Below are 70,633 nucleotides of genomic sequence, written 5' to 3'. Positions count from 1 at the left end.
GGTCTGTTAATACTTTAAGTGATTTTCACAACTTTTAACCTTTTAAAAAAAGGTTTTAAATTTTAGTCTCTAATTTTTAAGACCTTCCCTCTCCAGCCTGTGTTATAAACAGCAACTTATTCTTACATGGATGCTTATCCATGTAAGGTTATTAACCTCATCTGTAAAGTTATTAATGACTTTACCCCCCCCCCCCCATTGATTTATTATTATATAGAGTGGGTGGGAGGCACATCAATGTGAGTGAGACACATTGATGGGTTGCCTCCTGCATGGTTCCAACCAGGGCTGGGGATCGAACCTACAACCCAGGTATGTGCCCTTGACTGGGAATTGAACCTATGACCCTACGGTCAGTGGGCCAGCATTCTTAACCGCTGAGCCAAACCAGCCAGGGCAAGTTACTGACTTTAAAAAGTTTGTTTTCTCCAAGATGTTTTACTTTAGTGTTGCTTTGGCCTCTGCCTTTTATAGTAGAGAATTTCTTCAGATATTTGATGATCCTTGACTCATTTAGGTGTGAAGCATTTAAAAAGCTAATTGGATAATGTGAATTGGACTGGGAGTTCACTATTGGGTGATATGACTGTTCCCCTTGGAACATACACCCATCCCTCCTCCAAGCTGGTCAGGTTCACCACAGAAGTCTTTTTCCAAAATTCTGCTGCTTGACAGGTAAAAAACCTGGCTACCAGTATTATGGGATCCCAGTGGGGGAAGAAATCGGAGGGATCTGAATAAGTAAACTACTTTATTTTATTTTCATCAGTGTATGCCTATTGAGTCCAATGATCACCCTTTCTTACCAACTTCAGATAATCGCTAGTTTTTGCCAGGATGGGGGAGTTCAGTTGTCTAGCAGTACAGAGAGGATCTGGTGCTTTTCACTGCTTGTCAAACAGACTGCCAAGTAATCTTAAATTTCTGAAGGTAACTGGGTTGCCAATTTCTAAGCCTTTGGGGGCAATTTCTGTGGTGTATTCTGAGATATCCTCACTATTGACCATATATTTAGTTTTTTTTGTCTGCTTAGTCATTTGTTCATAAACAGCTTTGAAAACGTGTTGCTCTGTCTCCTCTCCTATATTTGTCTTTGGGGTTTTTATGTTGTCTCCTCCCCACCCCTACCACTTTAAGTATTGAGCTTTAGTAGGATTTTAGAAGTGATGTGGTCTATTTTAGCAACCTTTATTTGTGTGTGGTTGGTTGGTGATAGAAGGTTTGAGGGGGAAAAACGGCAGGTAAATTATAAGTATCTCACTAAGTACATTGTAGAATTTGGCCAACAAAGTACAAAGGTGGTTTGTTAGTTTATTATAGAATCAATCCCTGTTTACTAATGGAAGTATTAGGTAACTGATTTCAATGCTTCATCAGTTTTGTAGACCCTTGTTAGAGCTACCAATCCCAATTTTCAAGTAATGTATGAAATTTATAGGTCTGCTTTCCTAATTCAAATTTTGTTACCTTTGGTTTACTAGATGCCAGCTACCAGGTGAGTTAATCTCTCTTTCTGGGGTTCTTGGTTTCCTCTTTTTTATTCCTTTCTAACATTTAATATGTGTTGTAAAATTGCAAGTCTTGTTACCACATTATTCTTTCTATACTGGGGTGGCAATTGCTTCATTTTTCTTTGTTGGTCACAAGTATTAGAATACAGTGTGTGGAATACCTGTCCAGTTGCTATTCACGCTGAGATAATTTTGAAAGGTAGTGTTAACATTAGGATCCAGTTATTAAGCCTTTGTGTTCTATACTTTTCAATCTTCGTGCTTTTATTGTTTTACTGCTTAGAAAAGTTTTTTTGAAGTTATGTTGTACTTTAAAAATACTTTGTTTAGAGCATTGATATAATGGGATTTTGAAAACCACAACAATTCACTGTCTACCACAATATTTGTGTTGGTCCTGAAATGTATGAGTTTATTTGGTTTGTGATTATATTAACCTCAAATATCAAAAGTCTAGATGCTTGCATAGTAAATACACTAACATATCCCAGGAAAAAAAAATTTTGGGGGAGCAGTTAATGGTGCAGTTTATCATTGCTTATATTTAAGGATGACCCCAAGCTATTCATAAAATAGTATTTTTTTTACTGTCTAATTTTGACATAGTTGAAAAGGGGTGCAGATTAACTTTTCTTCACTACTGGCCATATTCAGTTTAGGAGTCTAGCCTGAAAATTTTCATGGGTATAAATTATTCTAGCAAGATGTACAAATTGAGTCGGCTTGGCTTGTTAACTGCAGTCAGTTCCCTGTAACCTGGACATGGGTAAGGGCTGATTGTAATCTGGTTGGCATCTCAAAGAGGCCTGTAGGCCATCAGAATTGTTTGGAGGTGTTTCCTGGGTTTCTGTATTTCACACACCCCAAATGATAGTTACACTCAAGTTTTAAGGACTTTTAGAACTAAACATGCTGTTTCATAGTATTGTTTTTATTGCCGTCTCTTATAAAGACAAAGGTGCATGTTTCATAACACCGCTCTAGTGTTTTAATCATGGACTCTCAGTCTAGCTTTAAAGAAAATTAACAAAAGACGTAGCATCCTAATGGGTGTACAAGATGGCGGTGGGGAAAGGGAGACAGTAGGGGTGGTTGTGTGATGGTCAAATGGTGTGTTGGTTTTATTTATTTTTTTCTCTACAGGCAATAATACACTCATTTGCCTGCATATTGTCTCCTTTAGTTTGTCGCTGATCTCATCCATTCCATTTTTAGGAATTGGTAATCAACTGATTGAAATTGATGTTTGCTGTTGTCTTGAGTTGGGCTAGTTAAATATTGCCCTGTTGTTATTTTTAGATTCTCACGAAGGACATGTGATACCAGCAGCCTCAGGTAAAGGGACTATGTAATTTAGGAAGACAGTAAATACTAAGTGTTAATTTCCCCCAGTGAATCCTGTAAAAGTAGATAGTTTTGGGGGACAGAAACATTGCGTTCTCTAAGGGCATGAAAAAGGGACCTTACGAAATTACAACTTAAAAAGGGTGAAATGCTCTATAGGAATTAGATACTAAGTAAGCAGTGTTCTTTGTTACAGTAGTCCAAATCAGGTATTTTAATTGTCATAGGAATTCTTTAAAGAAAGTACAGGTAAGCATTAGGAGAGGTGCTAACTCATTAAACTGATAATAGAGGTTATTAAATTCTATTTAGAGAAACATCTAAGTCACTTGATGTTGGGAAGATAGTTTACTTAAAGGTTAGTTGATACACATTTTATTTTGTAACCAGATAGACTATATCCTGTTCATACTTAAGAATTTGAAAGCAAGGTTACTTTCCTGGCTCTTTTATTTCTTTTAAATGTAAAACACTGGGAGAAACTTAAGAGTTAGGTTAATGCCAGAACCTAAATGTGACATTTAACATGTCATGAAAACTATGCTTTGAATAAATGAGAAGAGGAATCTATGATTTCCCTTTTTTTGTTGTTTGGATGGCCTTGGATCACATAGGGCTTAATCACATTTTTTAGAAAATACTTGCCAGTTTCAGATTGATGAGTGGAACCTTTTTAAAATTGGAAGATGGCTCTTTGATTATTAATTACAGTGTAGTTAAGAGATTGGTCAAGGCAATAAAACTTCAAAATGCTCAAATTTGTTGTAAATTGCTTCTGCAATCATTTATATATAAAGCATGCTACTACTAATCAACTAGTTTTATGTATTAAGACCTATTAGCATGTCTTTTTAAAGTACCTGGTTGACTTGATTTTAAACTAACATGATGTTCTCTGTACCATTTAACATTTTCAAGGCATATTCTCCCCAGGCAAATTCTGGTAGAACCAAGTGTTTCCAGTCCTAGAAGCCTACTTCTAGAGTCTTCATATGAAGTTTATAGTGGGCTTTAATGGGGTTTTAATTTGCACTAAATTTTCTTTTCTGAAAGATTATGTTCAAATTATATTGTAGTGCTTTTGTCTTACAATTAAAATCTTACAGCACTCATGCATTTTTTGCACTGTCTTTTTTTTTTTTTTAAGCTTTCCCTTCGGGTGGATACCTTGAAATAAAATAGGTCTTATTTTCTTAGTTGAAAAGGTAAGGCAACTACTAATGATGTTTGACAAGAATTTTAAATGATGTGTTCTTTTGAAAGATAATTTATGCATAATTGGTCAAATAGTATTATAAGTTGAAGAGACTGAATTTAATAGAAGAAAAAAAGTAATTTCCAGTTTGCTCCAGAATGTTCATGAGGAAGGATATTAAGAGTAGGAAGAGTCTATATGGGGTTGTTTAGTTTTGGCTTTTATTGAGTTTGCTGTAAAATGTAGTGAGACCACTAAAAGTACTGGTGGACTTTTACTATTGGTGTAGATTTACAAGTTTTTCAGAAAACGGCAAATTAAATTAGGTGTTTATGATAATAGCATTAACCAAGGTACTTACTCTCAACCTGAATAGAGAGAAAGCTTAACAGTATTGTTTCACTGTTCTACTTCCTATGTTTGTGACCCTCGAGAACTTTTGAAGGAATGTGGGTCATTAATAGTGCTGGCCTGACAAGAGGGAGGTTGCCATTTTGGAGGGTCATGGTGTGGTGCTGAGCAGGTTTTCTGCTTCTCCACAAATGAACTCTTTGAAACCAGCTTGTGATTTGCCCTTTTGTTTTAAAAATCAGAGGATGGAATTAAATTCTGGGTTTAATTTAGTTTTTCTAGGTTCTGCTAAGATTCTATGAGATAATATGAACTTTGGAAACAAGTGAATCGTTTTCATATTTATTAAAATGTGTGGGACATTCTATTTAACAGATTAAAGAAATTTCTAGTTTATATATGCAATGGAAAAATAGTTTCAAGTGAATGGTTCTATGGTTCAACTCTGTTGTTTGCCCTGTGATGTTGGCAAGTAGAATTTAACTTCAGGCATCGGTTTTTCCAACTGTAAAATTCTGTCTTATTCAGGCACGGAGACGTGAATATTGCCTTGAGGTTAGTAGTTTTTAACCTCATTGTGGGGTTAAACCCACACACTTTGAGGTCTCCCCTTCTCACAGTCCCAGCCTTAAGCAGAATCTTCAGGAGCTGAGCCCAGGCATCTGTATTAAGATCTCTAGGTGATTCTGATACTGATGGTTGAAAACCAAAGCTTTATATATATTTTTAATCCTCACCCAACGATATTTTTCCATTTTTGTGCAGAGTGGGAGGGAGGGAGGAAGGGAGAGAAACATAGATGTGAGAGGGACACATCTATTGGTTGCCTCCCGCACGACCCTAATAAGGGCCGGGTTGAATCGCAATTGAGGTACGTGCCCTTGACCAGAATCGAACCCGCGACTTATTGGTCCGCGGGCCAATGCTGTAACCTCTGAGCCAAACCGGCCAGGGCCTAAAGCTCATGGAAATGATGCATATGAAAAAGTATCAAATGTCTCTATGCCTCTATGTGCTGGGCAGTTTGAATATGACGAGTATGATGTGGCCCTGCTGCGGGAATTAGACACAGCCATCAACCATGATGGAATGAGCAAGTGTCCTTTTGAAGCCTGCCTGGGCAACTGCCTGGACTCCCTACTTTTGTTTCTGTAACTCTTCTGAGCTTCTCTGGCTATGAACCTTCAGGAGATTTGACAGAAGCTCTGAGATTTTGGTGAGTAAATTTGGGAAGATAGATGGGCAAAAGGGAGGAGTCTAGGCTAAGAGCAGTTTTAGATTAGATAAAGCTATGATTCCCTTAAGAGATAGGAAATAGGTCAAGTAGGTCAAATGAGGAAGAATATGTTATTTTGGGATTAAAAATTTGAGATGGTTAAATGATACCGAAGTGGGTATATCTGGTAGGGAGTTGAAAATTGGTTTGGAATTCAGAAGAGTTATTGCTGGAGAAGGCTACATCATGGGAGTGAAGAAAAGCACCCTGGAGAGTGGGAAAAGGAGAGCTAAGGCTGAGCTCTACTGAAGGCCATTTAAATGAATGAAGGATTGCATGATTGAACTCAAGGCCTAGTCCACTGCAGCAAGCGGTGTCTATTTGTTGACCCTCTTTTCTCTGTTCTTAAATGTTTTTTTTTAATCTTTTTTTTTAAGAGAGAGAGAAACATTGATCACCTGCCTCCTACACACACCCTGACCAACTGGTAATTGAGCCCGCAAATGGTATGTGTCCTGACTGGGAATTGAACTGGTGACAGGGACAATGCTCAACCAACTGAGCCACACTATCCTGGTGATCCTTTTTTCTCTTAGTAGCCCAGTGGAATTGGGCAACTGACAGACATACTTGTACTTCAGTTTTTGCATCTGTAAAGTGGAAATAGTTATAGTATGTACCTCAGGGTTGTGAGGATTAAATAAAAATCTCAAATCCTTAAACAGGTCTGCATAGTAAGTGTTCAGTGACTTAATTGTTACTGTTAGCTGGACTACCTTTATCTATTGAGATACATTGGATTTCTATGAGATCCATTACTGATCCCACTTAAAACCCATGAAATCTTAATTGGAGTTGGTGTTGATCATTATCTTTACTGAAATCATACTCAATTAATTGAACTAGGTGTTTCAACACATTTATGTTTTGTTTTGTTTTTGTTTTTAATCCTCACCCGAAGACATTTTTCCATTTTTTTGTTCAGGTAGAGTGGGAGGGAGGGAGGGAGCGGGAGAGAGAGAGAGAGAGAGAGAGACATGAAAGGGACACATCGAGTGGCTGCCACCCACACGACCAACCAGGGGCGGGGACAAACTGCAACTGAGGTACGTGCCCTTAGCAGGAACCGAACCCGGGTCTCTGGACCGCAGGTGACGCTCTTAACCACTGAGCCAAACCAGCAGGGCTGTTTATGATTTTTTTAAATCCTTACCCGAGGATATGTTTTTATTGATTTTTAGAAAGAAATATTGATGTGAGAAACATTCATTAGTTACCTCCCATGTGTCCCCATACGTCCACTGCTCCGGGACTGGACCTGCAACCTAGGTATGTTCCCTGACTGGAAATCAAACTGGCAAATTTGGTGTACTGGATGATGTTCCAACCCATTGGACCACCCAGCCAGGGCACATGTGTATGATTTTTTTATTGGTCTTGTCTCCAACTATAATGTAAGCTTCCCTTAAGGATTAGGACCATTTTTTACAGTTCTGTATACAGCCATGAATTTCTCAAACATCGGTTATTTCTATCAATGTGGTATTTTAGAATACATCTTAATGTTTTAGAACTGTTTTGGTTCAGAGTAGGGGCTCAAAATTTGAATGCATGCCTGGCTGGTGTGCCTTTGATTGAGCATTGACCCATGTGCCAAGAGGTTGCCGGTTCAATTCCTGGTCAGGACATATGCCCAGGTTGTGGGCCAAATCCCCAGTGGGGGGCATGCAGGAGGCAGCCAGTCGATGTTCTCATCGATGTTTCTATCTATTCTCCCTCTCTTTAAAATCAATAGAGAAAAAATTTAAAAATTGGAATGCATAAATGAATGAAAGATCAATGATTGTCTTAGTATTTGTTTCTTTTTACTCAGTTATGTTCTGATTGATGAAGTATAAATAAACTCTTTTACTAAACAAGTGCTTTTCTTTCCTGAAGCTTTTGCCAGTTCATAAAAATGTGTGTCATCTTGAAAACTTAAACTTTAAGACCACCTAGGGCAGCGGTTCTCAACCTGTGGGTTGCAACCCCTTTGGGGGTCGAATGACCTTTTCACAGGAGTCGCCTAAGACATAATAGTAGCAAAATTACAGTTATGAAGTAGCAACAAAAATAATTTTATAGTTGGGGGTCACCACAACATGAGGAACTGTATTAAGGGGTCATGGCATTAGGAAGGTTGAGAACCACTGACCTAGGGAAACAGGCATTATGTTGATTTGTTGCCTGGAGGCAGGGTGATAGATAGCCTGTGTTTTCAACATGCTGGATGTGGAGAGGAGCCTGCAAAGGCACATTATTCATTTTTCAGCTTCTGTGTCTTAGCATCCTAATACTTAAATTGGGAGGAGGAGCTAGACTAGATGATCTTTCAGTTCCATGTCTTCAAGCAATAAATATGCTAGTATTCAGTGGCAACCAGGATACAAATATATTTCATACATAATTATACATTAAAGAAATATTAGGAAGCAAATTTGTAGAGCTTCAAAAATAATGGCAGCAAAATACATGACAAGTCCTCTTTCCTCTCACAAACTCTAAATTCCTATGTCACAAGAACAACCTACCAACCTGGCAAAAGGCAGAATACTACTAATGTCACTTACCTGGCCCATAGTTAGGGGTCAGATAATATCCTCTGAATTAAACATGAACTTAATGACTATATACTTGAATCAGTAAAAATCTCAACTTTCTAGCTGTGTGATCTTGAACATGTCATTTAACTTTTTTTTAATCTGCATAATAAAAATGAATATTTATAGCATTTATTATGTGCCAGCCTGTTCTGAGTTCTATATTATGCTAATAAGTTTTTACCTCTTCATGTCGTAAAATTAAATGACACCCATCCCCCAAAAGCACTTGGTACATTATATTAGAGTAAATATTCAGGACATCACCAATTCTCTACTTCTCTGGTTATAAATGACAGAAACTCCCAAGTTTCTAGTATTTAAAATCCTTTAAAAATATTTTGTGAATAGAAAGATGACACTGTGCTAAAGAAATTGGTGCTGATATTTGATCATTATCAGATTTATTTTTATTTTTTAAATTGATTTTTAGAGAGAGAGGAAGGGAGAAATAGAAACATCAATGAGAGAGAAACATCAGCTGTTGCCTGCACACACCCCTCCTGGGGATCAAACTCACAACCTGGGCATGTGCCCTGACCAGGAATATAACCAGAGACCCCTTGGTGCACAGGTAGATGCTCAGCCACTGAGATATACTGGCCAGGTATCATCATCATCAGAATTAAAATTAGTTCTCTTAACAGTCAGGAACGCCTGTTCTAATCCCCAAGGATCACTAAGTTTATTTATTTATTTTTTTAAATAAGATTTTATTGACATTTTAGGGAAAGAGGAAGGGAGAGAGAAACATTGGTGCGAGAGGGAAACATCCATCCGCTGCCTCCTGCAAGCCCCCTATTGGGGACAGAGCCCACAACCTGGGCATGTGCTTTGACCTGGAATCCAACCGAGACTTCTCAGTCCATGGGAGTACACGCTCAATCCACTGAGCCACACTGGCTGGGCACTAATTTTTAAAACCGACTTGAGTTCCCACTTAGGAAATAGAACTCATGAAACTTTGTTATAGACTACAAAGTGAAGTTAGATGCTTTTGTTACTAGAAATCTTAGTGATTTGAGGTTATTAGATGAAATATATTACTAAAACAAAGGCCGCTATGGTGGTAAGATAGAAAGACAGGACCTATGATTTACTAAAGAAGTGATGTTTCCCAATTTTTTAATCTTTACCCAAGAAAGTTCCTAATATAAAACACAATGGTTTGAATTTTCATTTCAAATGGAAATATGTACAAGAGGTAAAGTTATCTCTGGAATATAATCATGTTCAGATTCTCATATTTCTAAGGGAATTTTAAATAGTCTTTTGTTTTTGTTGTTAGTCCTTACCCAAGTATATTTTTATCCATTGATTTTAGAGTGGAAGGGAGAGAGAGAGAGAAACATTAATTGGTTGCTTTCTGCTCAACCCCAACCAGGGCCAGGGATCAAACACAAAACCCAGGTACTTGCCCTTGACCTTGAACTGAACTCATGACCCTTTGGTTCACAGGCTGACGCTGTAATCGCTGAGCCAAACCAGCCAGGGCTTTCTAAGGGAATTTTAAGAACAAGGACATTGCTGAGTAAGGAGTAAGAAGATCATAGGGATTTAGTCAGTGCCATTAATTCTATCTTTTCCTATTAAGTAATAGTCAACACCTAAATAACTTACTGTGTAGTAGATGTAACAAAACTATGCAGTAGCATTATTAGCTCCATTTTATAGATGAGGAAACGAGCACAGGTTAATTAACTTGTTTATAGTTACCCAGATGGTACATGGCAGAATGGAGAGCTGAACCTTGGCAGCCTGATTCCAGGGTTTATGCTTTTCAAGAAGAGGCTGGAGAAATAGTGGTGTAAAAAAAACAGGATTGTAGAAATAGAATGGGTACAACAATGAGACCAAGGGACTCTTGAGGGAGAAAGAAATACCTACAACCCCCCTCTTTCTCCAGTCCTCCAACCACTAGAGAATGCTTTCATGATTGTTGCAGAACTTTGTAATTACATGTAACAATTTATTGGTACCTACTGGGGATGGATAGAAAAAGGGTCAGGTTGGTATTACATTTGTACTTAAAAGAATGATGATGATTGAAAGGAGAATTGCCACGGTGATAATTATAATCTTTTTGAACTGTTTCCACCATATCTTCCTAAGAATCTTTGTATTTTGGGAGTCTTTGGCCTGAAATAAAAATAAATACAAATTTAATATTTTTATTTCTGGATTAATGAGCATACTCAAATACTTACAGACATCTAAAAGAACAGATTTAGTTTGGTTTTGACCAATCCAATAAAGCTATGAGAGCTTAACAAGACAGTTTTTTTTTTCTTTATTGATTTTAGAGAGAGGAAAGGCGAGGGAGAGATAGATAGAAACATCAATGAGAGAGAACATTGAGTGGCCGCCTCCTGCATGCCCCCCACTGGGGATTTGGCCGACTATCTAGGCATATGCCCTGGCCGGGAATCGATCCAGTGACCTCTTGGTGTATGGGTGGATGCTCAACCACTGAGGCACACTGGCCAGGCCACAAGAGAGATTTTATAAAATGTTGCACCAAGATTCCAGGTGCCTTATTGTGCTCAGAATTATTTTTATCTTTTAAAATTGATTTTTCTTCTTTTTAGAGAGAGAGGGAGATAGAAACATTGATGAGAGAGAACATTGATTGGCTGCCTCCTGCATGCCCCCTACTGGGGATTTGACGCACAACTTGAGCATGTGTCCTGACAAGGAATCTAACCAGCAACCTTTTGGTGCGTGAGTCGCTGCTCAACCAGCGAGCCACACCGGCCAGGCTGTTTTTTTAATTGATTTTTAGAGAGAGAAACAGTGAGGTGAGAGAGAAACATGGAGTGACCTCCTCCTTCATACCCCCTACTGGGGATTGGGCGTACAACCCGGGCATGTGCCCTAACTGGGAATCGAACCAGGACCTTTCAGTCCATGGAATGATGCTCAGTCCCTTGAGCAACACTAGCTGGGCCCCTTTTTGTTTTTTAAACGTAACTGCTTCTCATATGGCCATGGTGCAAATAAATTGTTTGGTGCTTATATGAACTTCTGCAGTCTGCCACATGGATTAGAGATAAAATTGCAACATATTTCAATTAACTTTATTCATGCATTAGATCACCTTCTTTTCTCTCAGTATATACGGTGACTTTCCAAGAACAAAATCAAGGTACATGATTACAGTGCATGCATGCAATAAATGGCCTCATGACTCTAATGTATGACAAGGTATGGGAACCTCGGGTTTATATACCAAAGATGCTGTACGTTATTCCCAAGGTTCTAGTGACTAGTTGTACTTTCCAGGGTATTAAAATTTGTTGAGTGCTTTAAATTCAGGTACTATATGACATACATTATATGTATTTTTGTATAATAATATTCAGTGTTCATAATAATCTTGGGTGAGTATTCCTATTTTACAGCATTGAAGGAAACGAGGCTCAAGGATTTTAAGTTACTTGCCTAAGGGTATATATCTCGTAAGTGGTGTGGCTGGAATTCACATCTAGAGTTGCATGACTCTATACTGCTTTGTGTAGAAATATTTAATTAAGGTATAAGCAGACTTTACAGTCGTCTCTTAGATTATTTGCTTTTTTATTAATGTAATACACCTTTATAGTTTGAAAAGTCAGAATTCTATAAGACTTATGAGTAAAAACAGCATTCTCCTATACTAATCCTTCCCACCCCTGATCCTATTTTTATTTTTACTTCATTATTTTTTTTTTTTTACAAGTATTTTGTTTATTTTGATGAAGCTGGTACAGATAATGTCCATTTAAAACCCATATCCCAGGCCAAAAAGTACAAATAAAATTAAAAAGAGCAGTGCTGTGTTGTACACACTTATGCATGAATAACTTTATTAACTGCTAATGAAATTTTTCTGGGATCTTCTAACAAGATTTTTTTTTTATCCTCACTTGAGGACATTTTTTTATTTTTTGTTCAGATAAAGGTGGAGGGAGAGAGAGGAAGAGAGAGAGAGACAGAAACATTGACGTGAAAGGGACACATTGAGTGGCTGCCACCCACACGACCCAACCAGGGCCAGGGACAAACTGCAACTGAGGCACATGCCCTTAGCGGGAACCGAACCTGGTCTCTCTGGACCGCAGGCCGAGGCTCTAACCGCTGAGCCAAACCAGCCAGGGCACAAGATGCTTTTTTTTTTTTTTTACTCTTAAAATACTTGCTCTTCTGTGAAGCCATCTTTTTTTTTTTTTTTTTTTTTATCCTCACCCGAGGACATTTTTCCATTTTTTGTTCAGACAGAGTGGGAGGGAGAGAGAGGAAGAGAGAGAGAGAGAGAGAAACATCGATGTGAAGGGACACATTGAGTGGCTGCCACCGCACGACCAACCAGGGCCGGGGACAAACTGCAACCGAGGTACGTGCCCCTAGCGGGAACCAAACCCGGGTCTCTCTGGACCGCAGGCCGACGCTCTAACTGCTGAGCCAAACCGGCCAGGGCTGTGAAGCCATCTTTGGAGTTAGTCTGCACTCTCACCTTATCTGTCATCTTGACTCCAACCTGATATTTCTCTTCTTTTGGTCTAGACCTTCAGATTTTAAAAGTAGCTTCAAATTGAGGAAAGGTTATTTTTCCACAGTTCAGTTCTCTGAAAAACTTATGTCTCCCACTGAAAGTCATAGTGCAGGAGTGAAGCAATCACATGCTAGAACTTCAGGGCCAATTAGAAGTCATTATGAACACCTGCAATGGTCGACCTTCTTTATCAGAAGCCTGAACATGCAGTCCTGAAAAAGGCGGCCTTCCTGTGCACACATGTAACATTTAAAAAAGGAGAGGGGCAACACGAAGGGCTGAGGTTTGATCACCAAAAATTAGCACAATGAAAACAAATGATAATGAATAATGGGCTCTAGAATTGTAATTACCAGATTTTTTAAAGAGATAAAGGGTCAGTTTTCACTTCCATTTTGAATACCACATTAAAAAGAGCTATTTTTAAAAATAACAGATTGAGGAAAATAAAATAAAAATATCTAAACTGTTGAATGATCCTGTTCCCGATAAACTTCAATCACATCTTCCTCCATTCCCAGTTCTTTTGGGGTGTGATTATCAGCAATTCTCTGACCTTCAAAGAGAAACCTGAGTGAATTCATTGGAACTCCCTGTCTTGACAGTATGATTCATTGAGTTTCTTGAGATGCGTTGTCATTTTCACTTTGAAGTGAATCTCACTGCTGTCCAATGACTTTGAGTTTAATGTATTCTCCTTCCTTCTTATCCCCCAAGTCCTCAGTTGAAGGTTTTGCCTGGTCAGACATAGTGATGGTGGCTTCACCCGGGGTCTCCGCACAGCAGCAGCTTCAAGTAGGTAGAACCTTGCTCCAGGGTTTACAAATCTGTCTCTCTTCTGCACAGCACAACACCGCGTCTCCTGATCCTATTTTTAAAGCTAATCACTTTCAAATCTTTTTGTTTTGATTAATCCTATTTCCCTATTACCTGGAACAGTAGTTCTCAAGTGGGGTGATTTTGCTTTCTAGGGGACATTTGGCAATGTCTGGAGATATTCTGATAGTCATGACTGTAGGGGGTGTTATTGGCATCCAATGGGTGGAGGCCAGAGATGCTGTTAAACATCCTATAATGCATACAGGACAGTCCCCCTCTCCCTCCAACAAATAATTACCCACTCCACAATGTGTTGAGAAACAGTGTCTGACATAATAGTGGGTGCTCAATAAATATTGGTTGAATGTACCTCATTTTGCTATTTATTTTTTCCTGGTGGTTGTTTTCCTCTGCATTACTGGAAAGCATATACATATATATATATTTCTTGATTCTTCACTTCACAACTATGGAAAAGAGGATATAACTGCTACCATACCTCTAACTGCCCCCTTCCCCAAACACACACCTGTCCTTTCATATCCTTTCTTTTTGTTTAACTAAAACATTGTAAATATTTGCTGAGCCATGGACTATATTTGATTACATTCTGGTTTCTCTAGAGTAAGTATAGGGTTAAACAAAATCTTTTCAATTTCAATTGTTAGTTTTTAATCTATCAACTAGTATTTCATCCCCATACTCTCCAAAGGAGCTGAAAAATATCCTTCCTTTGATTGCTCCTGTGTTTGGATCCTTCTGTTGTATCTTTTTTTTTATCCTCACCCGAGGATATTTTTCCATTTTTTGTACAGATAGAGTGGGAGAGAGAGAGAGGAAGGGAGAGAGAGAGAGAAACATCGACGTGAAGGGACACATCGAGTGGCTGCCACCCGCACGACCAACCAGGGCCGGGGACAAACTGCAACCGAAGTACGTGCCCTTAGCGGGAACCGAACCCGGGTCTCTCCGGACCGCAGGCCGACGCTCTAACCGCTGAGCCAAACTGGCCAGGGCTTCTGTTGTATCTTGAAGAAGTTCATCACAGAGCCTTTTGACCTAACTTAATCCGGTTTGGTTGGGCTCTAGGTTTACCACATAGCTTTAATCTTGGGATCTTTCTTCACTAATATCCTGGGACTGCCTGTCTCTTGTGTTGGGTGCTCTGTTTTTTCTTTGTTTTTGTCCTTACCCAAGGATATTTATACATTTACCATCAGATAGAGTGGGAAAGGTGGGAGAGAGACAGAGACAGAGACAGAGAAACATCGACTAGTTGCCTCCCGCACGACCTTGACCAGGGTCTGGGACGAACCGCAACCGAGGTATGTGCCCTTGTCTGGAATTGAACCCACAACTCATTGGTCTGGAGGCTGATGCTCTAACACTGAGCCAAACTGGTCAGGGCTAAAGAGCTTCTTAAAAAGGACACCTTTTTTTTTTTTAAAATTCTCACCTAAAGATATTCCATCGATTTTTTTTTTTTTTTTTTGATAGAGTGGGAGGGAGAAAGAGAGAAACATCAATATGAGAGAGCTACATCGATTCGTTGCCTCCTGCATGACCCCAGCTGGACCGGCAATTGAACCCATACCAAGGTATGTGCCCTTGACCAGGAATTGAACCCCTAACTTTTTGGTCCACAGGCTGATGCTCTAACCACTGAACAAACTGGCCTAATAAAGCTACTGTTTGAGGAAAAGTCTTTGGGACAGTTCAGTCTATCGATATATATTGAATTTTTGAGAGAAGCAACAATATAAAAGCATCTAGGCTTCATTGTTTTCAATAAATTAAGCATTTATCAATTAAAAAATGATTCTTTTGTTTTTGCGTTGTTTATTTTGTCTGAGTTCCTATTTTTCCTATTTAAATGTATTTTTTAAATTATAGAGACTTTCCTCAAATATCTCATGATTTGTATTGTTGATTTATGAAAATGACTGGAAACCCAGTATGAGTGAGTGAGGGCTGTCATTTGGTGGGCTTCCCTGTAGGATAATGTGGTATGGACCTGACCATTTCACTGGGGGAATGCCTCAATATCTTTAGGTCACTATCTGTATAGTTTTTTCTTCTGGTCTAGTCAGCTTTCCTAGAGAGAGTTCCTCTAATTTCCTGCCTGGATGAAGCTGACTGGAAGTAAGGTTGGGGAGTGGTTACCATAGTCAGGATGCAGATTATCACTCAGTCCATCCGATTTTGATGATGGTCACTGTGGTCTCAATGGCACCAGGTATCTAAATTTAGAACATGTCTGGTCTATTGTCTTTACGTAATAAAATTTATTATCCTTTGTCAGGGATAAGAAGAGGAAGCAATGTGGCTGTAAAAAGTAGGGAAGTGGCTCTGCAGGTAACATGTTCCTTTTAAAGAATTTTTACCCAGTCTCTTCTTTCTAGACCCATACTGTATGCCTCTAATTTCTGATCCTTTCCAAGGTTCTATGGCCCAGATCAGTTTGTATCTTAATGTCCTCCTGCTTACAAGCTTATGTTTCAACCTTTTACTGCTCTCCTGGGACTAATACCTACTGATAATCCATTTCTTAGCTTCTAAAATTGTTGACATTTCTTACCTGCTGTCTCTGTCTCTGTCTCTCTCTCTCTCAATCTCCCTCCCTCCCTCTCTTTTACATCCTATAGGTTTATACATTAAAGTCTCTATTGTTTTACCTATAATTTTATTGGAGTTTTGAGAGGACATTAAAATAAATGTATAAATTTTATCTGCCATGACCCATATTTATCTTTCTGTAGGCAGACTGACAGAAAATTTATTGGTCTTCTTTTTGTTAAAAACCAAATCTAGCCCTGGCCGGTTTGGCTCAGCAGTTGGAGCGCTGGCCTGTGGACCAGAGTCCCGGGTTCGGTTCCTGCTAGGGGCACGTACCAAAAAAAAACACACACAAAAAACAAAATTTACTTTTTTCTTTTTACACTGTACAAGAGGCTGGACAGTGGTTTGAGACTGCAATTTACTCTGGCCTGGGTACACTAAGAGAGGCCCACAGAGAAGGACCCACCACCAAATCTGCTTTTTAAAAACATTCAATAGAGTCTTTCACAAAAAGACCAAAGGAAAAGAGAGTGAGAAAACTAATTTAGCTAGGAGAAAAGAGGGTTTAGTGAGAATGATTATGTGCTGTGTGAAAATAATGTGAGAAAAACTAAAATACTTCAGTAAAATTTTATCTTTTTTTAAAAGATTTTTTAAAAAAATCCTCACCCAAGGATATTTTTCCATGTATTGTCAGATAGAATGGGAGGGAGGGAGGGAGAGAGGGGAGAGAGAAATATCGATGTGAGAGAAACACATTGATTGGTTGCCTCCTGCATGACACTGACCAGGGCTGGGGACTGAACTGTAACCCAGGTTCGTGCCCCTGACCGGAACTGAACCTGAGACTCTTTGGTCTATGGGCCGATGCTCTAACTGCTGAGCCAAACTGGCCAGGGCTTTTTAAAAATTGATTTTTATACAGAGAAGAAGGGGGGGGGGAGAGAGAGAGAGAGAGAGAGAGAGAGAGAGAGAGAAATATCCATCTGCTGCCTCTTGTATATCCCTCATCAGGGATAGAGAGCCCACAACCTGGGCATGTGCCCTGACCGGGAATTGAACCTTTTGATGCACAGGATGACAATCCAACCAACTGAGTTACACCAGCCAGGACTAAAATTTTATTTTTTATTGAGCTGCTTCTACTCAGCTGGCTTCAAAAAGGAAGTCATTTTTTTCCTCCATGTAACCATGAAAATACAATGTATACATAAAAGTGGAATTTGTTTGGAAGGTAAGGCAGTAAAGTGAAATAAGTTTTCTAAAATTTTTTTTTTTTTTTCTATAATGTTCTGGGTTAGATGCTGCCTCTTTTTCCATAAGAAAGGCACATGTAGCCCTAATCAGAGTGGCTCAAATGGCTGAACATTGTCCTGTGCGCCAAAAGGTCACCAGTTTGATTCCTGGTTAGAGCACATACCCAGGTTTTGGGTTTGATCCCCAGTTGGGGAGGAGCGTGTGGGAGGCAACTAATGGATGTTTCTCTCTCACATCTATGTTTCTCTCTCTCTCTTCCTCTCTCTCTAAAAATCAGTAAAAATATATTTTAAAAAAGAAAGAAAAGAAAGGCACATATGTAATTCAATAAAAAAGTAGTAAGTCTGCCTGGCTGGTGTGGCTCAGTGGTTGAGTGTCGACCTGTGCACCAAGAGGTCACCGGTTCAATTCCCAGTCAGGGCACATGGCCGAGTTGTGTGCCAAATCCCCAGTGGGGGCATGCAGGAGGTGGTCAATCGATGTTCTCTCTCATCAATGTTTCTATCTCCCTTTCCCTTCCTCTCTCTCTAAAATCAATAAACAAAAAAATTATTTTAAAAATATCTGAAAAAACAAGTAAGAAGTCTGATGATATGGTGGATTATGTAAACCCATAACCCTGCTACTATTACTGCTCAGAAATACTAGATAAAATAAGAGAAGCAAATGTTTAAATGCATAACTGAAGTTGGAAGAAAGTAAGAGTAAGGCCTTGTGCAGGAACCTAGGAGAGCAGTGAGAAACTGAACTGATGGTGCAGCCCCTCTGGATTTGGGAGGCTTTGGGAGGCTTTGGGAGGGTGATGATCTTGGCCTGTGTTATCCAGGTCATAGGATTTTAGTGCTCACAGGGATAGCAGGCTAAGCCTTGGACTCACATGAGAGAGGAAGTGGGGGGAGAGAGAAAGAGAGAGAGAGATACATTGATGTGAGAGGAAACATTGATTGGTTGCCTTGTGTACATACCCAGACCAGGGATTGAACCCACAGGCTAGGTATGTGCCCTGGCCAGGAATTGAACCCACCACCTTTTGGTGTATGGGACAATGCTCCAACCAACTGAGCCACACCAGCCAGGGCTATTTTATTTATTTATTTATTTATTCATTTTTCAATTTTAGAGAGAGAAAGGGGGAGAGAGAGAAACACTTATTGTTGTTCCACTTATTTATGCATTCATTGGTTGACTCTTGTATACACTCTGACTTGGGATTGAACTTGAAACCTTGGCATATTGGGATGATGCTCTTACCAACTGACATACCCGGCCAGGGCCTTGGATCTTTATTTCTTGTGGAAACTCAGAATTTTTATCTGAGATCATTTTTCATCTATCTGACATACTTTTGTAGAATTTCCTTTAGTATAGATGTAATGAAGGTATACAACTATCCAGTGAAGACTTGAATTCCTTTCCATACTGTAGAGGTGTTTGTTGCCAGCAAGAGACTCTCTAAGCGAGTGTTTCTCTAACTAATATTGAAATTGGTAGTAGGAAGAAATGTTATTACAAAACTCTAAAACATGGATTAACCATCATGTGATTGACAGTGAAGAAACTGATATTAGAGGCTTGAAAGATAAACTTCTGTCCTATAGAGGATAAAATATTTGCTAAAACTATCACCTGTGATAACTTGGAAAGCAGACGAAGTACCTATTGAGTTTGTCACTTTAGAAGAAAAGATTGGAAAACAGAATGGTAGCAGTATGAGTTCTTGTTACTGGCTGCATTTAGCAAGGCAACAATTGGTTGGTTTGCAAGAAGAAATGAAAAGGGATAGAGAGGCTGCAGAAATGTGAAACGCTGACAGATTGAATAAGTTGATGATTTTTTGGCCCAAACAATAGGAAAGGCCTTTTAATGACAAGTGCCTGTTAAGCTTCTGCCCTTCCTCAAAAACAAAAAAACCCCAAACCTATTAAAAAATGGGCCAAGGGCCTGGCCAGTGTGGCTCAGTGGATTGAGTATCATCCCATGGACTGAGAGGTCCTTGTTCGATTTCCTGTCAGGGCACATGCCTGGGTTGCAGGCTCAATCCCCAACAGGGAGTGTGCAGAAGACAGCAGATTAATGTTTCTCTCTCACGTCAATGTTCTATCTCTCCCTTCCTCTCTCCCTCTAAAAAAAAGGGGAGATGGAGGACTTGAATAGATTTTCTGCAAAGAAGATATACAAATGGCCAATAAGCACATGAAAAAATGCTCAACATCATTAGTCATTAAGGAAATGCAAATCCGATGAGATACCACTTCATACCCAGTAGGATAGCTATAATTTTTAAAAATGGAAAAAAAAAGAATTGGAGAGAATATGGAGAAATAAAAACCGCTTACATTACTGATGGTAATATAAAATGGTTTACCTATTGTGGAGAATAGTTTGGAAGTTTCTCAAAACTATTAAACATAAAATTACCATGTGACCTAGTAATTCCATTCCTATGTATATACACAAAATAATTTAAAACAAGTATTTAAATAAGATACAATTAGAAAAACAAGTATTCAAACAAAAACTTGTATAAGAACATTCATAGCAGCATTTTCACAATAGCCAAAAGATAAACAATCCAAATGTCCATCAGTTGATTAATGGATAAACAAATTGTGGTATATCCATACAATGAAATATTATTCAGCCATAAAAAAGAATAAAGTGCTCATACATGCTGCAATATGGATGAACCTTGAAAATATGCTAAGTGAAAGAAGCCAGACAAAAAAGATCACAGATTGTATAATTCCATTTTCATGAAATATTCAGAACAGGTAAATCCATAGAGACAGAGCAGACTAGTGGTTGCCAGGGGCTGGTGTGTAATTGCTTAATGGGTATGAGATTTATTTTTGGGGTGATTAAAATGTTTTGGAACTAGAGGCTTTGGTCATACAACATTGTGAATGCACTAAATGGTGCTACTGAATTGTATACTTAAAATTGTTAATTAAAAAATGTTTTTATTGAATTTTAGAGCGAGAAGAAGGGAAAGAAAGAGAAACATTGACGTGAGAGAGAAATTGGTTGCCCCTTGGACGTGTGCTGACAGGGGATCAAATTTACGTCCTGGGTATGTGCCCTAACTGGGAATCAAACCTTGACCTTTCAGTGCACGGAAGGACACTCCAACCAACTGAGCCACACCGGCCAGGGAAAAATTATTAATTTTATGTTATGTGAACTTTACCTCAATTAAAAAAAAAACATGATTCTGACCTGCAGTAGAGATCAGATTTAAAGGTGTAAACTTCCAATCCAAGCCTACTGGCTCAAGGTAGTTCCTTTAAATGGAAAGGGAAGCTTGAGGGCAAGGAAGCAAAGAAATATGTCTAGAAAGAAATTTACATTTAGCAATAAGTACTTGGAAATGATTAGAAGCAAAGAGATAAAGAGATTAGAAATCAACTAAGTTTTAAAGGAACTATAACTAAACCAAAATTGGTCCTTTGAAAAGACAAAAAAAAAACACAAAAACTTGATAAAAAAAATAAAGGAAGGGCTAGAAATGAGAAAATAAAACTAACCGTAGGCACAGGACAGTCTAAAGAATTATATGAAAATACAACCACACATGATTTATAGTATAGTTTTTAGACATGGCTGAACTCAGTCTTTTGAGGTAACAATGATAAAACTAACATATTAATACAACAAATACAAACAATGTATGTGCAGTTCATCATATTAATAGGTTAAAGAGGAAAAATCACTGTCTCAATTAATGTAGAAAAAAGCATTTGATAAAATTCAGCCCCTTTATTGATAAAATTTCTTAGCAAATAAGGAACAGAAAGGAACTTTGTTTTAAATCCTCACCTGAGCCCTGGCCAGTTTGGCTCAGTGGTTAAGAGCGTCGGCCTGTGGTCCTGAGAGACCCGGGTTCGGTTCCCACTAAGGGCGCGTACCTCGGTTGCAGTTTGTCCCCGGCCCTGGTCGGTTGTGCGGGTGGCGGGCGCTCGATGTGTCCCTTTCACGTTGATGTTTTTCTCTCTCTCTCTCCCTCCCACTCTATCTGAACAAAAAATAGAAAAATATCCTCGGGTGAGGATTAAAAAAAATCATAATAATAAATCCTCACCTGAGAACATTTTTGCATTTATCTTCAGATAGACTGAAGGGAGAGAGGGGAAAAGAGAGAGAGAAACATCGATGTGAGAGACATCGAGCGGTTGCTACCCACACGACCCCGACCGGGGTGGGGACAAACCACAACCAAGATACGTGCCTTTAGTGGGAACCGAAACTGGGACTGTCTGGTCCGCAGGCCGATGCTCTAACTGCTGAGCCAAACAGGCCAGGACAAAAGGAACTTTTATAACATGTTAAGAGGCATATATCAAAATCTGAATATAAATTTAATAATTGGGAAGCATTAGAAATACTCATTTTCACCCTGGCCAAATTTGCTCAGCGGTTAGAATGTCAGCCCATGGACCAAAGAGTCTTGGGTTCGATTTCAGCCAAGGTCACGCACCTCAGTTGTGGTTTGGTCCCCGGCCCTGGATGGGTTATGTGGAAGGCAACCAATCAATGTGTCTCTCACATTGATGTTTCTCCCCCTCCCACTCTATCTGAAGATAAATGGAAAAATATCCTCAGGTGAGGATTAAAAAAAAGAAAAAAAAAATATTCATTTTCAATTAGGAACAAAACAAATATTTCAGATATCAATATTTCTATTCAAGATTTTACTAGAGGGCCTACCTAATGTAGTAAGACAAGCAAACAATTATATATGTATAGGAAAGAATGTTTTAAAAATCCAGTCATTTATACATGATCGAATTTCATTGTGAAAAATGCAAAGAAATCCATAGACAAACAGTATCAGAAAAGAGTTCAGCAAGATACTACAGTATCAGAAAAGAGTTCATTTAACAACTATGCAAAAATGGACCGTATTCCTACTAACCAAAAAGTATTTTGAAAATACTAGTCTAAAAAATATAATTTACAAGACCTTTATGGGAAAAATTATAAAATTCTATTAAAAGATTTTGAAAGAGTTCTAGAAAAATGAGGAGACATTATTTTTAGAGCTGCGGAAATATTTTAAAGATGTAAATGTTCACTCACATTAATGTAATTACAACTAAGATTCTAACATTGTGTGTGTAACGAGATACATATTCTAAAATTCGCTGAAAGAGAAAGAAGTAAGTCTTGCTAACACAATATTTCAAAAGTAAAAAGTTGACAAACTTGCACTACAAGATATTAAGACTTGTTATAAGATATTAAGACTTATAAAACCACAGTAACTAAAATGGTGAAGTAATGGCCCAAGGATATAGAAATAGACCAATATAATAAAATATATAAAAATCAAAAGAATGAAAACTGTTCACAGGTTGGCATTACCAACAAAATGAGAAAGGCTGAGCTATTTAATAAATGATGTTTGGGCAACTGGTTATTTATACAGAAAATAATATAATTTGATCCCTACCTCATATTATATTCAAAAATAAAATTCTAGATGTTTTAAACAGCTATGTTTATGAAGCAGAATTTAAAACTTTTAGGAGACAAAGGAGAACAATATAAGAGTTTCTTTGTAACCTGGAGAAGGGAAAGAGTCATTAAACAGAGTATAATCTATGAAGGGCAAGACTGATACATTTGACTACGTGAAAGTTAAACATTTCTGTCTCTATAAAAAAATACTATATACAAAGTTAAAAGTCAAAAGTCAGCCCTGGCCAGTTTGGCTCAGCGGTGAGAGCATTGGCCTGCGGCCCAGAGACACCCAGGATCGGTTCCCGTTAAGGGCACGTACCTCGGTTGCAGTTTGTCCCCTGCCCTGGTTGGGTCGTGTGGGTGGCAACCACTCGATGTGTCCCTTCCACATTGATGTTTCTCTCTCTCTCTCTCTCTCTTTCTCAAATGGAAAAATGTCCTTGTGTGAGGATAACAAAAATAAAAACAAGTCAAACTATAGCCCTGGCTGGTTTGGCTCAGTGGTTAGCAGAGGACCAAAATGCGCTTGAGTTTGATTTCCGGTCAAGGGCATGTACCTGGGTTGCAGGTTTGATCCCCCAACTAGTTGGGGTCATGTGGGAGGCAACCAATTGATGTGTCTCTCTCACATAGATGTTTTTCTCTCTCTCTCTCTTTCTCTCTCTCCCCCCCCTCCCTTCCACTCTATCTAAAAATCAATGGAAAAATACCCTCGGGTGAGGTAACAACAACAAAAAATGATATGGTTATCTTCAATAAATTTCATACTAAAAAAAAGTCAAGCCACATACTGGGAGAACATGTTTACAATTTACACAACTAAATATAGGATGAAGAACTATATTCATCTTTATCCTAATAGCTATAAATTAGTATTTTATATATATATCTTACATAGTATTTAAAAAGATAAAGATACCATTAGCAAAATAGGCAAAGGATATCAACAGGCAATTTACTCTTCTAATGGTTAATAAGCATAAAAATTGCTTACTGTCATTAAAAATTAGGGAAATGTAAATTAAGACAATAATTTTCTTTCCCCTACCAGATTGTTAAAAATTATAATCTTGTAATCCTAAATGCTGAAAAGAATGTGGAGCAACAGGAACTCCAATATACTATTGATGAAAGTATAAAGTGGCACAACACTTTGGTGAATAATTTTGAAAAATTTGGTTAATTTAAAGATGCACATATTTTAAGATCCAGCAATTCCATTTCTGTGTATATAGTGAGTGTTCCAAAATGGAATCAGGTACCCCATGGGGTTGCATAAGAAAACAATATCAGAACCTCTATTTTGTTTATTTTAATCTAAAAAATAACAATAAATGAAAACGTATTAATGTTTAACATTGGGAAGGTAACACCTCTAGCTGTGTACGTAAGATGGTATATTGGTGTTTGGAGGATAGAGAGATAAAGAGTTGACCGCTGCATACTCCTTTATTCACTTCCTTGTAATGTACTGCAATTACTGCAATTTATATGCATCTAGGTAAGTGAACTTATGAATAATATTATTTAGGTTAAACCGAATTAAAAAATAGACATGTGGCTTAAAAATTATAAAGATAAGGCAAACATAAACAAGAAAATTGCAAAGAGGATATATCTCTGCTTTCAGTTTGAGTACTTTATCTGCCATATTTAGATATTAAAAAATAGCGATTTATAATCAGATTTGACTTTTAATCACATTATTATCATTAAAATACATTATTATTAGTATTTTTAAAAAATGTTTATTTATTTATGTATTTATTTTGTTCAGATAGAGTGGGAAGGGAGGGAGAGAGAGAGAGAGAGAGAGAGAGAAACATCGATGTGAAAGGGACACATCTAGTGGCTGCCACCCACACAAGCCAACCAGGGCCGGGGACAAACTGCAACCGAGGTATGTGCCCTTAGTGGGAACCGAACCCGGGTCTCTCAGGACTGCAGGCCGACACCCTTAAGCTCTGAGCCAAACCGGCCAGGGCAGTATTTTCTTAATCAGAGAGAAAGTTTTAATTTACTTAAGAAAACAAATGATTTAATATTTTATTTAATCTTTCTCATTCTTTTAATTTCTATATTTATATTAATAATATATAACATGTAGAAGAATATATATAATTTACATATATTTAAGTGCATTCTCAAGATTATTTTATGAATAAGTATGCATGATCAAAAAATTCTATAGACCACTTGTCTTAGAAACATTTTTGCAAAAGTTTACCAAGAGACATTACTACAAGGGTGTTAAATGCAGTATGGTGCATAATAAAAAGAAGTTGTAATGTACATTAATGTTTATTAAAAGGAGAATGAATAAGTACACTGTCTTTTTTAAAATAGTAATGATATACTGTCAGGAGTAAAATTTAAAAAAAGTTAAAATTGATAAATTAGAGAGGTAAGTGTTATCAAAATGAATACATTTCAAAAACGATGTTGAATTAAAAACTCAGCTTGCAGAAGGATGTATACATTAATTATAATGTCATAAAGTTAAAGATGCAAACCAGTAATATAGATACATATATATCTAGACATATTACAGAGGAATCAAAACATGCATACAGAGGGTTCATACCAAATTCACGACAGTGGTTCCTCTGGTCAGAGAGTGGGATGCGCTTAGGAAAGGCACACAGGGGGCTTTAATTATAATTTTATTTCTTTATAAGACAGAGACCAAATCAAATGTGGCAAAATGTTAAGACCAGATAAGGCAGGCTGATGATTACAAGTGTACTAGATATATTATCCTTAAAACTTTTTCATTTGCTTGCAATAAATATTTCATAATAAAATAGTTTGATTTTCACCCTGCTGGTTAGGCTCAATGTGGAGCGTTGGCCTGTGGACCAATGTGTCACAGGTTTGATTCCGGCCAAGGGCATGTACTTGGGTTGTGGTTCGTCCCCGGCCCTGATCAGGGTTGTGCAGGAGGCAACCAGTCGATTTGTCCCTCTCACATCGATGTTTCTCTCTCTCTTTTTCTCCCTCCCACTCTATCTGAAGATAAATAGAAATTTATCTTGGGTGAGGAAAAAAAAAGTTCAATTTCATTTTTTTTAAAAAATATGTTTTCATGCCGTGGCCGGTTTGGCTCAGCGGTTAGAGCATCGGCCTGTGGTCCGGAGAGACCCGGGTTCAGTTCCCACTAAGGGCACGTATCTCGGTTGCAGTTTGTCCCCGGCCCTGGTTGGTTGTGTGGGTGGCAACTACTCGATGTGTCCCTTTCGTATCGATGTTTCTCTCTCTCTCTGTTCTTCTCTCTACCTCTCACGCTACCTGAACAAAAAATGGAAAAATGTCCTCGGGTGAGGATGATAAAAAAAAAATGTTTTCATTGATTTTTCTTAGAGAGAGAGGAAGGGAGAGAGAGATAGAAACATCGATGTGAGAAGGAAACACCTCAGCTGCTTTCTGCACACTCCCAACTGGGGATCAAGCCCACAACCTGGGCTTTGAACTAGGAATTGAATTAGGACTTCTCAGTTCATGGGATGATGCTCAATCCACTGAGCCACACTGGTCGGGCTAAAATAGTTTAATTTTTTCAGGATTCCTAACTATGTATGAGACACAGTATTTAAATATCATACATGCTTTCTAATATAACAGAATGAGGTAATATTGATTGTGGAATTTTATAACTGCAATTTCAAACTGCTTTGTAAGAATGTAGATACCATCAGTTCTCCACTGTTTGTTAGGCTTTATCTATTATGATATTTAACACATACTTTATATTGCAGCTAGGTTTATACAAATCTGTCTCTTGCAGTAGATTAAACTGTGCCAAGTATCTTATTTTATTCCTGAAAATGACCAGCATGATGTCTTGTACATAATAGGACCCAAAGAATGTTTATTAATGAATATTGAATGAATCTAAATGGCTTGGACTGTATTATCTGAATTCTTGTGTTGTAACTCTCATACACTACAACTGCAATCCTAGATAATGGTTTACTTTATTAATTTTTCTTTGTAGATTACATAAACTGATGTGACCTTATCTTTTTCCTGCTATAAAAATAATGTAGAGGAGTGCTTTGTTCAAATAAATAGTATTTAATTTTACTAACACTAAGTGCTTGTTTGCTGGAATTGTGACTATAATATTTATCGTTATAGTCTCAGTGCCTAATATAGAACCTGGCAGACAGTAAATCTTCAACAAATATTTGTTGAATGAATCAATAAATACTGTAAAAGGTGCAGGGATGGCAGAGATGATGGACTAGTAAACACAGCCTGGGCAATGAATGAGGAGATGATTCCTGAGCTGGGTTTTGATGGATGAGTATAAGTTTTCCAGGGCAAGGAAAAAATAGAGGGGATAGTATGTGTATAAGTGTAAAATAGTGTAACATGTATTTTGGGGAACTACAAATAGTTTGGTATTTTCTGAGATTTGTAAACTGCAAGACTGTGACCTCTGGGTGATATGACTGGTAGTATAGTTAGAAGAAAGTCATTTATGTTAGGGAGGTTGGACTCTACCCTACGTGGTCAAAGGTGCACCACAGGAGGGTTTTAAGACAGCTAGAGATAATGTTCAAATATTCTAGTGTCAGTGTGTGTGATGACTAGAATGGGGTAGAACTAAAAGTAGGGAGAACAATGAATTCGGGGGATTACCACAGTCAGACAAGAGATAGTAGATTTTGAAGTGAGGTAGTGAATGGTATTGTGATGGGCAGGTGGATTTATTTATTTATTATTACTATATATATTTTTTTGTCCTCACCCAAGGACATTTTTGCATTTGTCTTTAGATAGAGCAGGAGGGTGAAAGGGAGGAAGAGAGAGAGAGAGAGAAACATTGATGTGAGAGAAACACATCGACTGGTTGCCACCCACATGACCCCAACCGGGCCCAGGAACAAACTGCAACCAAGGTACATGCCCTTAGTGGAAACCAAACCCAGGACTCTCTGGTCCATGGGCCGATGCTCTAACGGCTGAGCCAAACTGGCCAGGGCTATTTATTATTATTTTTTATGGTTAATTTAAAGTCACAAAATGTGACCTTACATTCCAGAAGCTTTAGTTTTTTAAAAACATCTTAATTGTTGAATATATTACAGATGTTCCTCCTTTTTTCCCTATTGATCCCCTCCTCCCTACTCCCACCTCCCTCCTGCCTTTCCCCACACTGTTGTCTGTGTCCATTGGTTATGCATATAAGTTCTGTGGTTTATTTCTTCCCACCTCCTTACCCCCCTTCCCTTTGAGGTCTGTCAGTCTAACAACCAATTTGTACTTCTTAATCCCTTCACCTTTTTCACCCATTCCTCCAACCCCCCTCCCATCTGGCAACCAACGAAATGTTCTCTGTATCTATGAGAATATTTCTGTTCTGCTTGTTCATTTTGTTTGTAGATTCAATTGTCGATAGATATGTATTTATTACCATTTTGTTTGTTCATATATATTGTTTTTGGTTCGTACCCCTAGCAGGAACCGAACCTGGGACTCTCTGGTCTGCAGGCCTACGCTCCAACTGCTGAGCCAAACCAGCCATGGCAAGGATAGATTTTTTTTTTATCCTCACCCGAGGACATTTTTCCATTTTTTGTTCAGATAGAGTGGGAGGGAGAGAGAGAGAGAGAAACATCGACATGAAAGGGACACATCGAGTGGCTGCCACCCGTACGATGCACCAGGGCCGGGGACAAACTGCAACCAAGATAGGTGCCCTTAGCGGGAACTGAACCCGGGTCTCTCTGGACCTCAGGCCGACGCTCTAACTGCTGAGCCAAACCGGCCAGGGCCATATTTTTCATCTTCTTTTTCTTCAGGAAGACCCTTCAACATATCATATAATAATGGTTTGGTGGCGATGAACTCCTTTAACTTTTTCTTGTCTGGGAAACTCTTCATATGGCCATGATAGCTTTGCAGGATAGAGTAATCTTGGTTCTAGGTTCTTGCTTTTCATCACTCAGAATATTTCTTGCCACTCCCTTCTGGCCTGCAAAGTTTCTTTTGAGACATCAGATGACAGTCTTATGGGAACTTCCTTGTAGGTAACTAACTGCTTTTCTCTTGCTGTTTTTAAGATTCTCTCTTTGTCTTGAACCTTTTGCATTTTGATGATGATGTGTCTTTGTGTGAGCCTCTTGGGGTTCATCTTGTTTGGGACTCTCTGTGCTTCCTGGACTTGTATGTCTGTTAGGGAAGTTTTCTGCCATTATTGTTTCAAATAGGTTTTTGATTTCTTATTCTCTCTCTTCTCCTTCTGGCACCCCCAAGATGCAAATGTTGGCATGCTTGAAGTTGTCCCAGAGGCTCCTTACACTATTCTCATTTTTTTGGATTCTTTATTCTCTTTGCTGTTCTGATTGGGTGTTTTTTGTTTCCTTATATTCCAAATCGATGGTTTACTTCTTGGCTTTACCTACTTTACTATTGAATCTGTGTAAATTATTCTTTATTTCAGTTAGTGCCTCCTTCATTTCTGACTGGTCCTCTTTTATGCTCTTGAGGCCCTCACTAAGTTCGCTGAGGTTCTCACTAAGTTCATTGAGCATCCTTATAAGCAGTGTTTTGAACTCAGCATCTGTTAGTTTGCTTATCTTCATTTTGCTTAGTTCTTTTCCTGGAGTTTTGTTCTGTTCTTTCATTTGGGACCTGTTTCTTTGTCTCATTTTGGCTGCCTCCCTGTGTTTGTTTCTATGTATTACTTAATGAGAGGTATGGGGCTAGCTGAGACCAGATGCTGCTTGTTTGAAAGAATTTAGGAAAACCTGAAGCAGGATCCAAGACAGGCCAATCCTATAGTAAAGCAAGTGGCAACAGCTTGGGTGGGCCTGAAAATTGGGTGGGGCGGGGCCTCAGGGAATCACCAGGGCTGGGCAAACAGTGTGAGCCAGGTTGCTGGAGTCCCAGATATGGTGGCCTCTGCAGGCCCAGGGAAGGGCTCACTAAAGGAACAAAAGCCTCTGACAGCACGTCTGTCCAGGAGAAAGCCCCCTCTCCAGCCCTGGCTCCAATGCCAAACAGCTCAGTTCTTCCCCATATGTCTCTGATGCCCCTCGAGCTGCCTCCCCTGCGCTGGAGCCTGGAGGGTGTGAGTTCGAGTAAGTCCATACACGGACCCTTTAAGAGGAGCCGCCTCAGGCTCCAGCTGCCTCAGCCTTCCTCAGCCTCAGTTCCCACTGGTTTTTCCAGCCAGAAGTTATGGGGACTTCTCTTTCTGGCACTGGGACCCTGAGCTGGGCGCTTGGTGTGGGACGAGGACCCCTCAGTCCTCAGGGAGGACCTTCCCAGCCGAGGTATCCTCTTAAATTTTATCCGCCACACGTGGGTGTGGGACCAGCCTGTTGCGCCTCCACCCTTCTACCAGTCTCTATGAGGCTGCTTCTTTAATTTCATAGTTGTACGACTTCTATTAAGCTTGATTTCAGGTGGTTTTGAATGATGGTTATTTTGTAGTTCAGTTGTAAACTTTGATGTGGTTGTGGCCTCCCACGAGATACCACATTTACCTACGCTGCCATCTTGACCGGAAGTCTTGTAATTGAGTCTTGATTGCTGTTGGCACATCAATGAGAGGGTTTTACTCTGGCTGATCAGCTGCAAGGACTAGCTGTGCCCACTGACCACCGAACTCTGACTCCCTTGGATGATCAGCTGTGTAGGGGCCCATCACACAGAGCAAGACTTACTTCAGCAGGGCTCTGGTACCCACTGAGTTCACTCATTGAGTGTGCCACTTGTGGGGGTGGTTGGGTGGTGGTGCTTCGCAGAGTTCTGAAGCTGTCACTGGGTGTGCTGGCTCTGGGGCCATGTCAGCCACTGCCTGGTGTTCTACCCAGGGCCACCAGGCATAAGCTACAAAGCAGTCTGCAGATGGCTGCTTCTTGTGCTGGACTTGGAGGCTGGGCAGGTGGATTTAAAAGAGATTTAGCCATTCAGTAGAATACTATTTAGCAATAAAAATGAATAAAATATTAACACACTACAACACAAATTAATATAAAAAACATTATACTAAGTGAAAGAAGTCAAACAGAAGACTATGTATTATATGATTCTATTAACATAAAAAGGCAACACTATCTATAGTGACAGAAAGCAAAAGAGTGATTTTCTGGGTTCAGGGGTGGGGGAGGAGTCGACTGCAAGGGCATGAGGAAGATTTTAGGATGAAAGAGCTAGTTTATAATTTGATTATGGTTAGAGAATTATGTATAATTATGACAATTCATCAAACTCTACACTTAAAGTGGGTGAATATTATTATATATAAATAACACCTTAATAAATTTTTTGTTATTATTTTTAGTTTCTGAATTACAGTTGACATTTAATATTATATGAGTTTCAGGTGTATGGCATAGCTGTTAGACATTTATATGCATTGTGAAGTGATCACCCCGATGAGTTTAGTGCACACCTGACACCATACCTAGTTATTACAGTATTACTGACTATATTCCCTATGCAGTACTTTACATCCCCATGATTATTTTGTAACTTCCAATTTTTATTTCTTAATCCCTTAATAAATTGTTTTAAAAGTAAAAATATGAAGCTAAGAACAAATATGATTTAGGAGGTAGAAAGTATGTGTACACTCTGCATTACATTGTGGTTGTGTTTCTAGAAAAGATCTGTAAAGATAAAATTTAAAATGCTCTAAGGGAACTATTCAACCATTAATGATTGCTCTAAAACTATTTTCTAATAGAGAATTTTTAACACATACGAAAGGTGACAGAATGGTATATGCTCCATATCCAGTTTTAACAATGATCAATTTATGCCCAATTTTGTTTAATTTATATCTCATCCTTCTCTCCCATTCCTGAACTGTTCTGAAGCAAATTTCAAATGTTGTATAATTTCATTCGTAAATATTTTAGTGTGTATCTGTAAATTTTCATTTTTATAGTTTGACTTGAAATCCAAATAAGGACCACACACTGCAATTGTTATACCTTCTAAGTCCATTTTTTTATAGGTTCTATCTCTCTTTCCTCTTGCAATTTATTTGTTAATTAACTTGTGTGTTTCTTTTTTTTTTTTTTTTTTTTTTATATCCTCACCCGAGGACACTTTCCCATTTTTTGTTCAGGTAGAGTGGGAGGGAGAGAGAGGAACAGAGAGAGAGAGAGAGAAACATCGACGTGAAAGGGACACATCGAGTGGCTGCCACCCGCACAACCGACCAGGGCCGGGGACAAACTGCAACCGAGGTACGCGCCCTTAGCGAGAACCGAACCTGGGTCTCAGGACCGCAGGTTGACGCTCTAACCGCTGAGCCAAGCCGGCCAGGGCTTGTGTGTTTCTTAATGTAAGAATACCTTCTGTCATGCAAATAATCACCTCCTACTTTAATGTTTTTTAAAATTTGGATTGTTTCAGTGTTATTTACAATAGCTAAGATTTAGAAGTAGCCCAAGTGTCCATCAGTAGATGAGTGGATAAAAGAGCTGTGGTATGTTTACACAATGGAATACTACTCAGCCACGAAAAAGAAGGAAGTCTTACTCTTAGGGACAGCATGGATGGACATAGAGTATTATGCAAAGTGAAATAAGCCAGTCAGAGAAAGACAAATACCATATGATTTCACTTTTTTTTTTTCTCATTTAAAAAATTTTATTATTCTTTTAAAAAAATTATTTATTTTTGTTACAGATGTCCCTCCTTTTACCCCCATTGACTTCCTCCTTCCCACTCCTGTTCTCCAGCCCCCTTCACAGTATTGTTGTCTGTGTCCATTGGTTATGGATATATGCACTTAAGTTCTTTGGTTTATCTCTTCCTGCCCTCCTACCACCCCTTCCTCTGAGGCTTGTCAGTCTGTTCCCTAGTTTCATATCTCTGGGCCGATTTTGTTCATCAGCTTATTTTGTTCATTAAATATTTCATAAATAAGTAAGATATTTGTCTTTCTCTGATTGGCTTATTTTGCTTAGCATAATACCCTCCAAGTCCCTCCATGTTGTCTCAAATGGTAAGAGATCTTTCTTCCTTACAGCTGCATAGTATTCCATTGTGTAAATGTACCACAGCTTTTTTATCCACTCATCTACTGATGGACAGTACTTTACAATTAAGTAGTGTTTCCAGATCTTAACAATTGTAAATAGTGCTACTATGAACATAGCGGTCCATATATTCTTTCTGATTGGTGTTTCAGGCTTCTTAGGGTATATTCCTAGAAGTGGGATCACTGGGTCAAATGGCAGTTCTATTTTTATTTTTATTTTTTTTAATCCTCACCCAAGGATATTTTTCCATTTATTTTCAGATAGATTGGGGGGGGGGGGGAGGAGAGAGAGAGAGAGAGAGAGAGAGAGAGAGAGAGAGAGAGAGAGAAACACTGATGTGAGAGAGACACATTGATTGGTTGCCTCCTGCACGACACCAACCAGGGCTGGGGACCAAACCACAACTGAGGTGCCTGCCCTTGACCAAATTGAACCCATGACTCTTTGGTCCTCAAGCTGATGCTCTAACTGCTGAGCCAAATTGGCCAGGGCTATTTTTAATTTTTTGAGGAAACTCCATGTTGTTTTCCATAGTGGCTGCACCGCTATGTATTCCCACCAGCAGTATACTAGAGTACCCTTTTTACCATATCCTCACCAGCACTTGTTGTTTGATAATTTGTTGATGGCAGCTATTCTGGCAGGTGTGAGGTGATACCGCATAGTCATTTTAATTTGCATCTCTGATAATTTGTGACATTGAGCATTTTTTTTCATATGTCTCTTGGCCATAAAAAAGAAGGAAATCTTACTCTTACTGACAGCATGGATAGACCTAGAAAGTATTATGCTAAGTGAAATAAGCTAGTCAGAGAAAGACAAATACCATATGAGTTCACTTTTATGTGGAAGCTAATGAACAAAAACTAACAAACAAAATGGAAATGGGCTCATAGATACAGAGAACAGACTGACAGCTGTCAAAGGGAAGAGGATAGGGGGTCTAGGTGAAGAAATTAAGCCAATAAAACCCAACAACCCTAATAGACAACAGTATGGTGATTACCAGATAGGGGGAGGTAGGAGAGGGTTAAGGGGGAATAAAGGGTGATAGAAGGAGACTTGACTTGAGGTGGTGAACAGAGTACATTATACAGATGATGTATTATAGAATTGTATCTCTGAAACCTATTTTATTGACCAATGTCACCCCAATAAATTAAATTATTTTAAAAAATGAAAGTTTGATTAATTTGAAAAATTAATTTTGGATTGTTTTATAGTTATTATTGTTATTATTATTTTTTTGTGGTACGTACCACTAGCAGGAACCAAACCCGGAACTCTCTGGTCCAAGGGCTGAGCCAAACTGGCCAGGGCTATAATTCTTTTTTTAATATTTTAGTGGTATTCAAATAATTTCTTGATAAAGCCATAATGTGGTGACATAGGATTGTCTCACAGTATCCATGGTATACTTTTGCTTTAAGAAATTTGTCTTTAGGGTGTTAATCTTGTGGTTTAGATTAACGTTTGGGGATCAGGACAGGTGTGCATCACTTACAGTTGTTTGGAGATCATCTGTTCTGTCACTGAAGATATTCACTCTTTCTTCACTTTCCAATATTCTATCAATATTTTGGGTCATAACAATTTTTACATCAGTTACTTGATTCCTCAGTGTGGATATTGAGCTGTCATCTTGATTTTTATTGTATTTCATCTATATAGAAGTGAAATATAATACAAATTTTATTCTCCATAAATAAAATCTATTTTGATATAATATATTGTACAAATTAGAATATAAGTGTCAAAGGCATATCTCAGTATGATGGTTACCAGAGGAAGGGGGCTAGGGGTAGTTAAGGGTAAAGGGAGTCAAATATATGTGGTGATGGAAGATTTGACTTTGGGTGGTGGGCACACAATACAATATACAGATAATGTATTATCAAATTGTACACTCAAAATGCATATAATCTTATTAACTTAATAAGCTTAATTAAAAATAAATAAAAAATACAAAATAACAAGTCTGGGGGGAAAAGGCACATCTCACTTGTATTTCGGCATAAGGAATCAACCTAGGCCTCAAACTGACCCACCTTTATCTTGCGAAAAAGGAGTTGGGTGGGAGAGGGATATATCAATGCATTCAATCAGCAGTGGAATTGTTTTTTTTTTTTAAACTTTAAATATTTTTAAATTTAGACATTTTTTAAAGAGCAGTGTTAGGTTCACAGTAAAATTAAGTGTAAAGTACAGAGTTCCCACATGCCTGTTAACCCCAGCACACACACAACCTCCCTCACTATCAACATCGCACACTAGAGTGGTACATTTGTTATAATGGATCACCTTATACTCAGGCATCACTGTCACCCAAAGTCCATAGTTTACATTAGGGTTCACTGTTGGTATTGTACATTCAATAGGTTTGGACAAATGTATAATGACATGTATTCACCATTACATTATCATGCAGAACAATTTCACTGTCCTTAAAATCCTCTGTGCTCCTCCACTTATTCATGCTTCCCTTCTCCCTAAGCCCTGGCTACAATTGGTCTTTAAAAAATTTTATTTATTTATTATTATTTATTTATTTATTTATTTATTTTATCCTCACCCGAGGACATTTTTCCATTTTTGTTCAGGTAGAGTGGGAGGGAGAGAGAGGAACCGAGAGAGAGAAACATCGATGCGAAAGGAACACATCGAGTGGCTGCCACCCGCACAACCAACCAGGGCCGGGGACAAACCGCAACCGAGGTACGCGCCCTTAGCGGGAATTTATTTTTATTTTAAAATTTATCTTTATTGTTGAAAGTATTACAGATGTCCCCCTCTTTTCCCCCATTGATCACCCCCTCCCACTCCCCCCATGCCTTCACTGCACTATTGTTTGTGTCCATTGGTTATGCATATATGCATATAAATTCTTTCATTAATTTCTTCCTGCCCTGCCCCCTCCCCCCAAGATTCGTCAGCCTGTTTCCTGCTTCCTTGTCTCTGGATCTATTTTGTTCATCAGTTTATTTTGTTCATTAGATTACATATATAAGTGAGATCATGTGATATTTGTCTTTCTCTGATTGGCTTATTTCGCTTAGCATAATGCTCTCCAGATCCCTCCATGCTGTCTCAAAGGGTAAGAGGACCTTCTTTTTCACAGCTGCATAGTTTTCCATTGTGTAAATGTACCACAGCTTTTTTATCCACTCATCTACTGATGGGTACTCGGGTTGTTTCCAGATTTTAGCTATTGTAAATAGTGCTGCTGTGAACATAGGAGTGCAAATATTCTTTCTGATTGGTGTTTAGGCTTCTTAAGATATATTCCTAGAAGTGGAATCACTGGGTCAAATGGCAATTCCATTTTTAATTTTTGGAGGAAACTCCTTACTATTTTCCATTGGTCTTTTTACTGTCTCTGTAGTTTTACCTTTGCCAGAGTGTCATATAGTTGGAATCACACAGTATGTAGCCTTTTCAGATTGGCTTCTTTCATGTAATAATATGCACTTAAGGTCCCTCCAGGTCTTTTCATGACTTGATAGCTCATTTCCTTTTAGTGCTGAATAATAGTCCATTGTTTGGATGTACCACAGTTTATTTAAACATTCACCTGTGAAAAGATATCTTGGTTGCTTCCATGTTTTGATGATTATGAATAAAGCTGCTACAACATCCATATGCAGTTTTATGTGTAGACAAGTTTTCAATTCCTTTGGGTAGATACCAAGGAGTGTGATTGCTAGATTGTATGGTAAGAGTATGTTTAGTTTTGTAAAGAAATACCAAACTGTCTTCCAAAGTGGCCATACCATTTTGCCATACCAGCAGTGAGTAAGAGTTACTATTGCTCCACATCCTTGTCAGCCTTTGGCGTATTTTGAATTTTGGTCATTCCAATAGATGTGTAGTAGTATCTCCTTATTGCTTTAATTTGCAATTCCCTAATGACATATAATTTGATCATGTTTTCATGTTTATTTGCCATCTGTATATGTCTTTGGTATCTACTCAGGTCTTTGACCTATTTTTTAATCAGGTTTGTATTTCTATTGTTGAGTTTTAAAAATTCTTTCTATATTGTAGATGATAGTCTTTTATCAGTTGTCTTTGGCAAATATTTTATCCCAGTATGTGGCTATCTTCTCATTTTCTTTCTTTTTTTTCTTTTCTTTTTTTTTTTTTATCCTCACCTGAAGACATTTTTTGATACTTTGTTCAGATAGAGTGGGAAGGAGAGAGAGAAACATCGACGTGAAAGGGACACATCGAGTAGTCGCCACCCATATGACCCAATCAGGGCCAGGGACAAACTGCAGCCCAGGTACGTGCCCTTAGCGGGAACCGAACCCGGGTCTCTCCAGACTGCAGGCCAATGCTCTAACCGCTGAGCAAAACCGGCCAGGCCTGTCTTCTCATTTTCTTGACATTTTTTGTTATCCAATCACACAATCTGTCTTTTTATTTGTTTATTCCTCACCTGAGGATATGTTTAGAGAGAGGAAGAAAGAGGAGAGAGAGACAGTCAGACAGACAGAGATGGAGAATCAGTTGCCTCCTGTATGTGCCCCAACCGGAGATTGAACCTGCAGCCTTTTGGTGCAAGGGTTGATGCTCCAACTGAGCCACCTGGCCAGGGCAATCTCTGTCTTTTAATGGTGTATTTAGATCATTAACTTTAATTAATTAATTAAATTTTTTATTGCTTTTTTTAGAGAGAGGAAGGGAGAGGGAGAGAGAGAGAAATATTGATGTGAGAAGGAAACATTGAAAAGCTACCTCTTGCATGCCTCCTACTGATGATCAAGTCTGAAACCCTGGCATGTGCCCTGACCAGGAACTGAACCAATAACCCTTTGGTGCATGAACTATGCCCAACCAACTGAGTCACACAGGCCAAGGCAGACCATTATATATATATATATTTTAAATTCTCACCCGAGGATATTTTTCTATTTATCTTCAGATAGAGTGAGAAGGAGAGAGAGAGAGGGAGAAACATTGACATGAAAGGGACACATTGACTGGTTGCCTCCCGCACGACCCTGACCAAGGCCAGGGACTAACTACAACAGAGGTAGGTGCCCTTGACTGGTATTGAACCCTCGAGTCATTGGTCCTTGGTCCAACACTCTATTGCTAAGCCATTTGGCCAGGGCCAGACCATTATCTTTTTTTTTTTTTTTTTTAATATTTTTTATTGATTTTAGAGAGAGGAAGGGAGAGGGAGAGAGAGATAGAAACATCGATGAGAGAAAACATTGAGGAGAGAAAACATCGACTGGCTGCCTCCTGCATGCCTTCCACTGGGGATTGGGCTACAACCTGGGCATGTGCCCTGACTGAGTATTGAACCGACGACCTCTTGGTGCACGGGTCGAAGCTCAACCAGTGAGCCACACCAGCCAGGCCAGACCATTCTCTTTTAAAGTGATTATTGATGTAGTTGGATTAATATCTACCATATTTGTTACTGTTTTCTATTCATTGTTTTAGTCCTTTGTTCCTATTTTTGTCTTCTACTCTATCCATATTAACAAAAATAATCTCTAAGATGTAATGTTACATTTAAAAAGTAAGCTGCAGCTATCAAACAATATTCAGTAATAACTCACTGAACATTTTAGTATGTGCCAGGCACTGTTTTAAGCACTTCATATGCATTAGTTCATTTAATTCCCAAAATATCATATAAAGCAGTACTCTAATAATCTTTTATTTATTTATTTATTTTTAAACTTTTATTTTATTTTTTATTTTTTTGGTATGTGCCCCTAGAGGGATTCGAACCTGGGACTCTCTGCTCCACAGGCCGACGCTCCAACTGCTGAGCCAAACTGGCCAGGGCATAATCTTTTATTTTCTAAATAAGAAAACTGAGACTGAGATTGGTTAATAAGTTGCTCAGTGTTACACAGCTAAAGGCAAAATAAGGATTCAGACTCAAGAAGCTCCAAAGATTGTTGTGTCTGTATCTATATCTTTCTATCATTCTGGAAGGTTAAGCACCAAACTGTCTACTAAGAGTGCTCACAGCATCGGGGGAGTTGATTGAGACTGTAGGAGATAGTCATACTTGACTTTTTGTACATTTGTATTATCTCACTTTATTAATGAGCATTACTTTTAAAATAAAATAAAAAATGATTGAAAAAACCCCTGCTCTTTGGCAAGTGATCAAATCTACCTTAAACAGAACTCTCATCTTTGTCACTGGACCATGCAACTTAACAATTGATGTTCTGGGAGGAGTTCATGAGGTGGATGTACAAAAGAGGGGGTTGTTAGATGAATTGTGGTGTCCCCCCAAAAGATATGTTCAAGCTCTAATTCTGGATACTTGTGAATGTGATCTTGTTTGTAAATAAGGTCTTTGCAAAGGTAATCAAGTTAAGATAAATGGTTAATCTTTAATTTTTTTGTTCCTTTTCATTTTATTTTTTTGAGGTTGATTGTATTCTCACATGTTTTAGACACATTTAAATTTCCTTTTTCCTTTTCCATGTGCTGTCAGTTTAGACGCTCTGCCAATCTAGTGTTGTTTTTTTTTTTTTGGATTTCTATAAGTTTATATATTAATTTTTAGTCATATATCTGTGATATGAGTTGTGAATAGTTTTCCTTTTTCTTTGTTGGTTCCCATCCCATCCCCCACTGCAAAAGTGTTGTTTTTAAAATATAGTTGATTTAAAAATTTTTTTTAAATTTATTTTTATTGTTGAAAGTGTTACAGATGACCTTCCTTATTCCCCCACACTGATTCTCTCCTTTTTAAAATGCTTAATCTTTTTTTTTTTTTTAGAGAGAGAAAGGGAGGGAGGGAAAGAGGGAGAGATACATTGATTGGTTTGCCTTCCATATTCACCCCAACCAGGGATTGAACCCGAAACCTAGATATGTGTCCTGACTTGAACCTGCCACCTTTTGGTGTATGGGATGATGCTTCAACCAATTGAGACACCTGGTCAGGGCTAAAATGCTTAATCTTTTTTCATCTGAGTGAGTCATCTAAGTTTTGTTAAGATAATGTATTCATAGTCCATTCTATGAATTTATAGACTAAAATAATAGACTGGGATTTGCATTTGGGGTATGTGTGTGTGTGTGTGTGTGTGTGTGTGTGTGTGTATATATTTTTTAAGTCTCTCAAAATTACTTTTTTGGTACTGTATGCATTTGGTTAATTATAGCATAAGAATTTCAACAACTTTTACAAAATTTTCTACAAATTTAAAGCTTACCAGGTTAGCTTATAAATGTTAAACAGAAAATTCTTTGACTTCAGATATGTTAACTTCTTAAAATGTGCATATTTTCACATATTAACTAGTTTTCAGGGACCTATATTAATGTATTTTGGCTGTCTTGAATATGCAGAATTCTTCATAAGAAAATGTATGCATTTAATATAAAAGCTTCTATCCTTAGGTATTTTATCAGACATGGTGGTGGACATACCCTATGGTGATCCCCAGTGAGTCACATCCTTGTAAAATCCCCTCCCCTTGAGTGTGATTTGCTTCTAACTAATAGAAGCAAAGGTGATGGAATGTCACTCCCATGATTATATGAGATTTAGCAGACTGGAGTGAGAGATTCCTTTGTTGGCCTTGAAGAAGCAAGCGGCCATGTTGAGGACACTCACCTTGGGTGGCAAGGAACTGCTATCAGTCTCTAGGACCTGAGGGTGTCCTCCAGCCAACAGCCAGCACAAAGCTGCATATCTATTGCAGTTATAAGAAAATATATATTAAAAAATTTTAAGAGTAAATTTGAGCAAAAACTGATCCTAATCCAGCAGCGCCTAACCAGAAGTAGTTAGAAGTGCTCCTAGAAAATGAATTCTGCAATGACCTGAATGAGCCTGGAGGCAGATTTTCCCTCCAGAGCTTCTAGAAGAGAACACAGCTTGGCTGACACTTAGAGTGTAGTTTTGAGAGGTCCTCAGAGGTCCTGAACAGAGAACCCAGTTAAGCCACGCCTTGATTCCTAACCCACAGGAACTGTGAGATAATATACATGTGCTGTTTTGTGGTAATTTGTCACACATAAATAGAAAACAAACACAGGTATACTTAAAATATTTTTATTTCATTTATTTATTTATTTTTGGTACGTGCCCCTAGTGGGAATTGAACCCGGGACTCTCTGGTCTGCAGGCCAATGCTCCAACTGCTGAACCAAACTGGCCAGGGCTTATTTATTTATTTATTTATTTAATTTCTTTTTCTTAAAATATTTTATTATGAAAAAGTTCATATATATATATAAAAGCAGAATGAAAAGTATAATAAACCCTTATGTATCCATTACCTAGTTTCAGCAATTATCAACACATGGACAATCTTATTTCATCTATGCTACTACCAACCACCCTTTTCCCAAATATATTATTTTCTTTTTAAATTTATTTTTATTTATTGATTTCTAGAGAGAGAGGAAGGGAGAGGGAGAAAGAGATAGAAACACTAATGAGAGAGAACATTGATTGGCTGCCTCCTGCACGCCCCCCACTGGGGATTGGGCCCATGACCTGGGCACGTAACCTGACTAGGAATTGAACTGGTGACCTCTTGGTGCATGGGTCGATGCTCAACCACTGAGCCACACCAGCCAGGCAAATTTTTTCTTTTAAAACTTATCTTTATTGTTGAATATACAGATGTCCCCACATTTTTCCCCTATTGAACCCCCTCCTCCTCACTCTCACCCCCCTTCTTCCATCCCCACACTATTGTCTATGTTCATTGGTTATGCATATATGTACATAAATTCTTTGGTTTATCTCTTCCCACCCATCCTCCCCCTTCCCTTTGAGGGAGGGGGGATTCTTTTTCTGTTTGCTGTTCTGATTGGGTGTTTTTTGCTTATATTCCAAATCCGATGGTTTGTTTCTTGGCTTCACCTACTCTACTATTGATTCCCTGTAAATTATTCTTTATTTCAGTTAATGCCTCCTTCATTTCTGACTGTGCATCCATCATTTCTGACTGGTCCTTTTTTATGCTCTTGAGGCCCTCACTAAGTTCCTTCAGTATCCTTATAACCAGTGTTTTGAACTGTGCATCTGCTAGATTGCTTATTCCCATTTTGTTTAGTTCTTTTACTAGATTTTTGTTCTGTTCTTTTATTTGCGACATATTTCTTTGTCTCCTCATTTTGGCTGCCTCCTTGTATTTGTTTCTGTGTATTAGGTAGATTTGCTATGTCTCCTAGGCTTCATAGAGTGGCCCATTGTAGTAGGTGTCCTGTAGGGTCCAATAGCACAGCCTCCCTGATCTCCCAGCTGGGCCCTTGAGGTGCACCCCTCATGTGGACTGTACATCCTTGTATCGTAATTGAGTCTTGATTTCTGTTGGCACATCAGTGGGAGGGATTTACTCAGGCTGATCAGCTTCAAGGACCGGCAGTGCTCAATGACCACTGACTGCCTTGGAGGATCACTGTGTAGGGGCCCGCCACACAGAGCAAGACTTACTTCAGCAGGGCTCTGGTACCCACTGAGTCCACTCTTTGAGTGTGTCATTTGTGGAAGTGATTTGGTGGTGGTGGTTTCAATGTGGTCTGAAATTGTCCACTGGGTGTGCAAGGTCAGCCTCTGCCTGTGTTCTACCTCAGGCCACCAGGAATAAGCTATAAAGTGATCTGCAGGTGGCTGCTGCTTGTGCTGGGCTTGGAGGTGCCCAGGCAAAGCTAAGCTGTGAATGAAGGCTAGCTGCTTCTACTGCTGGGAGTGGGGCCAATTAGCAAGAGGTATGGGGCTCGCTGAGGCCAGATGCTGCTTGTTCAAGAGAATCTAGAAAAATCTGAAGCAGGAGCCAAGGCAGGCCAATCCTATGGTAAAGGCACTGGAAACAGCTTTGTGGGCCCAAAAGGTGGGTGGGGCAGGGCCTCAGGGAATCACCAGGGAGAGGCAAACAGTGTGAGCCAGGTTGCTGGAGTCACAGATAGGGCACCTATCTGCCGGCCTGTGGGTGGAGGGCTCACTAAGTGAACACCAGCCTCAGCCAGCATATCTGTCCTGGAGAAAGCTCCCTCTCCAGTTCTCACCTGGATGCCACCCAACTCAGTTCTAACCCTGTATGTCTCTGGTACCTTTCAAGCTGCCTCTACCATGCTGGAGCCTGGAGGGAGTGAGACTGAATAAGTCTGTGCATGGGCCCTTTAAGAGGAACTGCCTGGGACTCCAGGAACCTCAGCCTCCCTCAGCCTCCATTCCTGCTGGTTTTTACAGCTAGAATTGATGTGGATTCTTTTCCTGGCACTGGAACTCTGAGCTGGGGGACCCGGTGTGGAATGGGGACTCCTCATTCCTCAGGGAGGACCTTCACAGCCAAGGTATCTCTCCTGATTTTTATCCTCCACACGTGGGTGTGGGACCAGCCCATCAGTACCTCCATCCCTCCACATCTGTCTCAATGTGGCTGCTTCTTTAATTTCGTAGTTGTAGGACTTCCATTCAGCTTGATTTTGGGCAGTCCTGAATGATGGTTGTTCTGTAGTTTAGTTGTAATTTTGACATGGTTGTTGGGAGGAGTCTATCGATTACCATGATCTTGACCAGAAGTCTCTACATATTGTGTTTTGTGTCTTCATATTGATATGTATCTTAGAGCTTTCTCTCTCTCTCTTTTTTTTTTTTTGTTAATCCTCACCTGAAGATATGTTTCCATTGATTTCTAGATAGAGTGGAAGAAAGGAAGAGAGGGAGGAAGAGAAAGAGAAACACTGATATGAGAGACACACATGGATTGGTTGCCTCCACATGACCCAGGTTAGGGATTGAATTTACAACCCAGGTATGTTCCCTTGACCAGGAATTGAACCTGAGACCCTTCAGTCTGCAGGCTGATGCTCTAACCACTGAGAAAACTTGCCAGGGCATCTTAGGTCTCCCTTAATCTATAGGTTTGCTTTAACTTTTCCCCCCTTGCAATTTATTTGTTGAAGATATTGGGTCCTTTTTCTTGTAGAGTTTCTCATATTCTGGATTTTGCTGATTGCGTTGCTGTGGTATCATTTAATGTGGTCACTGATTCTTTTATTTCCTATAAACTGGTAGTTACATCTAAAGGCTTGGTCACAATCAAGGTTTGATGTTTTGGGCAAGCATACTTGAAACATACTCTTCAAGTTGGTTCTTGGTCTTTTGACATGAGCAAAGCAGACTTTGATAGCTCTCTTGTTTCTGTTATGACAAAATGTTTCTGGCTTTTATGTTTTCTGCCCAACATATGGAATTAATCCTGGTTCCTTTTGGTGTAAAATGGTATTTAGAGACTATAATCTAGACACTGAGGGGTTTGCTGCTATTGCATTGGTCTTTGTTTCTAGGGTTTTCAGTGGATAGGCTAGGAAATACTTTTTTATTTTTAAAGAGAAAATGTACCACATGGTATATTTTCATTACATATTTCTCTCTCTCTCTTTTTTGTGACCAAAATACTTTAATTTGCAACTTTAATATACAATACAAAGTCCATAATTTCTTGACATTTTCACCTGGCTCCTGTTTGTAGAACTGATACTATACTTTCAGACTTCATCATCAAGGATACCTAATCCTTCATCTGACCACTGGGAAGGAACTGGATATAGAAAGAGACCCAACACAGCAATCTGTGTCATGCCAAAAGCACCAGAGAATTCAGAACCACGTGGCTGCACTGAAAAACTGGCCTGGATCACCTGGGATATAGTGAGCTGGGACACTGTTTGTACAGGGCTTGAGGTGCACACCACCACCAGCATGACCAACTCCTCACAGTTTGTGGAGGCCTCCAGCGGGAATAGTGGTCCCCAGGCCCTCAATTACATGGTTTTCAATATTTAATTTTCAATTTAAATTTAGGATTATACATTTTACTTAGTTCTTTGACTCTATATTTGTAATTTTTTGATGAAAATCTTGATTCATAACAATATTAATTGAATTACTCAAAGTAATTATATCTATGTCTCTAACTATATAAATCAGTTTCAGAATAGCAACACCAATGTTATTACTAACAATGTGACACTTGAAAATAAATATTTTAATATTTTTAGTCCTATTTTTCATTAGGATACAATTTCACTAAAATATATAATCAAATTATTGTGTTTCAAAATCACTTGAAATGCCTGGCTGGTGTGGCTCAGTGGATTGTCGTCCCATGGACTGAGAGGTCCTGCTTGGATTCCTGGTCAGGGTACATGCCCAGGTTTCAAGCTCGATCCCCAGTAGGGGGCGTGCAGGAGGCAGCTGATGGATGTTTCTCTCTCTCTCCCTTCCTCTAAAAAAACAATGAAAACATACCAAAAAAAAAAAAAGTGACTTGAAATAAGTTTTTACTCTCTTTTAAGCCATCATCAACTTAATATACAGATAGTTGCATTTTAGGGATTACTTATTTAAATTAAAAAATTTTTTATAATGGAAACATATTCATAACATAAAATTTTCAGTTTTAATAATTTTTAACTGTATACTCCAGTGGTATTAAGCACATTTACAGTGTTGTACAACTATCATCACCAACTACCTCCAGAAAGTTTTCATCTTCCCAAACTGAAACTGTACCGAGTGAATAATAATTCCTCTTCCCTCCTTCCAGACTCTGGCAACCACCATTCTACTTGCTGTCTATATAAATCTGACTACTCTAGGTACCTCATGTAAGTGGAATCACATAATATTTGTACTCTTGCGACTGTCTTATTTCACTCAGCAGGAACTTTTAAAATAATTAATAGTATTTTTATTTTATTATTATTATTATTTTTTTATTTTATTTTTTTGGTATGTGTCCCTAGAGGGAACCGAACCTGGGACTCTCTGGTCCGCAGGCCAGCGCTCTAACCGCTGAGCCAAATCTGCCAGGGCTAATAGTATTTTTAAATTATGTGAAATATATACATGGTTCCAAAGTAAAATTTGTAAAACAAATGTCATTCAAAGAGGTCTAGTTTCCATCCCTATTCCCCATCCTTACCATAGGCAACCACTGGAATGTTTTTGATTTATCCTTCCCTTGAACTCCTGAAGCACACCTTGTATTTTTTTTTTATACTATAAGTAAATAAATACATATATTTGTATTTGTTCCCTCTTCCTTTAATGGTTGCATATGTAAATAAGTAATAGTATACCACACATACTTTACCTTGCTTTATTCACTTATCAATATATCATGGATATCATTAGTTATTATTATATAGAGACAGAAGTTCTCAGTTCTCATTCATCTTTACAGCTCTTAACTCATAATTCCTAACTGACTTGACAGCTGCAATACTAACGATGTTTAGGAATACAGTTGGAGGTTACATACCATATACTTTCCTAATACTTGCTGAAAATCGGCAGCAACTGCATTTGAAGGAGAAAAATGTTCTTGTGACATCAAAGGATTTCTTAGAAAAATATCACTGACCTGGGGAAATGAATGGAAATATTTAAACTATATAGATAATTTCAACTGGATAATTACTGAGTTCATGTTTATTTGAAGCCAAGTCTAGCAGAAACCAGAAATAAAAGAAACCAGGACATTTCAAGATTTTTAGTGGCAGGGTGTCATGTCTATTTAAAGATGCAGTATTTATGAAAACTGTTTGCTCAGTCTTCACTGCTGTAGTACAGATTACAACCTCATATCGTGAGACTGCAGATGCTTCCTTAATTTTTTGGTATTATCAGAGGATTTGAGGAGAAGAGCAGATGTTTATCTCTGGCAAACAAGGAAAAAATGGGAGTCCATGATATTTTCTAAATAAGTACTTATTTTCCCCTCCTTTTCCTATCCTCAAAATTCCCTCAACGATAATAAAACAATCCCAACTAAATGTCATGATACTATCTTTCAAACCCTATAGGACACTTCAAGGTTTCAAGAAGAAATTCTGACAATTGTTTGTACTAAATGTTATATTCTCCAGAGGTAGTGGTAAAAATGATATGGTTAGCAATTTTGTGTCATCTGGCTTTGGAAAGGTGGTAAAGTTGGGATGTTTTGTCAGAATGGCAGAGAGAAAAAAAATTAGAGTACAGTCAATTAAATGGCTAACAGTGTTCAGCACCTTAATTGACTGTACTCTAACAATTGTCTAGGCATAACTGTCAATGTAGACTCTATGTAGAGTGACAATATTAGGCCTTATAACCTTTGATTCTGTATATGGTTATAGTTTGAGCTGTGTTAAAACAAGTTGGTATATGACACAAATAAAATAATATGCATGATTCATGAATGTGACTGAAGAATCACTAGTAACTATTATATAGCTGACTGATTTTTCTATTAACATTTTTTATTAAAATATTTATACTGAATTATATATTTTTAAATAAAATTGAAGATTAGTATTATTTACTTTTAAAAATAAGAAACAAATGTACTATCTGGACCATAAAGTTACCAGAATAATGGTTTAGTCCTCATCTGTCACTGAGATTGCTTTACACAAAGTCTCCTTATTCTGGTTGGAGATCGAATTCTGGGTGATAGTAAGCAACAGGTGACAGCTACTGAGAAGGTTAATTACTCCTTAAGAAATTTATAAACTCTCATGTATCTACGTAAGTACATATACATAAGCCCTCTATTTACCATATTTTATATTTGCTGTCAATTTTCAGGTAGAACTTTCCCTAAAGATAGCATGTCTTGATTTAAAAAATTATTTCATTTAACTCTTAATTAACTCGTCTTTCTTTCTTTCTTTCTTTCTTTCTTTCTTTCTTTCTTTCTTTCTTTCTTTCTTTCTTTCTTTCTTTCTTTTTTACCAGAAGTGAGTTATATGGAATTATTTGTAAATTAAATATATATGCTATTGAGAAAGTGTTTTAAATATTAGTAAAGCTTCATTTATTTCTTACTTTTAAAGAACAAAATAAATACAAAGAGAAATTCTAATATATCTGAGTGTACTGTCTGCATATCTTCCTTCAGAGTTGGGGGGAGTGTGGAAGCAGGAGACAAATGAGGGATGAGGGTAAGAAATCTCTGAAGGTCATTAATGGCTCTGCTTTGTAGACAGGTGAATGATTTGCTTTTGTTATGTGACATTATTACTAACAAACTAAAAAATAAAGACCTTGTAATTTGAGAAACTGAAAAGGTCCTTAAAGTAGTATAACAAATTACTTACATGTTTAAGAAATGCAGGTGGTGTTACAATATCCAACATATCGTCTGAGGCACATAGGTAAATGATCCCATCAATAAAAAGACTATGATAGACAAAGCTTTGGAAAAAACACATTCACTTACATGATAATATTAAAGAAATTAAGTACCTATACAACAAATTTAATTTCATCTTCAAGCTGTCATTAATAGTATAAAAGCTATATAGATAACTTTTATAATAGAATATTTTGAATATCTTTCATATATTTAAAAAATTAAATTGTTAAAACTATAAAATTTAAAATGTATTTAAAATTATGTAAATAAAAATAAATTATAATAAAGAGAAAAGTAATAATCTAATATAGATATAGAAAACTCTAATAACCAAATCAAATATAATCACTCATATTCTAAGACTGAATCAAGATTCTGATCAAATAGAAAATGCTACATTCACTGACTTACTATTCCTATATTTTTAGGTAGACATATTCAATTTTGGCACTTCTTGGCTTTCTATCATGATAGATTAGAATTTGAAAGCTGTAAACTGTCAATACCAAATATTCTGGAGAACAGGATGAGTTGGAGAGGAGGAATTAAACTCCCTTCTAGTATGCTAAAGTGTACCTTATCCTGACTACTTCAACTTTGGACGTTTTGTGCCTTCTCAGAGTTATGTATTAGGAAGGTGAAAGACTCTTAGAAACATCAATGAGTTGCATTTTGAGTATATAATCAGCAAACCCAGACTGTGGGAAACTCTATAGGTTCTTCAACAATAAATTGTAAGGATAGGACAGAAGTAGAGAGGTATTATGTAGATTGAAGAGATTTAAATAACACCAAATTTAAAAATGGGCAGTATTGGGCTCTAATATCTGAGGTGTGTATTTAGGTGCTGAGGCAATGAAGAAACAGGATAATTGACAGCTACAGAAGTTGGGATGGTGGTTGATCTGGGGGAGAGGGAGAAAACAATGCACAGGACATATGGTAGGGAGTTATGGGGGTAGTTGGCAGTGTTCTATTTTTTTGGCTAAGGTGGCAGTTACAGTTGGTAGGAGAGTTCCCTTGTAAAACTTCACAAAGCTATACATTTGTTTGATGTAGCTTTTTTTTAAAAAAAGTTTTTTTTCTTTATTGATTTTGAGAAAGAGAGGGAGGGAGAGGGAGAGAGAGTTAGAAACATCAATGAGAGAGAACATCAATTGGCCACCTCCTGCATGCTCCTCACTGGGGATTTGGCCCACAACCTGAGCATGTGCCCTGACCAGGAGTTGAACTGGCGACCCCTTGGTGCATGGGTCAACACTCACCACCGAGCCATACTGGCTGGGCTGATGTAGTTTGTTTTTATATATATATATATATTTTGACCCTCTTCACCCATTTATCCCTGCCCCCATCAACCCCTACATCTGGCAACCACCAATCTGTTCTCTGTATCTACGTGTTACCATGTTAACTAATTAGCTAGTAATATTAACATGGGAAGAAAGCAAAGGGGAGGCCAGACATTATAAGCGTAGTCATCTGGGCAGCTTCACCAGAAAACTGCAGTTTCACACTTCCCACAAGGAACCACTGGTCCATTCCCTGCAAATCACTGGGGGAAGGGACATGTATGCATGTGCAGTCAAGTCAGGATGACATAGGAAAGGTGTTTGCCTGTCAGTCTATCCTGGGAACAAAGATCATTGGCTAGGAGGGTGGACCTCAATGCATGCCCATGAAAATTTGGGACTACAGAATCCACAACAAAGGAATTCTCTGTCTAGTTCCTCTTGCTTTGCTCCTGCTTCCTTGAACTCATTTTTTTCTGTGACCCATGCTAGCCTGCCCCATGGCCCTAGAAGCTGCATGGCCCATGGCCATGCAGACCCCACATGCAATGGACTGCAGCTGGGAACATAAGGTAAGCTAGCCTGATGCTGGACTGGACAGTGCAAATATGGAATGGAGACTCTGAGCAGTGGCTTTGATCCTAGCTCTGCTAAATATAAAATGGGACTTTTTCCATGGTGGGACAGAGGGAGTTGGGACCTTGGTAACTCAGGGGTTTAATTCTACAGAAATAAAGCTTTCCACAATAACTTATCCTCCCATGGAGGCCTCAGGAAATTCTTATTGCTGTGGCACCCAAGAAGCCTACTTCCGCCAGCAAAAGGTGAGGACACAGATAACATGAACTTGATTTTTGTTTTTGTTTTGTTTTTTAGAGTGGAATTGAAGATATTTTTAAGTGGAAGTTTCCTTTTTTATTAATAAAATATTTTGGGTATACAAAAAGTATGGAGAATAAGAACAAGAACACTTGTAGACCCATCAATCTAGTTAAAATGCTACAGATACAATTAATATCCCTTGTATACCCTTCCTCAATTTCATTCTTCTCCCTTCATTTTGCAGAGGTAAACACTTTGTTGAATTTGGTGTTTACCATTCCCATCATGATTTAATACATTTTTTAAAATTGACTCTTTAGGGAGAGAGGAAGGGAGAGGGGGAGAGAGATAGAAACATTAATGAGAGAGAACATAAATTGGCCGCCTCCTGCACGCCCCTGACTGGGGATTGAGTCCAAAACATGGGCTTGTGCCAGCGACCTCTTGGTGTGTGGGACAACGCTCAATCCACTGAGCCACACTGACCAGGCCCATCACAACCCTATACTTTTACATATAGAAGTTCTCTTTTCTGAGGGTTCAGTCAAGAGTATGTGCAACTAATACATTTTTTTCCCTCATGTCTTCATCATTGGAATCATTAGCTGATAATTGTTAAAAAGTAGAGTTTTATCAGAATATACCTTACCTTCCCATTTGAATTGTGGTCTTTGGTTCAGCTCTAAGAAGCACTAGTCTAAGCACTGTTGCCGCTGTTTCCTAAAAATAAATTGTCTGCATTTACTCTGTAGAAGATTGTAGTGTTTTTTATTATCTCTCTAATCTAATCAAATATCTATAAATAAAATGTTAGTGGATTAAAAGTATTCAGCTCTTATTCTCTGAATACTCTAAGTCTTTTTTAAGATAAAAACTTTTATTCAATGATCTCTTTCTATAAAACAAATAATTGCTGAGATCTCTTATACCTGTTTCATATAGGGCTCATTCTATGGTTAAAATTTGTAAGATGTTACAAGTATCCAGAATACCTTAAATCCCAACACTTATCAAGTGTGAAAGGAACCTGAAAGATATCTAAGAAAACTTAAATAGCCACACTCTTAATTAACTTTTCCACTTTCACAAAATGACACTTGAAATAAAACTTTTGGGCAGTTGAAGATTATTATTATTACTAATTTTAAAATTAATCCTCACTTGAAGATGTTTTATTGATTTTAGAGAGAGGGGAAGGAGAAGAGAGGGAGAGAGAGAGAGACATATTGATGTATGAGAAAAACATTGATCAGTTGCCTTCTGTACACATCCCCACCAGGGGCTAAACCCTCAACCTAGGTATGTGCCCTGACGGGGAATCAAACTGGCAACTCTGGTTCATGGGACAACACGATGCTCTAACCAACTGAGCCACACCAGCCCATGCTAAAGCTTATTATTATTATTATTATTATTATTTTAAAAATATTTTTCTTTATTGATTTTATAGAGAGAGGAAGGGAGAGGGAGAGAGAGATAGAGACATCCATGAGACAGAACATCGATTAGCCACCTCCTACATACCCCCACTGGGGTTTTGGCCCACAACCTGGGCATGTGCCCTGACTGGGAACTGAATCGGCGACCTCTTGGTGCATGGGTTGACACTCAACCAGTGAGCCACATCAGCCAGTGCTAAAGCTTATTATTAATAGTAGAGAGTAAAGCTTGAAATTGTTGGTATTGCCTGAAAAATCTGGGTACTCTCTAGGAAAGGATTTCCTAAGAAACAAGAAAAATTAAGGGAATACAAAGACTTTCAGTTACTGATTATCATCACTAGAACATATTCCTCTAGCTTTCCCCACATGTCTTGTTTAGAGTACATAATCAATGAAATAATAGCAAAATTTAAAACAAAGCAAAGGGCAACATGAGGCAGTGAAAGAGTGACAAACTGGGGTCTAGTTGTGTTTTTGGAACTACAGTGTTGCACAACTTAAGAGAGAGACTTGTCTCGGTCTGTCTCTTTGTGTGAAGAATGAAGGAAGTGGGCAAGATGATCTCTAGCATCCTGTCCAGCTCTAGGACCCTATAATAGCAATTGATTTGCTCTCATGATTAAGTTTTGGTAGGTACAAATACTTTTCTAACGAATATAAAATATTTGTGACATTACTATTTAGCATTGAGAAAAGACATTGTGGGATTGTTCTTTAAAGCACCTTGTCATCACATCCCTTTCCTCCTTTCTGGTCAGTTTTTTGCACACAAATCATTCTAAACCTTTAATCCTTTCCTCCAATTGCACACTGTTCCACCCTCTTCCATTTCTTACCTTCCTATATGCTCCATAAAAAGAGGCCATTGGGCTTAATAACTCCTTCAATTTTCTGTTTCTCTCCCTTCTTAATGAATTAAACATTTATTGAGAACCTACTATGTAAAGACAGAGACAAAGACAGTTCCTGTTCTGAAGGAGTCTGACAGCAGAGACAAATACAAGAAGATTTTAATTCAGCCAGGTAAGTAGTTTGGTAAAGGGATGTAAATTAGCTTGGGCATAGAGAAGGCTTCAAGGAGGAACTGAGAAAAGTCACAAAGCACAGGAGAGGTTATACTGCTAAAAAGTGAAGACAAGTGGGTTCCAGGGAGCGGGAAGAAGAGATAAAGGGAGACCCTGGGGACAGCATGAAGGCTAAGATAGCTGGAGCACAAATATATGTGGAGGAAGAAGAAATAATGGAAAAGCCCTACCAGGGAGGACCTTGAATGCCAGGCTAAGTAGTATGGCCTTTATTCTGGATGTAATCAGGTGCCACCAAATTATTTTAAGCGGGGGAGTGACATGATATTTGCTTTTAGGAACAACCACTTGAGCAGAAGTGTAGAGGCTGGTTTTGAGAGGGACAAGGCTGAAATCTGGGAGATCAGTTAGGAGGCACTTAAATAATTTTATTTATTTATTAGAGAGAGAGAGAGAGAGAGAGAGAGAGAGATTTATTTCTACTTATTTATGCATCCATTGGTTGATTCTTGTATGTGCCCTGACAGGGTATCAAACCCACAATTTTGGTGTACTGGGACAACACTCTAACCACTTGAGATACATGGCCAGGGACAGAAGGCACTTTCAATAACCCTTGGTGATAGGAATTGAAGGCCTAGATGACAACATGGTTCAGAAACAAGGAAACAGATTCAAGACAAACTCAAGAGACAGAACTAATCAAGCTTGCTGACAAAGAACAAATGTGAAGGTGAAGAAGAAAAAATTGAAGGTGATTCCCAGTTTCCAGCTTGAATGGCTCAGTAGAGCTACTTAGCAAGATTAGAAATACATGAGGAGGAATCAGGAAATAATTAATTTTATAGTTCTATTAGGCAGTGTAACTTTGGAGAGAGATTACTTTGGAAGTGAATTTGACAGTGATCAAAGTAAAGGTGTCCATGGGTGTTAATGAAAGTTCCAATTTAAAAAAGGACTGAAGTTAGAACCCCGAAGAACATAGCACTTAAGGGATTGGTAAAGAGGAGAGCCCCAAAAGGAGACCAAGTTCTATGTGTCTATATCCACACCCCTCATTTCCCCAAGGGCATTCCTTGAATCCAAGGCTCACATCTCCATTGCCATGTTGGATTTCATTCCTTTGTGCTCCTTCAGGTCTTGCTCCAACAGCCCCCTCCTCTCTTACAGCTCCAGAGTCTCACCATTAGCTTATATACATGTGAAAGTTTTCTCTGTACTAAAAAATAAGGCCTCTTCCTGGACCATGCTTCTTCTAACTTTTATCGTATCTCATTCCCTTTCTAAATTCTTGAAAGGGCAATCTAACTTCACTCTCTTTATTTACTTCATCTCCCATTCACCTGGCTTAAAGTAATCTGGCTTCTGCTTCTACCACTTCTACAAAATTGCTAACTGTAAGGTACCAATCATCTCCTGTCAAGTCCAATGAACACCTTTTAGATCTTGTTCAACTTTTTTTGGGGGATGAAACATTCTTGTAACTTTCCTTTCTTGGCTTTCAGGACACCACTGCTCTCACCCACTTCTGGGTGAGACCTCACCCTCTGGGTGCTACCTATTGAACATTTTTTATCACTTAAAGCTTTTGGGAATGCGTGGAGGAATACATACACAAATAGATTGGCCATTTCCAACAGGCAACAAAATTCAACTTGTCCCAAACTGTACTCTCCTCTCCTGCATTCCCCCTCTCTGCCCCCACAATCCTGCTCCTCCATCTGTAGTTTCTACCTTGTTTACTGACACCAAAGAAAAAAAGAAAAAGACAAATCACATTGTACACCTTAAATTTACACACTATTATATGTCAATTCTATCTCGATAGAACTAGGGAAAAAAAAGAAAAAAAAAATTAAGAATCATCTTAGGCATGACCCTATCACTAACTCCTGAGGATTCGTTTTACAAAGTCTTTTTTAAGATCTGCCCCCTCTTTTCTGTCTGCACTGTCATTGCCTTAGCTCGGACCCTTAGATCGTCTACATAAAGTATAACATTACCACCCTAACTGGTTCTCTCCCCTCCAATCCACCATCTGGATTGTAAGCAGACCAAATCTACTAGAAGATAAATCAGATCATGCCATTCCTTTATTTATATTTAATTGCTTCCCAGTTTCTCTAGGATAAGAAAACAAAATGAATATAGGACTCTTCATTAACTATTCTCTGCCTACTTTTCTGACCTCATCTTTATCCCCTACATAGAGGACCCTGACTCTAGCCCCACTGAGGTTCTTGTGGTTGCTGCTGCTTCTGCACGGAATCCCTATTTCCCTTTCCTGTGCCAGGCTAAGACGAACTTAGAAGGCTTCTAAGCCAAGCACCCTAACATCAGTTCTTCTGTGGTCGCGAGCAGCCACCCATCGTGAATGTTACAGGAGCAGTCTCGACCTACCTCCTCTGTAATACTTTTTACACTGTAGGACAGCTGTATGTAGCCCTTGGACATAAAGGGACAACGAGTTCATCAAGCGACCACTCCAGGTGCCATCTTTTCTTTATTGCTGCACCTCCCACCCCTTTAACCAGGGATTATGCAATTAACACATGTTCAGTAAGCGTGTGTTAAAGATGCTGGTTATTTCCCCTCCGGCGAGAGAAAACCCTTGAGGGTTGGGTCGCGTGCAGCACCAACCCTAACCCCTAAGTGGCGCACGTGCAGCTCCGCTGTCCGGAGCTCCAGCGGCTTCCGCCAGGGACTCTCCGCCTGGCAGGCTCAGCCGCGCGCGGGGGCGGGGCCTCTCGTCCCAACTCGCCGCCGGTTCCGGGCCGCCCGCAGCGCCGCGTCCTGAGGGGTGGGCCCGGCCTTTCAAAGACAGAACGCGCGAAGGTGGAGGCGATCACTTTGGGGTACCTGATAGGAGCCGCCGGTCAAGGCCAGATCCGCCAGGATCGCTCGGCCATTAGCAATGCAGCTGTAGGTGATCGTCATAGTGGGCGGGACAGCGAAGGAAAGGTTCCCGCCAGACCTAACCGCCCGCGACAGCCTCGGGGCGGCGACTGGGGCGGGGCTCCGAGGAGGGCGGTGCTTGCGCAGGCGCGAGGAGCGAGTGGTTGGCAGGGAGGGAGGCGGGGCCATTTCTTGTGTGGGCTGTTTGCGACGATCCGGTTTTGAGGTCTCAGCAACGACTGGCTTTGCGCGAGTGAAGCCCTTCTTTGTGGTCATCCTTAAAATCATTCAAGAGCCAGTTTACTTCACAGTGCCCACCTACAGAGAATTCATCCACAACCCAACACATGCAAAATATAGACCTAGATTTAAAATAAAATCCATTAATTAACAAACATGGCTTGAACTCCCACAATGCACTAAATGCCTTAGAATGACAACTATGCATAGTTATACGCCTCAGACCCGCACTTTGAGCAGGTTGAATTCTAGAAGTGGTTGCAGAGGCACATGCAGACAAATGTCAATCTCAAGGGATACATATGTGTGTGCTACGATGGAAAGACAAACTATGTTGCAGTTAGTTTGGTGGAGGGGAGGCAGTAAATCCTTGGGAGAGGGAGCAAAGCTTTCAAAGCCACTCTCGGATTTACAGGATGGGTTGGAATTCTCTAAGTGGGAAGGAAAGCTAGGACAGTCTAAGCAGAGCAACAACAGCTCTTACAGGCTTAAAGGAAGGCAGGTAGGTTAGGGAATGGTTGTAAGTTTAAGTGAGGCAGAGGAAGTAAGGGAGTGTGGCAGAGTGGGCAGGAGATGAGAGTGGTAGTAGTGGTGGAATGACTTTTGCTATCCTAGACCTTGTGTTTCTCGACAAGAATTTTTAAGGTATAAGCTTAAGATAAGCTTATGTATTTTCATTGGTAAGGTGCTGTGGAAGAGTGGAAAGAAGTCCGACAATACTTGGATTCAGATATAGACATTGCTATTTACTTTGTGCCTTTATTTTATTAGTTATTTATTTATTTAATCCTCACCTGAGGATATTTTCTCATTGATTTTTAGATAGAGTGGGAGGGAGGGGGAGAGAGAGAGAGAGGGAGAGAAATATTGATGTGAGTGAGACACTACCTTCCGCACTACCCTGACCAGGGCCAGGGCCAGGGCCAGGACTGAACTGCAATCGAGGTACATGCAATGTATTTTATCAGCTTAGAGATAAGTTCTTGTGTTATAGGTGTGGTGACTGAATTAAAAGCTCTGGTTACATTACTTATGTGTGGGAAAATGAAATAGATTAATTCTGAGGTAATGTATTGGTATATTCTTGCTTTTAGTAAAAATAAGGAGAAAAAGCTTGGCCATGTTGCAGTGTGCCTTCTGTTTATTAACTAGCTAAAGGGACCGAGCAGTGAGACCACGAGTGGCCGTAATGCTAACAAGCAGCCTATAGCCGGAGAGGTATGTATGGGACCTCCCTTGTCTCAGCTTCTCCTTGTCACTAAAACCATCTTCTGTGATGGCTTCACTTTGCACAATCCACAAATTCAGGCCTATAGCAATGTAAAATGTAATTTATAACACAACTCTTTCTTTCTTTCTTTTTTGTTAATCCTCACCTGAGGATATTTTTCCATTGATTTTTAGACAGCGTGGAAGGAGGGCTGGGGAGAGAGAGAGAGAGAGAAACATCAATGTGAGAGAGACACATCGACTGGTTGCCTCCCAAAATGACCCCGACCAGGACTGGAGATCAAACCTGCAACCCAGGTATGTACCCTTTTCCAGGAATTGAACCCGAGACCCTTTGGTCTGTGGGCCAACGCTTTAACCTCTGAGCCGAGCTGGCCAGGGCAACTCAATCTTTCTTTGGGCCCCATTTTAACTGACATCTGAGGCTTAATCTAGTCAGTATTGGGTTTCCTCAGTTAACACAAGAACTCCCTCTTCCCTTCTTTCTATGTGGGGTGGCATCTATGTGTGTAGGGAACCTGGTGGAGGGGGAGATCTTCTGATTTATGACCTTCATCTCTCTAAGGTGGCATCTGCTGCTAATGTTTTTTTTCCATCTGTCTCTGATCATCAGTTCACATACTCTACTTGGAACCTCAAGACCCCTTCATGTGCTCTGGTTCTCTCTCAGCCACTTTTGTGGCCTTGTTGGGGTGAAGGAAAACTTTCTGCTACCTTCTGGGGCATTGGAAACCTGGAGAGGCCATCTCAGGCCTCTGGCCAACACACCATGCTGCCAACTCTCCTGGTGTGCTGCCACTCTGAGGTCACACGGAGAGCAGCATTTATTTATTTATTATCCTCACCTGAGGATATTTTTCCATATTTTGTTCAGATAGAATGGGAGGGAGGGAGGGAGGGAAGGAGGGAGAGAGAGAGAGAGAAAGAGAGAGAGAGAGAGAGAGAGAGAGAGAGAGAGAGAGAGAAACATCAATGTGAAAGGGACACATCGAGTGGCTGCCACCCGCATGACCCAACCAGGGCCAGGGACAAACTGCAACCAAGGCACGTGCCCTTAGCGGGAACTGAACCTGGATCTCTCTGGACCGCAGGCAGAAGAGAGAAGCTTTTAGACCTAACCTCACTGGCAAGCCAGCCCAATTTACTGAGCATCTTTTCATCACTATAGCCTGTCACTCCTCACCTTCTAGTGGGGGCTCTGTGGCTAACTGGATTGCTTCCTCCGGCTCTCTGCCCTCCTTCAGCCTGTGGAAACTCCAGAAAGTCTACTGGGGAACCTCCTATCACTCCAGGCATTCTTCCCAATTTATGGCATTAATGTTGGCCTTTGCTGTCCATATACTCTCGCTTCGGAGAGTTTCCAAAGTTTATTTTGGAAACATGAAGAGCTGAGAATCTCTTTCTTCTTTCCCTGCTGTTTCTTCTCTGTCCTTCCTCTCTACCCTCCATTTTCTTTGTTCTTCATTTTTATGCAAAAGGGATAACTGAGAATAAAAACCACAGCAGGTAATAGAAAACATCACAGGTATTTCCATCTTTCTCTCGATAATTTGATAAAACCTGGAGGATGGAGCAGAAAGAATGGTGAGAAGCTGGATCCCTGGGAAGGAGAAATGGGACATTTTACCATTGTCCATTTCTTTTAAAACAAATTTTAGACCTCATCACTACTTTCATTGACTAGCAAATCTACTGTCATTGCTTTTTAGAGGTTAGCATTTCTGAAAGAAAAGTCACTAATTTTTGAATCATTGTATTTCTGAGGTCACTAGAGAGTTTGTAAACACTCCACATGCTGAAAACTTTCAAGTACTCACTAATTCAGGATGTGGTTTTTTTAAGTGTCCACGTTATCCTATAAATAACTTATCGGTGTTCTTTAAAATGGAAATATTTTTATAGTTTTTTTTCTTACAATGTGTGATCACTGTGCAAATTCAAGTAACATACCAGTAAAAGCCTCTCTGTTTTTACTATCCCATAAAAATAACCATTGTAATAATCTATGTCTGCCTTTTCTTTTTAATGTATTTTTATATTTAAAATTAATAAATACATGCATACACATTTCCTGAAATCTTTTTTGTTTTCTTTGACTGTGATATATTTTTCAAATATTTTCTTGAAGCTTCTTCCTTTCTTTCTTTCTTTCGCTGTCTATTCTTTTTTTTTTTTTATCCTCACCCGAGGACATTTTTCCATTTTTTGTTCAGGAAGAGTGGGAGGGAGAGAGAGGAACATCGATGTGAAAGGAACACATCGAGTGGCTGCCACCCGCACAACCGACCAGGGCCGGGGACAAACTGCAACCGAGGTACGCGCCCTTAGTGGGAACCGAACCCGGGTCTCTCAGGACTGCAGGCCAACGCTCTAACCGCTGAGCCAAACCGGCCAGGGCTGCTGTCTATTCTTTTACAGACATTTTTTTTCTTCTTTCCTAGTCAAACATGTCAGTATTTTTTACGATGATGTTGGACCTTCCTGTCATTTTAGGCAAAGCTTCCTTTCGTAGCCTTATATAAAAATATTCCCTTATTTTTCTTCTGTTACTTTTGTTTTAATATTTAAAACTTTAATCTACCTGGAATAGTTGCTTGTGTTTTTTGTGAGGTAGGAATTTGTGTGTCCCCAAGTGTACAGCCAGTTGTTTCATACAATTTATTGACTACCCTTTCCTCACTAATTTGAAATTTCACTTTTACCATAGACTCAATTACCCCGATGCATTGTAAATTGGATTTTAGAGTTGATTTATATGCCTGTTTCTATGCTGATATCACAGTGATTCAATAAGTATAGTTCAAATTGCTTTACATTAAACAATTTGGAGATAATTAATATATTTAGAATATTGAGTCTTCCCATCCTGGAACATAGGTTGTCTTTCTAGTCATTCTTTATTATGTCTTCCTGTAAAAGCTCTATAAATTTTTCATAAGGCTTGACAAATTTTTATTTTATTTTATTTTATTTTTCTATATTGATTTTAGAGAGAGAGGAAGAAAGAGGGAAAGAGAGAGAGAAACATCGATGTGCGAGAGATACATCGAGTGGTTGCCACCCACACGACCCCAACCAGGGCCAGGGACAAACTGCAACCGAGGTATGTGCCCTTAGTGGGAACCGAACTCGGGACTCTCTGGTCCGCAGGCTAATGCTCTAACCGCTGAGCCAAACAGGCCAGGGCTTGACAAATTTTTAAATGTCCCCCCACCCTGAGGTATTTGGTTGCTCTTGTTAATGGAATTTGTTCCCCATTATGTTTTCAAACTGGCTTTTTTTGAGCATATACAAAATCTATTAGCTATGTTTAATTTATTTTGTGTACTTTAATTTATTTTGTATCCTGCTTCATTATATTGTAGACTCCTTAAGGCCAGGAGCTGCACATAGAGCACAGAGTGCTTTGCTCAATGTGAACATGATGTAGGGTACTACTGTCGACTGTCGTATCAGGCTTTTCTATTATACTCAGTAATCAAGTGGAGGGCAGCCTCAGGTAGCTACGATATTTGTGGAAACAATACTGATTGAGGGAAGTGTAGTGAGAAGCCAAGCAGACCTGGGCTTGACTACTGACTGCCATTTTCTAGTTGAGTAATCTTGGCATCTCTGAACCTCAGTTTCTTCCTTAGGTTCACCTCTGAACCTAATTCATAAAATGAACTAATATACATAAAGCATATTGTGACTGACTCTCAGTAGGTGTTCCATAATGGATAGCTATTAATATCATTATGAATCCATATTGTCATGTAATAAAACATAGCCAATAAGATACATATTTAAGAAAGCATAGCCTGGCCCTGGCTGGTTTGAGCGTTTGCCTGCGGACCAGTGAGTCTCGGATTCGATTCGGTCAAGGGCACGTACCTTGGTTGCTGTTTGTCTCCCATCCTGGTCGGGTCGTGCAGGAGGCAACCAGTTGTGGCTCTATCACACTGATGTTTCTCTGTCTCTCTCTCTCTCCCTCCCTCGCACTCTATCTGGTGATAAATGGAAACATATCCTCAGGTGAGGAATAAAAAAAACGAAAGCATAGCTTGCCCTATGTGAGATGTAGATTATAGATTCAGTGAACACATTTGAATAGTCATTCAAGGCACATGTTACAGAAATTTTCTAAAATCTTTTCTTCTGAGAAATGTGTTACATATTGATCTTGTCTCTGTAACTTGTAAGTTTCCTGAGAGCAGAGGCCAAGTATTACCAATCTTTTTATCCTAGCACCTCACATGTGGTAGACACAACTTAGGTGACTGCATTTGATAGCAGGAAGCACAACAATTTATTTAACCATTCCCTTCCGACCTTCCTTTTCTTTTGTTGTTGCTAATAGAAAAAAAGCTGAATTCTCACCTTTGCTAGGAAGTGTAGCCCCATTTAAGAGAGGATATATAGATGGCGAACATCACTACAGGCCACAGTAACAATTATTCTGCAGCTGGTTTTAAATTTAATTGCTAGGTCAGGGCCAGCAGAGGGAGCATGGAGCACAGCTTTGAAAGAGAAAGCTTTCAATTAAAACAGAAAGAGAGCTGACTACAGCTGTGCTGGAGACAATTGGAAAAGGCCACTCAGAGCTTTTACAGAGGACGGAAATTGGAGCAAGGAGGAAGGTCATTCCTCATTTTCATTCACATCTGCCTTGTTTTCTTTTGTAATTCATTCAGGCCCAGACAGGCCTATTCTCATCTTTTCTTTTGTCCGTTGCTCAGCAGCTTTTCACAACCCTTTCCTTTCCTCTAGGTAATTACACAGCAAGACCCACAAGTGCCATCAGTTTTTCAGGCTGGTTTCTCTTGTAGGCTCAGTGACTTAGCTCAGATTCAGGGAATGGGCATTGGTGAGGGTCTCAGAAGAACACTGGGGAACCTAGGAGTCTTGGTTCATTATCCAAAGTCATCTGGGGCCACTTGAAGGGTGGGAGAGAGGGCTGGGGTTGGGTTCTTCTCTGCATGAGGAACTTAAGAGGCAAGTGAGAGCTAGACTGGAAGGGTTGTAGGGAGTGGGGTTTCTAGAGCGAAGGGGCAAAGCCACAGTCCTGCTTTCTTGTCTTGTGTAAGATCTATGGCAGGTACAGAACCACATGTGATGTGTTCCCAATCACATAGGAGCTAATACAGGCCAGTGTTTATCAGCCTTCTCTGTGGAATACTAGGATATTAATAAATCTTATATGAGAATAAAATCTGTGATAAAATAAATGTGTGAAAACTTTGGGTTAAACAATTGAACAGGTTTCTCTACTGTGGGAGCTCTTAGATCCTTTAGTATGCTAATTAATATAGTTGTGAATCTCTGATAGAAGGGACTATGATATGTGGGATTTCCCAAACTTACGTGGACTGAAACTTTTTTTTTTATCCTCACCCGAGGACATTTTTTGATATTTTATTCAGATAGAGTGGGAGGGAGAGAGAGAGAGAGAGAGAGAAACATCGACGTGAAAGGGACACATTGAGTAGTTGCCACCTGCACGACCAACTAGGGCCGGGGACAAACTGCAACCAAGGCACGTGCCCCTAGCGGGAACCGAACCCCGGTCTCTGGGGACCGCAGGCTGACGCTCTAACCACTGAGCCAAACCAGCCAGGGCTGGAATGAGTATTCTTTTTTTTTTTAATCCTCACCCGAGGACATTTTTCGATACTTTGTTCAGATAGAGTGAGAGGGAGAGAGAGAGAGGAACATTGACGTGAAAGCGACACATCGAGTGGTTGCCACCCACACGACCCAACCAGGGCTGGGGACAAACTGCAACCAAGGTATGTGCCCTTAGCGGGAACCGAACCCGGGCCTCTCTGGACCGCAGGCCGACGCTCTAACCGCTGAGCCAAACTGGCCAGGGCTGGAATGAGTATTCTTTAAAATTTTTTGTTGTTGTTGGATTTATTGGGATGACATTGGTTAATAAAATTATATAGATTTCATTGTACAGTTATATAATACATCATATGTACATTGTATTGTGGGAATTAGTAGTCTATATATTACATTTTGGAAAGTACAGAAATACACTTGTCTAATGTTTAGGAAATTAGGCAATTATTCCATGAGATATAGCCACTGAAGCCCTTTTAAAAAGGCAGTGTTTTCTTCAAAGGTTTTCTGTGGCTTTTCATTTCCATTGAGGGAGGTGTGGAGGGATGAGTGGAGTGCTGAAGGAAGGAATATTATAATCTCAAGTGGGGCTTTTGAAATCTCTCATGTCCCTTACTCCCCCAAGATTCTAATACTGTTCTTACTACTTCATCTCCAGATCTGATAATCCCTCATGAGTCATTGCTGTTACTGGGGTGATTGCATCTGTAATGTGTGTTGGAGGAGAGGAAATGGTTGTGCACCTTTGTCCTCCAAGTGAAGTCCAAAATTCTCTGCCTGATGTTTAAAATTTTCTATTGTCTTCTCCCACCTCCAAGTCTCCCTAACTTTAACCTTCTTATCCTCCTCATATTCATCGCCACTATAGCCAAGTAGTCTGCTTACAGATCTGAGATCATATTATGCTGATTACAGACTGGAAGCTTTTGACCATATAATCTTTCTCACATTCTACTAATTCCTTGTTTATCCTTCAAAAATCCAGTTTAAGCATTACTTTCTTCAGAGGTCTCCAAAAACCCACCAGTTTACACCACTTATTTTTTCCAACATTGGTTTTAGGTATTAATTTCATACAACCAATTCTTTGTTAACAAATTGTTGGGTTTAAAAAGTTTATAAGGTGATTATTTGGAATATAGAGCACATTTCTCTGCAGAAATATAACTCAGTCAAGGTCTATTTGAAATAGAAATAGTAGGAAACCTCTAGTAATTAAAACAGTAACTCTAGTGATTAAACAAAGTAGGGAATCGATAAGATTGAATTAGCTTACTCTCATTTATCTTGGTGCTGGTGTTTAAGGCAAAGCAGTTTTAATTAAAGGAGGAGGAAGAGGTGTTGGAATTCAGTGGATGTTCTGAATGGGCCTATAGGGCAGTTTCACAGAAGACACAGGCTCTTTGTTGTCTTCATTATTTCACAACCCCTAACTCTCCATGTCCATGATACTGGTATCCAGCTACTAGTTCTTTTGCCCTTAGCCATGGTTTTGATTATTTTTGGCTTAAGAAGGTTATGGGAGAATGTCAGTAAAAATGGCAGAAAAAAGGATCTCTAGAAATGTTTCCTTCCATAAGAGCAATAAAAAAAACTAGCAAAATTTTGGGAATTAATTTTTTCAGAACTGTAGATATTAACCAAAGGCTTATAAATTGGGGATCATTTATTCAAGAAAAATGGTGTTTTTCAGTGGTTAGCATCGGCCCATGGAGACATAAAGAACAATGCTAAAGTAACCACATAGGTAAATATATATATATATATATTTTTTTTATCTTCACCTGAGGACATTTTTCCATTCTTTGTTCAGATAGAGAAGGGAGGGAGAGAGAGAGAGAAACATCGACGGGACAAACTGCAACCGAAGTACGTGCCCTCAGCGGGAACCGAACCCGGGTCTCTCTGGACCGCAGGCCGACACTCTACCACTGAGCCAAACTGGCCAGGGCCACATAGGTAAATATAAAAGATAATATAAATGTAGCTTTTGTTGTTCTGATTTAAAAGATAACTGCAGCCCTGGCCGGTTTGGCTCAGCGGTTAGAGAATCAGCCTGCGGTCCGGAGAGACCCGGATTTGGTTCCCCCTAAGGGCATGTACCTTGGTTGCAGTTTGTCCGCAGCCCTGGTTGGGTCGTGCGGGTGGCAGCCACTCGATGTGTCCCTTTCACATTGATGTTTCTCTCTCTCTCACCACTCCCACTCTATCTGAACAAAAAATGGAAGTGTCCTCGGGTGAGGATAAAATAAATAAATAAAAGATAACTGCATAAAACAGTAACTGTAAATGTATGTTGATGACACACAATGTATGCAGATATAATTTGTGATAATAACAGCATAGAGAAGTGGGGAATAAAGTTATTCAGAGCAATTTTTTATACACTATTGAAATGAAGTTGGTATTAATTGGAACCAGCTTGTTATAAATTAAGATGTTACTAGTACTCACCAGGGCAAACAGTAAGAAAAATAACTAAAAAATATCTAATAAAATAATTGACAACAGAATTAAAATGGTACACCAGAAAATATCTATTCAACACAAAAGTAGAAAGTATTGAAGGAATTGAGGAACCAAAAAAATCAGATATATAGAAAACAAATAGCAAAATGGCAGACATAAATCTTATCAGTAATTAAATTAAATAAAAATGGATTATATGCTCCAATTAAAAGGCTGAATTAAAAACTATGATTTAACTGTATGTTGTCTGCAAGAGACTCACTTTATTTATTTTTCTTTAAATTTTTAAAAATCTTTATTGTTGAATGTATTACAGATGTTCCTAATTTTTCCCCCATTGACCCCCTCCTCCCCACTCCTGCCCCCCTCCAGCCTTTTCCCACACTATTGTCTGTGTCCATTGGTTATGCATATAAGTTCTTTGGTTTATTTCTTCCCACCCCCCAACCCCTTTCCCTTTGAGGTTTGTCAGTCTAGCAATGAATTTGTACTTCTTAATCCCTTCACCTTTTTCACCCATTCCCCCAACCCCCCTCCCATCTGGCAACCAAAACAATGTTCTCTGTATCTATGAGAATGTTTCTGTTCTGCCTGTTCATTTTGTTTGTAGATTCCATTGTCAATAGATATGTATTCATTGCCATTTTGTTTGTTCATATATTTTATCTTTTTCTTCAAAAAGACCCTTCAGCATTTCATATAATAACAGTTTGGTGGTGATGAACTCCTTTAACTTTTTCTTGTCTGGGAAACTCTTTATATGGCCATCGATTCTAAATGACAGCTTTGCGGGATAGAGTAATCTTGGTTGTAGGTTCTTGCTTTTCATCACTCTGAATATTTCTTGCCACTCCCTTCTGGCCTGCAAAGTTTCTTTTGAGACATCAGTTGACAGCATTATGGGAACTCCCTTGTAGGTAACTAACTGCTTTTCTCTTGCTGCTTTTAAGATTCTCTCTTTGTCTTGAACCTTTTGCATTTTGATGATGATGTGTCTTTTTTTTTTTTTTTATCCTCACCTGAGGACATTTTCCCATTTTTTTGTTCAGGTAGAGTGGGAGGGAGAGAGGGAACAGAGAGAGAGAGAAACATCGATGTGAAAGGAACACATCGAGTGGCTGCCACCGCATGACCGACCAGGGCCGGGGACAAACTGCAACCGAGGTACGCGCCCTTAGCGGGAATGGAACCCGGGTCTCTCAGGACCACAGGCCGACGCTCTAACTGCTGAGCCAAACCGGCCAGGGCAATGATGATGTGTCTTTGTGTGGGCCTCTTGGGGTTCATCTTGTTTGGGACTCTCTATGCCTCCTGGACTTGTATGTCTGTTTCCTTCACCAAGTTAGGGAATTTTTCTGCCATTATTGTTTCAAACAGGTTTTCAATTTCTTGTTCTCTCTCTTCTCCTTCTGGCACCCCCAAGATGCGAATGTTGGTATGCTTGAAGTTGTCCCAGAGGCTCCTTACACTATCCTCATTTTTTTGGATTCTTTATTCTCTTTGCTGTTCTGATTGGGCGTTTTATGCTTCCTTATATTCCAAATTGATGGTTTGCTTCTTGGATTTACATACTCTACTATTGAATCTGTGTAAATTATTCTTTATTTCAGTTAATGCCTCCTTCATTTCTCACTGTGCATCCATCATTTCTGACTGGTCCTTTTTTATGCTCTTGAGGCCCTCTCTAAGTTCACTGAGGTTCTCACTAAGTTCATAGAGTATCCTTATAAGCAGTATTTTGAACTCAGCATCTGTTAGGTTGCTTATCTCCATTTTGCTTAGTTCTTTTCTTGGGGTTTTGTTCTGTTCTTTCATTTGGGACCTGTTTCTCTGTCTCCTCATTTTGGCTGCCTCCCTGTGTTTGTTTCTGTGTATTACTTAACAAGAGGTATGGGGCTAGCTGAGACCAGATGCTGCTTGTTTGAAAGAATTTAGGAAAACCTGAAGCAGGATCCAAGACAGGCCAATCCTATAGCTAAGCAAGTGGCAACAGCTTGGGTGGGTCTGAATGTTGGGTGGGGCAGGGCCTCAGGGAATCACCAGGGCGGGGCTACCAGTGTGAGCCACATTGCTGGAGTACCAGGTATGGTGGCTGTCTGCCGCCCCAGGGAAGGGCTCACCAAAGGAACAAAGGCCTCTGACAGCACGTTTGTCTGGGAGAAAGCCCCCTCTCCAGCCCTCGCTACAATGCCAAACAGCTCAATTCTTCCCTGTATGTCTCTGGTGCCCCTCCAGCTGCCTCCGCTCTCCAAGCTTAGAGGGAGAGAGTCTGATAAGTCCGTGTGCGGGCCCTTTAAGGAGCTGCCTGGGGCTCCAGCCGCATCTGCCTCCTTGAGCCTCAGTTCCTGCTGGTTTTTCCAGCCAGAAGTCATGGGGACTTCTCTTCCTGGCACTGGAACCCTGAGCAGGGTGTCTGGTGTGGGACGGGACCCCTCAGTCCTCAGGAAGGACCTTCCCAGATGAGGTGTCCTCCTGATTTTTATCCGCCACATTTGGGTGTGGGACCAGCCTGTCTCCCCTCTGCCCCTCCTACCAGCGTCGATGTGGCTGCTGCTTTAATTCCGTAGTTGTAGGACTTCCATTCAGCTCGATTTCAGGTGGTTTTGAATGATGGTTGTTCTGTAGTTTAGTTGTAACTTTGATGTGGTTGTGGGAGGACGCGATACCGCGTTTACCTACGCCGCTATCTTGACTGGAAGTCCAAGAGACTCACTTTAGATTAAAAGATTCAAATATGGCCCTGGTGAGTTTGGCTCAGTGATTAGATTGTTGGCCTGTGGTCCAGAGACACCCGGGTTTGGTTCCCGCTAAGGGCGTGTACCTTGGTTGCAGTTTGTTCCCGGCCCTGGTTGCTTGTGCGGGTGGCAGCCACTAGATGTGTCCCTTTCACGTTGCTGTTTCTCTCTCTCTCTCCCTCCCACTCTATCTGAACAAAAAAATGGAAAAATATCTTCAGGTGAGGATAAAAAAAAATATGCAAGTAGTTTGTAAGTAAAAGGATGGAGAAAGATATACAAATAGTAACTGTAGAGCTGGTATAGCTATAATAAGAGACAAATAAACTTTAATACAAAAAATGACATTTTATAATGATTAAAGGGTCAATTCATCAGGAAGATATAGTTATAAACATCTATGCACCTAACAACAGAGTCTCTCCCTTACATGAACTAAAAACTCACAGAAGTCAAGAAAAAAAAAAAAGAATTTAAAAAAAAAGCTGGCATTTCAATGCCCCACTTTTTAAAATATATATTTTTAATATATATTTTTTAAGTCCTCGCCCAAGGGCATGCTTAGAGAGAGTAAGGGAGAGAGAGAGAGAAAAATTGATTGGTTGCTCTCCATAAGCTCTGTGACTGGGAATCAAACCTGCAACTCAGGCATATGCCCTAACCAGGAATCCAACAAGCAATCTTTTGGTGCATGCATGGGAGGACACTCAAACAACTGAGCCACTCTGGTCAGGCTTCAATGCCCCACTTTGAATAAATAGATAGACCAACTAGGCAGAAAATCAACAAGGAAATAGAATTGTATAACACTACACACCAACTAGAGTAACAGATAATTGTAAATACTCTACTCTAAAATAGAAGAATACACATTCTTCTCAAGTGAATGTGGAACATTCTACAGGATAGACCATATATGAGGCCGTAAACCTCAATAAATTTAAAAAGATTTAAATCATTACAAAATATGTTTTAATAAAACTAGAAATGAATAACAGAAGGCATTTTTAGAAATACAAAATTTGTGAAAAATTATACACTCCTAAAATAACCAATTTTATTGGATTCAAAGAAGGAGTCAAAGAAGAAATTACATGAGAAATTCATTCATACTTTAACATGAATGAAAATGAAAACACAACATGCCAAAATATAGGCTGTAGCTAAAACAGGCTTTAGAGAAAAATTTATAGAAACAAAACTCTTAAATACAGATTCTATAAACAAACAAACACAAATAAATAAAGAAGGCTATCCAGGGCATGTTCTTATAGTGATAGCAGGGTAGCAAGAACAAATAAACTCAACCAAGCAAGTTCTTTTCAAACCTCTACTTGTGTTACAACTGCTAATATCCTATTGGCCAAAATAAATTACTTGACCTGAGCCAGAGTCAAGGGGAGGGACAAAACACACTCCCCACAGTGGGAGGGTCCTGGTGCTCTCACTGTATTATGCTTCTCTGTAAGTTGCTTGTTTCTGGTTCCCTGTTTTTGAAGTAGGCATTGAATTATAAAAACCCAACACAAAAGCAGTGAAAAACTTACTGCTTTCATTGTTCAAGATCTATGGTTGTGAATGAATAGTTAGCATGAGTTCATATGTTAGAAAACTGCTTTAACTGTGTATTCTAGTCATTGTTGTCCATGGAGGAATTATTTACCTGTTGTTATATGTTATATATTCCTTGTCTGCAGTGTCAGTTCTGTTCAGGTGCCATTGTTCAAACTGTCCTGGAAAAGGATTTTTCAATGTGGCCTATCTTTTGAGGTTGTCCATCTTCAAGTAGTGAGTCTGCTGGGCTCTATTAATTAGCTGGGGATTAATAACCCTTTACTAACCTGTGAAGTTGGAGAACGGAATTGGAAAAAACCTGAATATTGTATCATATAAATGAATTTTTATACTGTCCACTTGGTGGTAGAGTTGTTTTTAGAAAACAGTGTGAAGAGGAACGAGCCAAGTAAAAGAATATAGTATCTCATGAATTTGTAGCCATGAGAAAATTGCAGCATATATTCTTCTGAGCAGCATCATTACTTTTATTAAAGTATAAAAGGTGACTTCCAGTCAAGATGGTGACGTAGGTAAACATGGTATCGCCTCCTCTTACAACCACATCAAAATTACAGCCCTGGCCGGTTTGGCTCAGTGGTTAGAGCGTCCGCCTGCGGTCCGGAGAGACCCGGGTTCGGTTCCCGCTAAGGGCATGTACCTTGGTTGCAGTTTGTCCCCGGCCCTGGTTGGTCGTGCGGGTGGCAGCCACTCGATGTGTCCCTTTCACATCGATGTTTCCCTCTCTCTCTCTTCCTCTCTCTCCCTCCCACTCTGTCTGTACAAAAAATGGAAAAATGTCCTCGGGTGAGGATAAAAAAAAAAAAAAATTACACCTAAACTATAGAACAACCACCATTCAGAACCACCTGAATTAAAGCTGAATGGAAGTCCTACAACCACAAAATTAAAGAAGAAGCCACATTGAGCCTGGTAGGAGGGGCAGAGGCGCAGATGGGCTGGTCCCACACCCATGTGGGGCGGATAAAAATCAGGAGGATCCCTTGGCTGGGAAGGTCCTCCCTGAGGAGTGAGGGGTCACCATCCCACATCCGGCACCCAGCTCAGGGTTCCAGTGCCAGGAAGAGAAGACCCTGTCACTTCTGGCTGTAAAAACCAGTGGGAATGGAGGCTGAGGGAGGCTGAGGCTGCTGGATCTTCAGGTAGTTAGTTACTCTTAAAGGGCCTGAGCATGGACTTACTTGGACTTACTCCCTCTAAGCTCAGAGGGGAGGCAGCTTGAAAGGCACCAGAGACATAGGGGAAGAACTGAGTTGTTTGGCTTTGGGGCAAGGGCTGGAGAGG

At 39.3% G+C, this 70,633-nt stretch overlaps 1 protein-coding gene and 1 pseudogene across 1 annotated transcript; both read right to left on the bottom strand.

Moving 5' to 3' along the window:
* Window positions 1–10,153: 10,153 nt before the first annotated feature.
* On the bottom strand, window positions 10,154–55,538 carry LOC118643568 (vesicle-associated membrane protein 7-like). The gene is made up of 6 exons (XM_036281684.1): window positions 55,461–55,538; window positions 50,784–50,854; window positions 47,983–48,079; window positions 46,164–46,265; window positions 34,397–34,555; window positions 10,154–10,395 (listed from the first exon to the last, which is right to left on the bottom strand). The coding sequence occupies exons 1-6, from the start codon at window positions 55,536–55,538 to the stop codon at window positions 10,261–10,263; spliced, it is 642 nt and encodes a 213-aa protein (XP_036137577.1). The 3' UTR covers window positions 10,154–10,260.
* On the bottom strand, window positions 13,249–13,536 carry LOC118643574 (annotated as a pseudogene).
* Window positions 55,539–70,633: the final 15,095 nt, after the last annotated feature.

This window comes from Molossus molossus, unplaced genomic scaffold (assembly GCF_014108415.1).
Source record: "Molossus molossus isolate mMolMol1 unplaced genomic scaffold, mMolMol1.p scaffold_m16_p_1, whole genome shotgun sequence".
Taxonomy (NCBI): domain Eukaryota; kingdom Metazoa; phylum Chordata; class Mammalia; order Chiroptera; family Molossidae; genus Molossus; species Molossus molossus.
The sequence above is the reverse complement of the archived record's forward strand: the minus strand, read 5'-3'. Positions and strand labels throughout refer to the sequence as shown.

What these genes read in the sequence shown, in the direction of transcription:
- LOC118643568 (XM_036281684.1), bottom strand. Translation starts at nt 55,538, where the DNA reads ATGACGATCACCTACAGCTGCATTGCTAATGGCCGAGCGATCCTGGCG. An exon ending in TGACCGGCGGCTCCTATCAG is followed by an intron (nt 50,855 to 55,460) that starts GTACCCCAAAGT and finishes ATTTATTTTTAG; the next exon opens with GAAACAGCGGCAACAGTGCT. An exon ending in AAGTATTAGGAAAGTATATG is followed by an intron (nt 34,556 to 46,163) that starts GTATGTAACCTC and finishes ACTTCTATATAG; the next exon opens with ATGAAATACAATAAAAATCA.